The 63,032-nt window shown below is 46.6% G+C and overlaps 1 long non-coding RNA gene across 1 annotated transcript; it reads left to right on the top strand.

The window, feature by feature from the left end:
- The first annotated feature begins 22,641 nt into the window (after positions 1–22,641).
- Positions 22,642–45,714, top strand: LOC125941456 (uncharacterized). Its single transcript, XR_007464301.1, has 4 exons — positions 22,642–22,690; positions 42,754–42,818; positions 43,103–43,230; positions 45,613–45,714. It is a non-coding gene; the product is annotated as an uncharacterized LOC125941456 (long non-coding RNA).
- Positions 45,715–63,032: the final 17,318 nt, after the last annotated feature.

Raw genomic sequence — 63,032 nt, 5'->3', positions numbered from 1 at the left:
GCACAGGTGAGGACTGCAGAAAATTAGGGGGGGGGGGGGTGATGAAATTAGGAAATTTGCAAGTGCAAGTTGGCATCAGCTAGCGCAAGATAGGGGTAATTGGAGGTCGCTGGGAGAGGAATTCGTCCTGCAGTGAACATAAAAATGGGCTGACGGCTATGATGATGATGATGAAGCTGACATGTCCTACGTTGGAAATAATAGTATAGTTATCTGATATAACGCAAACCGACGACTATGCCTCATGAATTAAAATACTAGTGTTGACTAGGAAGGTATTATAGCCATGCACTAATGAAGTTAAAATGACCAGAGTGGAATTTGAAGATGCACCCGAAAAACAAAATGCCAAAAAACCTGGAACAACAACTATAAAAATGGCGGATGGCAATCTGCTGCCGGTGTAACAGACATCGTGGTCGTAATGACGGTCACAGAGCCACGCGCTAGATATGATTCGACTCCATTGCTTGAAACGATGGCGAGAAAAGAAGGCTGCAACATTACAGCCGTGACGGCTTCTGCGCGGTAAAATACCTAAGAAATTTTAATTATGAGGTGACACTATGACCGTGCCTCTGTCCACGCAAGCACCCCATGTGGTAGACAATTCATCAGCGGGGACAGCTCTGCAGCTGTGAGTAGTCATTCGAGGACAGTGTGAGCACATGTAGTTATTGTCATAAAATTGTTTTTAGAGGCATTGCTTGCGCAATTGGCGGAGGGTTGCATCGGTTGCGGTGCATGCTGAAAAGCTTTAGCACCTTTCTTGCTAACTTCTTGCTGCAGCAGCGCTTGTGCTGGTGATATTTTGGCGATATCCCACGTGTCCCACGAAACTTCTGCCAAAGTACAAACATCTGTAGGTACCACGTAGCTGTACAGAACTAAGGTAATGCTGTTTGCCGCCGTTTGGAGCAAGTCAGGCAATATTTCTTGCATTTATAGCCTGATTATATATTTAATTATTATTCAATATTCAACTGCTCAAATATTGTATTCAGAACAAAAGTGCCAATGAGAAAATTGTATATCATCGTGAAAAATTCCCGATCCAGCATTTTGTTGCTTAATACGCGCTACCTAAAGTTTTTTTCGTAGCCTGAGAGAAAGGCCACGAAGCACAAAAAAGTTGCGTGGTACTCGAATAATCACCATTATTGTTAAGTGATCGTAATGAGTTATGCAATTGGTGAATTTGATTAAATAATACCTATATAAGTAGTTAGGCGAAATAAAAGAAATAGTCTCACTTGAGGTAAGCGACGGCAAACATTACCTTGATTTTATCAAGCTACGTGGCACTTTCGTATTCTAAGATTTTGCCAGAAGTTACGTGGGGCACGTGTCATGAATTAATCCAAGAGGAGCGAAATAAAGTACAAGCAAGCACCCCGCATTACCTAGAAGACGTGCTGTATGCACTTTAGTCAATGAAACGCATCAGCATGATGTTTTTCGGGAAAAACAAACTGGGAAATGTGCTTAAGAATGCTGTGCCTTATCTGCCTACTACAGAACGGGGACGAAGCGTTATACCATCTTTGTACCTCGAACTTCTTTGCATTGAGGGTATCCGCTCACAACTATTCCCACCAAAGTGCAGTTGTTCCTTTGAGAGGGGACTCCGGTTAGAATAAAATCATACATTAGGAAAAGTGAGAAACAGATGGCTACGAGAAGGTCTTTCGAAAACATTAGACGTCCATGCTGATAATCAGGCCATCGACAACGGCTTTCGCGTCGGCCACAACAATGTTTACAAAATATGTGGTAGTCGACAACAAAAGGAACATTTCTCCATTTTCCAGCCTCATGTTGACAAGATAATTGATGAAGCAGGTGAATACATATATATAGTTTTCAAGGATTGACCGGTGCAAAAGCTATTGGCTGTTGCCGCTCACAGAAAAAACGCAGGAATGCACTGTTTTTGTGACAGATTTCAGTGTCTAAGAACGTTACAAATAAGCTTCCTTTTCTTGAAAGAACTGTGGAGTGAGGTTTCAAAAAAATAATAATGAATGAAATATTCAAAAAATCCTTCGGTCATTTTTTTTGTTGTCAGTATATACACGACACAACGGTCCATTCACGATAGAAGGAAGATTATGACAAACACTTCACGAGAGTATGCACGGCTTTTAGCAAGGCAAATGTAAAGAGAAACACAAGGGAAAATTAGTAACTTGGTATTCAGAGGGAGAGAGTATGCACGGCTTTTAGCAAGGCAAATGTAAAGAGAAACACAAGGGAAAATTAGTAACTTGGTATTCAGAGGGAGAGTGTTTGACGGCTGCATCAAAATTATGAAAGAGGAGTTGGTTCAACGCATATGTCGGCTGCTGTAAACCAACGACGTGCACACAGTGCGAGTCTTCCTTGGTGTAGCGGCACATTTCAGAGCTTTATTCCCTGGATATGATACAAGAACTAAATGTCTGACTGGCCTAATGAAAAAGAAGTGCCCTTTCTACATTAAAACGTATGAGAATTTGTGAACAATGGCTTGATAAATCCCATTCCATCTGATTTTATTCCCGTTCGTTCTAATTTTAGCCTGGCGTTCAAACAGTGCACTGATTCTTCACGTTTAGGAACAGCGCTGTACTGTACCCGAAAGACGTGGCCGTTATCTCACTGACAGCTGCAGGTTGTTGCGTACGATTTTTATGCGTTCTCAAGGTTCAATATAATAGCCCTATGCCCGCCTAAAATACCCCTCGCGGTGGTTTTGTCTGTTATTTTCCAATCGTGTTGAGAAGGGCAAGGTTTCAAATTATTCACTCATAATCAAGCACTAGCTCATCTCTTACCCACCATGGTGGCGTAGTGGCTTTGGCATTGCGCTGCGGCAGTCGTATGTTTAATAGAAGCGAAATGCAAAAACACCCGTGTACCATGCTTTAGGTGCATGTTAAAGAACCCCAGGTTGTCGCAATAATTACGGAGTCCCCGATACGGTGTGCCTCATAATCATATCGTGGTTGTGGCGCGTGATGCACAAGAATTTAAGTACTATTTAACTCATTTCTTAGGTTTAGCCCAAACAAAATGACGACTTGCCAGATAGTTGCCAGATGGATAAGATAAATACAATAATTTAATTTGATATCACCCACCAGCATGGAGAAAAAAATAATGGTTTCAGCCATAATATGAAGTCGTGACGCGATAGCCGGCGAAATGTAATGCGCAGCAAGCCTTAGAGCTGTCGTGCGCTTTTTGTCAGCGTGAAAATTTGTAAGTTTGAGCGAGCTATCTTCTTTTGAAAAGTAAAAGAAAGGAGAGCCATAATGATGATGATGATGCTGTAGTAGCGGCCAGCCCCTTTGTAACGGGTGGACACACGCAATGTCCTGGCTTCAATTGTGGTAATTGCGCCTCCCTGTGGTGAAGTGAAAAAACTCAGTTTTTCTTCCTTCTCTTACTTAACTGGACTCAGCCACTGGTCTCTACTAAAACAATCCTTTACCTTCATACTGCTGTATTCATTCGGCTTTTCTCATATTTATATTTGGTCTTCCTCATTGGAAGACCTCACGCTATGCTTGAAGAAATGGATGCTGTGAGTGTCCCCTTTGAAACGGGGTGGTGGGTTGCGCCACCAAGCTCTTTTTATTATTTTGCCTAATGTCCTACCTATAATTTTGCGAAAACACCCAGATACAAAGAATTCCCAGCATCAAACTTTTTGAACCATTACTGTTTTTGTATGCCACCGTTCTTTGTGGTCACCCTGCTTTTCTGCCACCAAACCTCCAATCGCCTCTTACTAAACTCTATTGCAGACATGTTTACTTTCCCCCTGCTTTCCCTGAGAGTAAGGGCTCCAATGAGGCCAGAGGAACCTAAACTGGCAGCTGGGTAGATATCTTCACATTTTAATAAAGCATCTTCCATCGTTTCCCTAGCTTTACCGCAGCAAGCACATGCGTCTTCGTCCTTGCTGTATCTCGCTTTATAACTGCGCGTTCTAAGGCATCCTGATTAGAGCACTGCATGGGCAGATTTTTTCAGCCCGGGCCCGGCCCGGGCCCGTTTATACGTTGACTGCCCACCCGAGCCCGACCAAAAGTTTTATGGCGAGACCCGGGCCCGGCCCGGGCCCGGAAATAATCTACATTACCCGCCCGGCCCAGCCCGCCACCCCTTTACCTTAGGCCCGAGCCCGGCCCGAGCCCGGCCCGAGACCGAAAAAGATTACCTAGCGGCATTAAAAAAATGAAATAAAGAAGAGAATGAAAGAAATTTATTCTTAGGCATAAATGCATGTCATATGCAATTATGAACACCATTTGAACGGTCTGAACGCAAATACCAGCGCGCGAAGTAGTACGAATGACCCTGCCGAGCAGTATCGCCAGCAGTTTACAACGGCGCGACCTTGATGCTGCCCAATCCGCTTCTATCGCAGCGCCGCAACAGTATTTTTCCACGTTGGGCGCATCACTGCAAAGCATGCGCCGCCCCAGCCGCTCGTCCCACTCAACCGTATTCTAGTACACTCTAGCCGAAGCTACGGTGGCTACCGAAGCGCAGCCACGACCAGTCGTGAGCGTAGCGCATGGACCGAGTAAATGGAGAAAAAAAGCTTTTCTTTCCTCCATGATGCAGCGTAATGCGCTGCTGCTAGGCTACCGATTAAGAACATGCGTGCAATCATGGATGGACGCAGTGCCATATTTCAGCCGCGTGACGAATTATCTTATCTTACCAGTCATCGTTTTACCAATTCGCCATTGAAGAATCAGCAAGTCGCGAACGCGCTTGTACCGCGCTGAAAGCATTAATTACATTGATTTAAGTAAGGAATACAATGGCATCCTTTGGTTTGAGGTGACTTCGATCTTTCTGGACTGTTACATTCTGTTCAAACAGCGCCAAATACGACGGAAGAAGAAAAGGGGAGTACACAGGAGTAGCACTGCTTGCTTCCGGCTGCGCCGGGGCAACAGGTTTTTCAGAGTCGAGACGCACGAGGATAACTCGCTGCACGTCACATGCACACCACCCGAAAGTCCGAGCCCGGCCCGGGCCCGGGTCAAGAAGCACATGCCGTGCCCGAGCCCGGCCCGAGCGCGTGAAAAAACTGCCCTACCCGGCCCGGCCCGTCCCGGCCCGGCCCGTGCAGCCCGTGCAGTGCTCTAACCTGGTCTCGCTTCGAAAAGTAAGGAGCTTCCCTTTGAGTTATCATAAATTGTTCCTTTCCTGATTTCGTTTTATCTTTTGAGGTAGTCATAGCAGGTTTCTTTTCCATTGCCGCCAACCATGAAATTGTCTCAGCCTCTCTCACTGTGCGTTTGACGTTCTTTGTGGCCGTGTTGCTGACCATACCGGTAGCGTACTTGCTGGTAAGCGTCCTAGTTCTTTTCGTCAATTGGGAGTGAACGTTGTTCTTGTACAAATATCTGAACACTCTCGGACCCCATTTACTTCCTTCCATGTTCCTCAGTCTTTCTTCAAAATCAATTTTACTCTCAGCCTCCCTTACTTCAAAACTTGTCCAGGCCATATCACCCTGCACAAGCTTCATTAGTAGTCTTCCCGTAGGCGCCCAATGTGAGGCGTCACACTGACCTTTGGTTGCCATCGAGTCCTGATTGCACCCCTGATTTCAAGCAAACAATCGCATTTCCAAATGTAAGACCTGGAATCATTACACCTTTTCGCATACCCCTGAGCACCTCGTACCTATTGCATCCCGATTGCACCCTGTGCTTCGTTTCGGCTGTATTTCTCTTCTATTCTACTGTTATTTCTTCTTTACTTCCGTTCTTCATATTTTCTAGTTCTTTTTCTATACCTTCCTGCCTAAAGAGTAGGCAGGCGTTGCGCCTCTCTCGATGGCAGTTGCAACTCTGCTCTCCGAGTAGGGAGAGTATATGTGTATTTTCAGATGTATAAATAAATAAATAAATAAATAAATAAATAAATAAATAAATAAATAAATAAATAAATAAATAAATAAATAAATAAATAAATAAATAAATAAATAAATAAATCTTCAGCATGACCATGCGCAACCTTAGGGTTTAAGTGGCATACTGTAAAATGAAAAAAAAAGATATACAGGAATATAGGTGAAAAAACAAACAAAAAATGAATAATAAAAGTAATATTACTAAAAGCAATAGTATTCATAGGTGATTCGGCCTCGGCTTCCTGTGTCACGATTTTTCATCAATTATCTTCCATATTATATGCGCGGCCATAACATAAACGTACCTACTGTTGCAGGTACCTAACTTTTATCTTAATATGTCCTTCCTGCACATGAGGTATACGATAAATGAAAACAACGAAAGGAAAAACATGGAAAAGCTGAGGCAGACATACAACAGTGACATGGAGTAAGTTTTTACCATTCTGTGTGAATATTAATCTTCTGTGATGCATTTATCTCATAGTAACAACTTGTAGGAAGTGGGCCCCGCATAGCAAAAACACGAATGCCTAGTGATGTGCAGATAAGCATAAGGTTATACGTAAATCATTGAAATTTGACGCTATGTACTTGCAACCTAATGTTAACATGTATGAGCTTAACATGATAAAAAATTGCGTACTTCTCTGGGTGACGTTTCTGTATGATTTTTTCGGTGACAATAAACGTACGCAGTGAGGATAAAAGATAGCGAGAGAGGCGAAAGAAAGGAGAAAGGCAGGCATGTCTACAGGTAAAGACAATTTTGTTTGCAGCCTTACATTGGGTGCGTGGGAAGTAGAGAGATAAGAAGATAGTATACAGACACCAAGCACATGCAGACAATTACAACCTTTCACAGAATGCAATCACAGCAAAAGATCACAGTTAACCTCGATCAGTGTTGAAGAGTTTTTTTATAAGCGTGGTAGAAGAGATCAGTGTTGAAGAGTTTTTTTACACATGGTAACGTTGCCCTTACGATTCGCAATAGTACCTTCATCGCCATGTGCTGCGATTGCTGGTGAGGTCGGCGTTCCAAAATGGTTCTTTTCGAAATTGGCTTGTCATGAAGTGGCCATGGTTACATAAAAAAAGCCGAAAGAACACCACAGCTATGCCTGTCCTGAACGTCATTGCTTTACAGTGCTTGACTCAAATAAGTGCGCAAAAGTGGGGACGTGCAGAAGCTTCCAAATATATTTACCGGTCCACTTTAGCGGTAATATCAAGTTCAATATCTGGAATTTACCTTCCTTTTGGAACTATTGCTGTCAAATCGCAATCTTTGTCACCCCTCTTACTATGACTAAACGCTAAACTGACGCTGCACCATTCATTCATAACAACATGTAGCAAACCTCTCTTATATTGATGAGCATACCCGCTTCCGCAGGACGACTGCGTTTAATGGTGCATGCTCCTGAAACCCCTTGTACATAATATTACACGTTAAGTTATTTCCTTTCACACGTAAATCAGAAGTGGTTAGGTAAAATATATATCCAGGACAGGAATTCAGATGCATGCAGATTTGTATGAAAATAACTTGGCATCAGCTTCGGATAAAATTTATGGTGATTTGTTTTAATCTAATGTGCCGAGATGAAACGAGGAGAAGCGCCAGTATAGTGCGTATTGAATACGGCCAGATGACATCAAAACTCAGCATGCAGCATCAACATGGTAACCCACCACACAATGGCCCATATTCATTTCTCTGTATTTGAGCAAGGAAAGGTTGTTTTTATCATAGAAAACACGGAGAGACTGCTGCGTTGTCGAACAACACAGATATATTACTTTAAGCATCAAACCATGGTATTTAAACAAAAATGTTTTAAAAGGGCCCTGAACCACCCTTCGTTTGGTGAAATAACATAGTCCACGGGTATCATACGCTGTTGTGAACATGTCGGCCAAGTTCAGCAGTCGTACGCGGTCCGTGGAGCTCGCAAGCAGAACGCGAAGTCACCTTTCTCTCAAACGCTCTCGTTTCAAAAGACCCCATGATCCTTGCTCTTTTCTGTGCGCTTTATTTCGTAATAAAGCGCACATCAATACACGCCTGCTATTGGTCGGTGTGGTCGGCTAAACCGCGGCCGCCGCGAGGCGCTGCCACGAGTCTACTGGCTAAGTGCAGCTGCGGCTTGCTGAGGACAACCGCGTTTGGCTTACGTTTAGCGCTTCGTAGGCACCAAAATCGGAAGTCCAAAAGGAAATTTGAACTGCGCGCCACGGAGACATTTCCAAGGCGGAGCGTTGTGGCCCCGTCCCACCCCGCCGTAGCCTTCGCAGCGCAAGGCATTGAATGATGAAGGCAATCACAGCGGAGGCCGTGTTTGATTGCCAATAACTCCGCTTCTGCTGAACGCATTGAAGTACTTTTTGCAGCAAAGTGATTCTGAAATAGCCAATTTTTACTTAAAATATATTTCTCCACTTCGATAAAAAGTGGTTCAGGGCCTCTTTAAATGCGTAAAGATTCCTATGCTTACTCAACGAGAAAACTTGTCCGTGCGTCAGTCCGTCCGTCCTTCCCTCCGTCCGTCACTTACATAAGACGATCGCTTTCGAGGTAGTGACAGCAGCAGCGAGCGACTTTACCTTCGTTCCGCCTGGCGCTTCAACGCAAACGAAGCGGTGAAAACACAGCACGCGGAGTTATCCGCAGTCGGCACTCTCTGTCTCCTTCGCAGATTGCTTTGGAGATTGCGTGTGGTCCGCGCAGCCGTGCCAAAGTACGTTTCATTGGTCCGTGCCGCCGCCGGAGTCTTTTGATCACGGTTCATAGTGGGTCGACACGAATGGGCAAGGAGCTAAAGAGCGATAACGGCTTATGATGATCGGAACGTCATCAGCACACATGGTGCCGCCACCTGCAGTATTTTGCTTGCGTTATCAACGCACCTTGCGCTTCCGTCCAAACCAGTTTGTGTCGCCGCAGTGCTGTCGTTAGTACTGGTCGGATCAAGGGTCATAACACTGATAATGACACGAAGTTGCGTGGTGGCGAGCAAGTGGCACTATGATTACACAACTTACACAACTCCCGGAGGAGTTCCCGCTTGATATTTTTTTCTTTTTTCCCGTTCGCGACATACCTCTCGTAATAAATCGTCTGTAATAAACACCGCCCTAGATAACTATGATGTCCCTGTACTGCTTCCTCTTCTGAGGTGGGTAGGTTAAAAATAATTTTAGTTTGTCAGTCAAAAATAAATACTTTTATTTTAGAGTTAAGGCTATATACATAGTTCATAACATGTCGCCATCACTTGTCACTACCGCTTGTAGAAATACAGGCAAATTGAGAATTCACTCCAGTAGCACTTAAGCAGCTGTCAGTCAAAGAATTGTGAAGTTTATAGAGACTGCGCGCAGTAGGAACATCTCTACAGAACCTCCACTTTGCGCACCGATTTATCAAGAAAAGTGCCGAAGTCATGACGAAATTTCATTTTTTTTTATTCAAGTACCCTAAAGGCCCGTAGGGCATTACATAGTGATGGTATAATAAATCATTAAGTAACAGTAGACGCATTCAAACAGGTAATGCATGTTAAAATAAAAACAAGAGCACAAATGGAAAGAAAGATCAAAGAGAAACCGTAAAAGCTGTTACAAGAACACATCCTAAACTTTCAAGACACCTATAGCCATTAAAAGGGGTGTAGCACAAAATCAAGGTTACTTAGAATGAGTAATTCAAAAGAAAAATCCATGTTAAAACAGGTACAGACCACAGCAAATACAGCATGTAACAATAAAAAATAAAAAAATACATGTAAAATAATAAGAATAAGAAAATAAGCAGTACAAGGAACTTGGTGCTCACCTAAAACAAAGCCAAGTGCGCAAGGAGCATTTCCTTTGTACTTTCGTTCACCAAAAATCTGGTGCGTTGAGCTGTACATGTACAGGGCTGATCAAGTTAAAGTGTCAGTAAGTCTAGTAAAGAAGCTATGTTAGCTACGCATATGCTGCTTGCACTGGTGGTTGATGGGATTTGCCTGCACAAATCTCACAAACAAGTGCAGATGACCAAATCAACAAATAACAATGATTTCCTATTAATTATATTTTATTTCGCGATTATGATATACGTTTATATTAGACACCGGAAGCCAGTCGAATATGAAGCCGCTTTATGTTACTCTTCTAGAGCTCTTGTGTTCCGAGATACTCTTTAGAAAATGTGCTACCCAATACGCGAATTCTGCATTGAAAGGCGGGGATCTCAACCTTAAGATAAATGCCCCACATGACGCAGCTTAGTGCGTCAGAAAGGGGTAAACTCTGCCGCGATATTGTCGGGATGCCTTCCGTGCGATTCTGTGCCACTCTTTTTATTCACCGTTAACGCCAATTGATCCCATAAGTAACGCGGGTGGAGCGTCGCTCTGACCACTGACGGAACGTGAGAGGCGCAGGCATCGCTACAATATCGTGCCCTGGGGGGCTATGAGAAGACAAGGGCCCCCAGCCAAGCATTACTTTAGGAGCAGACGAAATAGACATGTCCACTAGGCAGACAATTACCGAATACGTCCCCCCACCATCCCTGTGGCCTGCTTGTAAGTTAAATTTGGTCATTTCAGCCGAAGGGCAAAGCATTGACATCGATGGTAAAGTTTAGCTTCGTGTTTGAACTTTTCGAACGGTGTACTAGCTATACCCGGGTGCACCAAGATAGCGCGACGCAGCACTTTAGGCGACTCCTGATGAATGTAACTGACAGCACCCTGTAAGCCATTAAGCGTCTGACAACGCTAGTGTGATGAAGTGCACCGCCAGTGGTGTTACACGCTTCGCACATGAACGGTGCAGGAGGTGAAGCCGACGGAAAATTGTTGGCGTCAGTGAGCGCCTAATGAAACGTTACACAACGCTAGCTTGACTGCCCGGTCCGCTCAGAGCAGTGCAGACACAGGAGTAGCGCAGTTGCACTTATATTGGCATGCGCACAACGCTCAGGCCACAAGCGAAAGTCAGAATGCATTCTGGATCCGCCACCGAGGCAATTGAGTTATGCAGCCAAAGGCACCCCGCGTATCTGGCCAACTTCATCATAACGGTGCTACGGGCGGACTTTTTAACCCACCACGCGTGAACTGCGCATGTGCCGTAGATATCTGGACGATATGACGGCGGTTGCGCCAACCGCATGAATACGCCTCAAGCTTCTGTAAAATTCTTATCGCATTAAAAAAGTATTAAATGTCGCCTTTGAAAACAAAAAACAATTTTTCTGCACTAGTTAAATATTGAAGGCTTCTTCTGCTTGCTGAATGCAAAACTTGACATAGCATTATTCATTGATGTGATGTCCCTAAAAACAGGCATTTTTTATTCACACAGGTGGTTCATCAGCGAGTCACCCGTGAATGCCTACTTTAGGTCCAAGGAGAACGCATTTGGTAATGTTTATTCTTTAGGCAACGTTGCTAAACAGCATACATTATGTTGTGCACGCACGTTCACATAAAGTTCATGTTTTGCCCAATCGCTAGTGCTCCTTATTATTGGGTAATATGCAATCCACTTAGTAAGTGCACAATGCTGGCAGAAAATGAGGCCATGAAGACGCACTCTGTGTTGGGTTATTATAACATACCTTATGAATTCACCAAGAACCTGCATGGTGACGCGCTTGATTCGGGTCTTGACACCTTCAATGATACACGGGAGCACGGAGGCAAGCCTCTCACTAACATTGATGCCCTGCGGCCCATCTCTTCGAACCCAACTTTATGCAACATATTCAAGAGAACCGTATGAACCATCATCCCTTGTTGGAGAACGCGCGAAAAAGTATCATCCAGCGCAGGCTGTATTTCGGACACACCTTGGCGCAGAAGATGGCCTTACTATCCTAGCTGAGTCCTTTGTTCAAGTTTCCCAACAAAGCAGCTATCTACTTACTGTCAATGCAACCGATATACTAGAAGAAAAAAAAAAACACTGCATATCCACGGGGTGAATGATGATGAGTGGGCGAAGCTCCGGAGGGAATCATCGGTAAACCGTGAATCTTCCGTGTAATTCGCCCAGTCTCGCCGCATTAAATCGAACGATTGACTTCCACCAATGACACGCGCCATATGTGACGTAATTCCTATTTTATAACAGCGCCCTTCATTATAATTGCACCATCTCCCGCTTAAGGGGACGCTAGCACAAACGCGTTAGAAACGTGCAGTACTCTCTAGTAAGGGGGAGAGGCCACAGCGTCTTACACCAGCTTCTTACACGGGCCGTAACGCGCTAGCACAAACGCGTTAGAAACGCGCAGTCTTTCGTTAATGTTGGGTATTTATTGCCATCGTAGTGCGTGTGTCCATGTGCGCTTCGTGGTGTAGTGGTTAGCGCCGCGCGTTCGGAAGCGAAGGGTCCCTGGTTCGATTCCGCGCTACGGAGAGAACTTTCGTCGGATTTTTTTTTTTTCATGAAAGTAGACGTGGCTACCTCCTACGACGACTACAACTACTACTACATACTACAGAGGAGGGACAGACCCACACCCTAAGGAGCTTCGCCCCTAAAAATCAAAGGACACCTAAGCACTTCTTATGAATTGTGAATGCGAAAACATTAGTGCCCAATTGAACGCCACCTAACCATCCTTCGAGTTACGAACTTCTCGCGGGCAAGCGAGCGCGTTAAGACGCTTGGCCAAGGTCGGTGCACTTTGATCCGTCACGTCATACTACTTTGCTCGACTGCCTTACAATTTAACGGGGAGTTAGCTGCGGTGATTTTGACATCGCCGCTATCGTTACGCCGGATTTGGCAATGGAAATATTGGTCCAAGTAGCACGACATCATAAAGCAGAGTGTACAGGCCTGCTATTTGGTTAAGCCCATTGCGTATGAAACTCGGTTTCTGAGAGTGGGGTCTTAGGTTCGAAACCCACTACCGCTAACGTTTTTCCTTTGACATCAATTCTGTATTTTCTTTTTAAGCGAAGCTCTATGTGGCTAGGCGAAACGAAAAATTCAGAGCCCTTCCACTATTGTGAAGTTGGACGCCAGCGAAGCTGTGACTATGGTAGGTCTGCTGTAGTAAATTTTGCCGTATCGTATTTGTTCCGTATCGTAAATTCTATCGTATTTGAGTGGACAGAAGTGAAATTCTATGCTGCAATGATTAGCGGCAACCATGGATGAAGATTATTTAGGAGTAGAAACTCCCGTCAGAGCGGGCGCTCGCGTGCGACCAGATAGCGTCACATTAGTATGCGCCAACGGGGGCGCATGCAGTGGCGGCGCCTTGCGGCACGTCATGCAAACAGCAGCGAAAAAAAAAAAAAAAAAGAGCAGCAGCCCGGTGGTGCTGCTCGGGCGCGTTCTCTTCGGCGGCGCCAGTGTCTCCCGCTCAAAGCAGACGACACAGGCGTTCGGCGTTCGCTTCAGCGTGCACGCCGTAGCGTTGTTATTGTGGGCCTATAAGTCAAACAGCAACTGTTGTTGTCGGTGTCTGTTCGAGGGCCGTAATACTAACAGCGTTGATACGTGCAATGTACCCTTGTTCGGAAATTGCTAGCCTAAGATGGGATGCAGGTGGGATGCGTGAGTGCCCTCAGTAGAAGTTGTGAGGCGCGCGGCCGAACGGGAGCAACGCGCGCGGCCGCGAACGAGAGAAACACACGTGACCGGTTGCTTTGGCAACCAAGACGGCGGTAATTTCTTTCTTGGCCGCCAGGTGCCGCAAGCCTGATAGTGGCTCCGCGGGCTTGTGACATTATCTGGTCGCCGCAACTGCCGGAGTTTCCACTCCTAAAGGTTTCTTGCTCCGTGGCGGCAACGCAGCCAGCTGTGGAAGCACACGACGACGACGAACGCGGGAGCAGTAGTACGAGCACGTGCCGTGCTCGGCACAGCATCCAACGGCACGAGCTCAAACTGAGGGGCGCCAACGAGCCAGCTGCGGAATAAGACGACGATGCTCGAGCCAATGCTGATGATGATAGTTTTTTACAGCGAATTACAGCGAAACTGTTAAGGGCTCACTCTTCGATGGTCACGTCCAGCAATGATGATAAGTGGTGCTTGAGGGAAAGGGAAAGGTTGGCGCTATCTTCTGCAGCCCTTGAGGGAGCACGGCTCAGCGGGGAGATTGGCGCTGAGCCGTGCTCCCTCAAGGGCTGCAGAAGATAGCGCCAACCTTTCCCTTTCCCTCAAGAACCACTTATCAGCGGGGAGCGAACCCACGGCGGAGAGCTAACGCGACTTCCCAGAGGAAGGGGAGTGGTGGGCGAGGAGGCCATCGAGGCACCATGGAGGAAGAAAAATATAGGAGGGAGCATTACGTCACGCAGCCAGCCTTGGCAAGCCAACGCTTCGTGTAGCCAGCAGTGGTGGCCCAACAAGTAAGTGATCTCTTGCGTCGAGATCACAGAGAATCGAGATTTGCCGAGACGTTTGGTTACCAGTAGTTATTATTCGGTGCGCGTTCGGCCGGCAGCTGCTCACATGCAGGAAGGCAATTTTTTTGCTTGCTTTGTTTTTTTCTTCTTTGTTTTTGTTTGTTTCAAGAGTTTCAAATTGGGTCGAATGGGTATTGAAAAACAAATATCAACCGGGAGTTCTAAAACCTACGGCGCGCTCTGACGTATCCTCCGTGCTCTGATGTTTACATCACGTGCTGGGCCACCACAGTCGGCGACAATCGCGTTGTGGTGTGCTGCCTCCTATTGTTTTCTTCCTCCATGCGAGGCACCCTAGACTGCGTTCTAGAAATCTTGTAACTGCAGCGCGCCCACGAGAAACGAGGACAAAAAGTGAAAGTGACAGACAAGCGTCCAGCAACTGCAGCGCGCACACGTTCTCGTGTGCGCGCTGCAGTTACAAGATGAATAGATACCAACTCGCCCAACTTTCAGTACTTTTGCGTTCTAGTAGCCCGGTCTCCCACTACGGTGCATGCGCGCAGCCCTGCCGGGCTCTGCCACCTGTGCCGCGGACCCTCTCTGGGATCTCGCCCGCTTCTCCCCTAAGGCCTCATTCACACAGCCGTCAAGCGCTTCGTCGAGTCACCGTCGCGTCAAAATATATATATATATATATATATATATATATATATATATATATATATATATATAAAATGTACAGCAGACGCGACGGAGCAGTGTATGAATAGGCGACGGCGGCTGCGATGTCGACAGTAGCACGGTTTTGTACAATGTTGACTGACCGATCCCATGTTCGCGTAAACATAGAGGAATGTATGGCTTCAGAACGGCGCAGCAAGGAAGACATAGAGGAATGTAATCTACGTAATGGATTGAATCCGTTAAATAATTTGATGTTGGTGTATTGTTTGCATAAACTAAGCATAAATTGTTTAATGGCGAGCCACAACAACCACGGGTACAGGGTACTAGAATAAAATGGTAGTGTGCTCACTACGCACCAACGGCAACGGGGCGAGGTGAAGCTGCCGATGTCAACTTGGAAACGGAGCTATACATTGAAATCAACCGTGGGACGCTTGCTGGGCTACAGGGAAGCGCATATTGCTGCACATGCAGAGAAGACACGTGGAGCACTGCACGGGCCGATTTTTGCGGCCCGGGCCCGGCCCGGGCCCGTTTTTACATTGGGCGGCCCGCCCGAGCCCGATCAAAACTTTTATGGCTAGACCCGGGCCCGGCCCGGGCCCGGAAATAATCTACGTTACCCGCCCGGCCCGGCCCGCCACCCCTTTACCTTAAGCCCGAGCCCGGCCCGAGCCCGACTCGAACCCGGCCCGATCCCGGCCCGAGACCGAAAAATACATGTTTTTCAGAGTTGAGAAGCCCGAGAATAACTCGCAGAAAGCCCGAGCCCGGCCCGGGCCCGCGTCAAAAAACCCGAGCCCGGCCCGGGCCCGGGTCAAAAAGCACACGCCGTGCCCGAGCCCGGCCCGAGCCCGTGAAAAAAGTCCTCTACCCGGCCCGGCCCGGCCCACGGGCCGGGCCGGGCCCGGGCTTTCGGGTAAGCCCGAGCCCGTGCAGTGCTCTAAAGACACGCCGCGAACTTGCGCAGCGATCACCGCGGCGTCGAAGCAAACGGAAAGGGCGCGAACGCGGTCGCGGACGCTACACTGATCTCGATGGTATGACTAGAGTGTACTAGAATCTTGTACACTCTAGTACGACGCCGCTATTCTTTGAATGTGTAGCTACATGCACTTTCCCTGAGGCACACCAGGCGTTGCACTGTCGATTTCGATGTGCAGCTCAGTTTCCGAGTTGACATCGGCGGCTTCACGCATCTGGCACCGCTGAACCCACTACCTTTATGTTCTAGTACACTGTACCGCGGGACGGGTCTACTTTCATGATGCTGAGCGGTTTTCTGCTGCTGGTGAGCGGAGACAGCAATAGTCGCGCAAAGCTCGGCGCCGAAGAAGTACGTGGGGCCGAAATACGAGTATGTGCAGGAATCGCTAGTTCGGCCTTCGGTGTTGTCTATGTCACACATTTGAGTTCAAAAAAATTAAATTATGGGGTTTTACGTGCCAAAACCACGATCTGATTATGAGGCACACCGTAGTGGGTCCCGGGACTCCGGAAATTTCGACCACCTGGGGTTCTTTAACGTGCACCTAAATCTAAGTACACGGGTGTTTTTGAGTTACAACTAGCAGCCCCTGCTGCTGCCAGCTTCAGCTTTGTAAAATGGCGATATTTAGCGACAGCTTCCTAATTTATGACTGGTCATTATTGAAGGGGCGGGTCTCCGTCATCGCGCTGGTGACGAAAAGGTAGAGCACTCCTCTGCGTCACCGGTGACTCGTTTTATTGCGATAGCAATTATATGGACACTCAAAAGCAGATTTCTGCCGTCGCCGTCGCCGTCGCCGTGAGGTTCCGTATGACGTCAATGGAGATGAAATCGTCGCCGCGCGCCGAACGCTGTGTGTGCGAGTGAAAGGGCGCGAGGGGCGCGCGCTTTCACGGGGAGTGAACGCACGGCTGAGAACAAACGCGCGTTCTGCGCCGCGCTCACTTAAGGGCTGCAGAAGTAGGCGTCTCTTTCCTCCTTTACAATCACCATATATGTAGAGCAAACCCGCCTTCTTCCGACGCGCGAGAGGCCGTGGGGGAGGGGGGGGGAGGGAGGCGACGTTTAGCTGCGGCACCAAGTGCCTATTTATATCAGAGGCTCCGGCAACAGTCACCAAAGCCGCACGCATTTTGAGCGAACGCGGGCAAAACGCCGACGGCGTCGACAACAGTTCTGCGTGTTGCCGGTGCTGCTGCATGTCCAAGTTTATACAGCTGATAAAGCTAATATCATTACTCCATATAGCTCTCTACAAATTTGCTATCGCAATTGATGTTTCGCCTTTCAGGTGAAACTGGGCCAACTTTTTGAGGGGAAAACGACTCGGAAACCCTCTCCCCTGACAAAAAAGGGTGCCGTGATGGTGACACGATGGAGCATTTGACGGCTGTGTGAATGAGGCCTAACAGTAGACAGTTTTAGCAGAGCGCCGCTTACGCTCAGATTTCACGCTTTGAGATTCTGCAGGGAACTGCGTAGATTTCGCATTTGATAAGCGCGTCTTGCCCAGACGCGAGCGACGAGCTATCAACTCGGCTGCAAAACGACGAAGAGGCCAAGTAGACACGCTTTCACGCCCCGCTCAGCCGGCTTTGTAGCGAAGCGAAGTATACGGTCTTCGTTCCGCTGCCGGTATGAGTGTTGTGCGCAAGCGCAATAGCATGCCCGCTAAGTGGTTGTGTGGCATTCGCTAGCATATGCCGGTCTGAGTGGAGCGGACAGCAAGCGCTCAGCTAAAACACTATTGTCGACAACGGCGTTTAGCCGTTCCGTCGCGTAGCCAGCGTTTTTACAGCGGTTGTGTGCGGTCACACAAACAACGCGCACAACTGTTGTCAACGGCGGCGGCGTTCTGCCCGCGTTCACACGGAACGCGCGCGGCGTTGGTGACGTGTTTATGGAGAAAGTGACAACCTTTGCAGTACACCCTATGGCGCTGTACCGCAGCGACCATAAGACCATGGTCCCTGTGGTCACTAAATATATGAAAACCACAGGAATATATGTATTTCTGATTCCTAAATAGGTCAAAAAGTTGTCGCAGCTTCACCTGAAAGGCGAAGCATCAATTGTGATAGCAAATTTGTAGAGAGCTATACGGAGTAATGATAGTAGCTTTATCAGCTGTATAAACTTGGACATGCAGCAGCACCGGCAACACGCAGAACTGTTGTCGACGCCATCGGCGTTTTGCCCGCGTGCGCACAAAATGCGTGCGGCGTTGGTGACTGTTGCCGGAGCCTCTGATATAAATAGGCACTTGTTGCCGCAGCTAAACGTCGCCTCTCTTCCCTCCCCCCCCCCCCCCCCCACGGCCTTTCGCGCGTCGGAAGAAGGCGCGTTTGCTCTACATACATGGTGATTGTAAAGAAGGAAAGAGACGCCTACTTCTGCAACCCTTAAGGGAGCACGGCGCAGAACGCGCGTTTGTTCTCCGCCGTGGGTTCACTCCCCGTGAAATCGCGCGTCCCTCGCGCCCTTTCACTCGCACATACAGCGTTCGGCGGCGCGCGGCGGCGATTTCATCTCCATTGACGTCATACGGAACCTCACGGCGACGGCAACGGCGACGGCGACGCCGACAGCAGAAATCTGCTTTAGAGTGTCCATATAATTGCTATCGCAATAATAACCAATTACACCATCACATCTTAATAGTCATAATTGCAAATACATAACTCCCACCATAGTACACCTTCGCTGGTCTTCCATCTCCACCCCAGTGGAAGGGCTGACAGTTTTTATTGTGATAGAAATTTTATGGACACTTCAACCGGATTTCTGCCGTCGCCATCGCCGTGAGGTTTCGTATAAAGTGCAAGAACGATAACATCGTCGCCGCACGCCGTATGTGCGAGTGAAAGCGCGCGGGGGACGCGCGCTATCACGGAGAGCGAACGCGCGGCGGAAAGCAAACGCGACTTCCGTCGCGCGAAAGTCCGCGGGGGTATGCGAAGGAGCAAGGCGGGGCGACGCTGTGCTGCGGCACCAAACGCGTATCTTGCAATCGGGCGCAAGGGGAATTGGCCACTCAATCTCCCACGCGAAAGCAAGAAAGCGAGAAGGCAGCGCGGGAGGGAAGGGGGGGGAGCTTCTACTCTGCCGACAACTTCGCTTGTACTTTGCGCGGCTGTGGCGGTCGCCCACACCGTCTCTTAAAAGCGATCTCCACATGGCTATGACCTTTATATGCGCTGTGCATTCGCCGCTGTTTCCGTTAAAACGGTAGACCGCACGAACCTTCGCTCGCTGCTGCGGCTGCGCTTGCTGCCAGCGTTTTGACAGTCGTTGTCTGCGGTCACTGAGTGTGATCTATTCATGTTTGCTTGTGTGCGCTGACACCACGCTTGTTAATTCAGTTAGTAAGCGAACGTGTCCAAGTTTATGCAGCCGATAAACTACTATCCCTACTGCGAATAGCTCTCTACTAATTTGCTATCACAATTGATGCTTCGCCTTTCGTGCGAAACTGCGACATTTTTTGTACACGCGGACATGATCCCGGGGAAACTAGCCCTTAACAGCTTCGCTGTAAAAGCGTCTGTTAGTCGCCTGTCCATAGAAAACTGTCAGCATTGACTCGAGCGTTGTCGTCTTCTTCCGCAGCTTAAAGCGCCTCACCGTTGCTGGCTCGTTGGCGCCCGTCGGCTTGCGCTCGTGCTCGGCACGCGCTCGTGCCACTTCTACCTCGTTCGTCGTCCTCGTCTTCTTCCACAGCTGGCTGCGTTGCCGCTCATCATTCCAATGTAGAATTTCATTTCTCTTCTGTCGTCGTAATGGGGAGGGCGCGTTTACGGGGGTCTGAGCCTTTGCTTAAGGGGTTATGAGTCATTCATTGTCTTAAGTAACGGACAGATTAAATTTTGAAGGAATTTAATATCGAAGAATCGCAAGCGGCAATGGCAGGCGAATGCTGCTAACCACGCCGCCGAGCAAACTCCAGACAACGAACGCAAGCACCAACGGCGGACTGCGAGCGTACCGTCAGTAGCTTCATTCTTTCCGTCGCAGCCGTGAGTGTGTGTACATAATATAAAGACGTAACCAATAAATGAGAAATATTTTAATGAACCATCGGAATTAACCCATTGATAAACACCGGGACAACCAAGTTTCAGCTTCGCTGGTTAAGCATCTGTACGAATGCTAGGGTGGTGATTTTTTATAAGTTCATTTCTTTCTAGCGATTACCCAGGTGCAGTTGGAATGCAGCCGAGCGCTTGTGCGGACAAGAAACCGCGGACAACACAGGCTTCCGAGAGTGAGGGTGACATGGCGTCGCGGGGGTGCCTTCTGCCCTTAAGCATAACCTGGCGCGCTACTGCCACAGCAGGTGTTTTCTTTCGCCCGGTCTGCTCCGTCGAGGCGTGCACGTAACGTTGCGTCACAGTCATTAGCAATTCAGGTGCCGTTTTACTTTTGTCTACACCACAGACGCCGTCGTGGTAGCTCAATAGGCCATTTGATGCTTTCGTATCAAAACATTTTGCACTCATTGGGTTGTATTTTTGACCACATATCAGTAGTAGCCACCTGTCTTGCTTTGGTTTGATTTCTTGAAAACTCTGCGTAATGTCACGCTGATAACTTATGGTCCGTTCGTGACCTGGAATTACCAGGCACGCAGCGTTAGAGAAAGGAAAGGCGCGCAAGTTAGATGAAGATTATTGCTGTGGGGCTAGCATACGCCTAAAGGGTGCAACTGTATTTAATGTGTATATAAAGCGTGCTAGAACACCCGCCATGATACAATTATTCGAAACATGGCACGTTGTTGCTTCCACTTGGAGGTAAGCTGCACTGTGCATGCATTTCTCAACATATGTACGTTCTCTATTCGCGTTGATTGCTAACCAACAAGATGCTTTAGTCAAAACAGGAGGGGATTCACAAAGGCCAGTCCTCTCATCTGTTATTTTACACTTGGCCTTTATTCTACTGGCATTGACGTACACTACAAGAAATACAACATATTGGTACGTTGCGGGAGTCCCATATAAAGAAGTATTTACGCTATTTACAAGGAAGGCAACGATATACAACAAGATGGCTGTCGAGACTGATTACACCTCGACATGTCAAATCATCTTCTGACTTTGGCGCCACTCTTGGCTGCGCCGCAACATAACCCTCGCCTGCAAAGGCGGCATCACGGCGCCAGTTATAATGGAGGTGAACTCACGGCAAAGTAAGGCTTCAGCCGAGACACATGCACAATGTCATTGGGGACAGGCGAGTCTAGCGGAGTGATCTCGTAGTTAACATCGCCAAGCTGCCGCAATATCATGTAGGGGGCCCTGTGTAGCACGGCAGCAGCTTTTCAGACAAGCCGATGCCGCGACATGGTGTCCATACGAGGACAACGGAGCCAGGGGTCAACTAAACATTCCGATGTTGGCTGTCGTACTCGATCTTCTGCGTGGCCTGGGAGTCGGTAAGCCTGGAGCCGGCAGTCTGGCCCGCCGTGTGAGCCCATGCAGCGAAGACGTCTTGAGCATATTCATTGCGAGTGTTCTACGAGGTACTTAGTAGTGCGTCAAAGGGCAAGGAAGGGTGGCGGCCGAACAGAAGGTAAAAGGGTGAAAAGCCAGCTGTCTCGTGACCGGACGAATCGTAAGCGAAAGTCACGAAGTGTAACGCGTTGTCCCAATCATTATGGTCGTCAGAAACGTACATAGACAGCATCGTGCGATTGAGCCGCTCCGTGAGACCGTTTGTCTGCGGATGGTAGGCGGTGGAAAGCTTGTGCCAGGCAGAGCAGGACCGAGGTAAGTCTTCAACGACGCGAGACAAGAAGGCGCGGCAGCGATCAGTGAGGAGCTGCCGGGGTGCGTAATGATGGAGGATGACGTCATGTAAACGGAAATCCGCCACCTCAGTTGCAGAGTTTGTGGGGAAAGCTCGCGTGATCGCGTGACGGGTCTCGTAATGAGTCGCGACAACGACCCACTTATTGGAAGGTTTCGTGGTCGGAGAAGGCGCGAGAAGATCAAGACCAACGCGAAAGAAGGTTTCTGGGGGCACATCGATGGGGTGAAGGCGTCCAGCGTGCAGCAAATCAGGTTTTGCGGCGCTGGCTGAGCGCACAGGCTGCAACGTAGCGGCGCACGGAGCGGCACAGACATGGCCAGTAGAAGGGGCGCCGTACGCGGTCGTAAGTACGAGAAACTCTGAGTTGGCCTAGAGTAGGTGCGTCATCGAACTGGTCAAGAATGGATGTCTGGAGATGGCGTGGCACAACGAGTAGATTTTCTGGGGCGGAGTTCACTAACCTGCGCTGTTCGTTTTAAAGTTCTTAGCCAAAAAGTTCTTACGCTGAGATAAGGGTGCAACCGAAGTGGCAGCGCATATAATTTATGGCTTCGTATGAGAGCGAGGAGGAAACAAAGCTTGGATTGCAAGGAAGTAATCACTGCAGGTAAGTAAATAGCGTTGAATCATGGGACACGTCAGGTGGATGCAATTTATTTGCCCAAAACGCTTTTATATTTTTCTTTCAGGAAAGTGACACCGCTTTTCGTGTTCTGCATGTCCTCGTAGTTGTTAGGCAAAATTATATAAAAAACTCGGGTGACTTCGTAGCTCTGCAGTGTGCTGTATAGGTTCCTTTTAATCAAAATGTAGCCTGGGTAACCAAGTATACCGCTTTCTAATTTCAGTGTACCCTCTCGGTGGTATCCAATCTCCGTTTTATGGATTCGGACTTCCTGCGTAAGTTACTTAATTCTCTTGTTGAACTTGCGCACTGGTACAGTGCTGAGGTACAGTGGTACAGAGAGCTCCAAACAGCTCTTAATAATCATATTCAAATTACGCAGTGCCATACGTAGCCGATACCTAATATTCAGAGAAGTAGTTCACATTGCTGAGTTTGTAAAGTAGCTATACGTAAATACACAATATCAAAAATCTGTGCTTTCAAAACTTAGATTAGCTGAATCCAATTAGGGACACAAAAGTGTACTAAATAGTTTAATTTTCAAGAAACATTTCGTGTAAGCCTGGATCTGGCACAGTGGATGTATACACGTAGGAGACCGCCTATCGAGACCAAGTGAAAGTTAGTTTGGGTCATAGCTTGGAAATGATCAGGCTCAGCACTTGTTCTACGTATTTAAAAGCTATGCCACGACAAATCAATTTTATTGCGATAGCAATTATATGGACACTTGAACCGGATTTCTGGCGTCGCCGTCGCCGTCGCCGTGAGGTTCCCTATAGATAAAATCTTCGCCGCGCGCCGCATGCCCGAGCGGAAGCGTGCGGGGACGCGCGCTATCACGGAGATCGCACGCACTCAATCTCCCACGCGCAAGCAAGGAAGCCGGAAGCCAGCGCCGGAGGGAGCGGGGGGGGGGGGGGGGGGGGGCGCATTCTACTCTGCCAACAACCGCGCTCGTCGCTCGCTCGCACCGTCGCTTATCTCCCCACGACTCTGACATTTATGCGCCGTGCATTCGCCGTTCAGTTTCCGTTGAAGTGATAGACCGCACGTACCTTCGCCGCTGCGACGTATATATGCGCTTGCTGCCAGCGTTTTGACAGTCGTTGTCTGCAGTCATTCAGTGTGACCTATTCACGTTTGTTTGTGCGCGCTCACACCACGCTTGTTCATTCAGTTAGTAATAGTCGGGCCACATTTTCCAACGCACGCTACACATGCAATGCTGGCCGGATCGGCAGTGCAGCGCTACAGGTGTGTCCCTTCGCACGCGTTGCCCACGGGAAGCGCTTCTCATCAACACCACCGTTCTACACGCGCCTTCTCGTGGTCATCGAGTCTCTCTTCATGTTGGTCTACTTACGCCGCAGCACACCTGCTTAATTAATCAGCTCATGTTTACTACAATTCATATTACTACCAAAGCCGCTCACCTTACTTCGTATGACATTGCTGTGTTGCTATCGCATTCATTGCTTCGCCCTTAGGACGAAACTGTGACATTTTTTGGGGGATGTCAGTGGTCAAGCTGAAGGCTGTGAAGCTGAGTTTCGAGATTTCATATCGCTCGCAAGCAGAGATGTTGCTGTTCGATGTGTGCGCTAATAAAATGCAGTGCCGGAGCGGTATTAAAGGCCTTCGCTAATAAGCTGAAACACTTGTACTAAGATCGCGTAGCTGATCGATGAAAATTACTAGACGGTAATATCTAACGTGCGGTGCATAAAAATAAGAAATGCGAGAAATATTAACCTACTTACCCTCTATTCAAATGTAAACATCATTGCGAGAGCCGGATTTGAGCGAATCACTAGGAGTATTGAGGAACGATGAGGACAAGTTATATTACTGGTATACTTTCACTTTGTTCTATTAACCGCTTGAGACCTAGAAATAGCTAAGGTGCATAATCACTTTTAAGTCAGCCTTATTGCCTCCTGGCATGTTAGGAACGTGAAAAACCATTTTGTTGCTTAAATGCCACCACTTGATGTAAAAAGCAGCACCTCCATGTGCATGCACAAAGCTACGTTCTCATCATGTTTGTTTGGTAAAAACTGGTTTTCATTGTGCAAACACGAAGATAAAAACCACTCATCACTCAATCCAAACTTCCCCCTCATGTACCCTTATGAATTCCTAATACCTTCCTTCGGCGTTACGCTGAACCTTTAAGTAAATTTCTCGTGGAACGTTTCAGGCCTCCTTTAACTCCGCAGTACTTCAGCATGATTGAAAGGTAGCACGAATGGTTCCTATATTAAAAAGGTTGACCAGCATTCAGCCTTGAATTATCACCTGAATTCCATCCTATCCTCTTGTAACGTTATTGACCGTGCATTGAGTAACTGCATTACTGGATTCTTGAACGAGCGTTACATTTTATCACATTTCCAACATGACTTCAGAAATGGGTTCTCGACGGTCACCCAATTAAGCACAGTCATTCACTCTTTTGCTTCTGCTCTTGACAAGGCTGGCCATGTAGACGTATTTTTTTTGTATTTTCGAAAGGTTATCGTTGTAGTGCTTCACCACAAATTACTTTCAAAGTAGAATTTCTCGGCATTCCTAGCTTTCTCCTATCCTGAGTTTCTCCTTACTTAACGGGTTGAAACCAGTACGTAATAATCGATGGGCAACAGTGTGATTCTCCTTAGGTGACCTTTGGCATTCTTCAAGTTAGCGTGCTTGGTCCACTTCTTTTTCATATTTATTGTAACGATATAGTTGACGCAATACATGACCTCTGTATTATTCGACTGTTTGCAGACAATTGTACCTGTTTTCACGACATTAATACAGCTAATCATCAACTAGCACTTAATTTAGCCTTGAACACATTTCTTGAGTGGAGCAACAAATGGGGGAAGAAAACAAAACTTTCTTAAATATGTGCTCCTACGTATAACTAACAAAAATACATGTGAAGTTTTCTTAATCCATTGGCCCAGACCCCTTGATTGAGACCAACGAATACAAGTACCTCAGAATTAAAATTACTAACAACCTAAATTGCAATACACACATTACCAACACTGCCTCTTCTGCTTTCAGAAAACAATGTCTTCTACGCGATAAGTTTAAAGATGCATTCCCTGAAGTGAATTACCTTATAACACCCTTATTCGAACCAAACAGAAATATTCTTGCGTTATGTGGGATTCATTCACTAAAGCAAACTAATGCTCGTGAGAGGGTACACAGATGAGTAATTAATTTAATTTCTTTTCTAAATACGGCCGTGAAAAATCTTTAACGTAGCTATTACGCACCAATGTATTTCACACCTCAAACGATGCGAAAAAATACTTTACAAATACTTTAAATTTCTTTACTCATTAAATGCCGTAACCTTCCTATAGATCCTAGGCCCCACCTCGCTCTTTCTACATCCAGAAAGACCCGCCATTTCTACCCTCTTAATATTTCGCCTTGCCTTGCAAGACAACCTTCTTTAAGTATTAAGTATTAAGTATTACTCACGTTCTGAATAGTTAGTCTTATAGAAAACTTCATGCTTTGTGCTGTATTATTTGTTTTCTTTAGGTTTCCTTTTACAGCGTAAGCTGTTATGGGCTCATTCTAATAGCAGTTTCGGTTGTCCATGGTGTCTTCCACCGATGGTGTCCGCAGCAGCTATCGCCGGGAATCAGAAAAAAAAAAACAAAAAAACTCGGCGCTAGAGCAATGATAAACTCGGCGGTAATGCGGTTCCACTCAACATGAAAGCTGGGGAAGTGCGGAGCCGTGATTCGCCGGTGTTTTCCCTGTGTGTTCCTTGCGTTTATGTTGTGTTTATCTTGTGTTTAGGTATTCTTTTCACGATGTTGGGATTAGCTGGCCTGCGCTGGCAAGCAACTTCAGCTTCCCGCCGCACACCGCTTGATCAGACCTGCGTCGGCGCTGTCTTTCACGGGCTAGCATCCGCTGTCGCTCCAACCGTGCTTGCCACTCGGCGTCCATGGCGGGAGAGAGCGTTCCGAAGCGCGGGATGAAGATGACATGATTTAATGGTCTCCCCTTTGAAACGGGGCGGTGAGAAATAGTCACCTAGCCTGCGTTATTTAATCAGCTATGCTGTACGTGTTTTTATCTAGCATTTCTGCAAACATTTCATTACTCTTTTTGCCCCCTCAATATCTACCTTGTACCTCCACCTATGACTAAGAGATCAAACCACGTGGTATCAATCTGTTCCCCGATTTTTTTCCACCAATACTTAAACGTGTCTTGCTTATCTCGACTGCTCACCGGTTGATGCTTCCGCCCACAATCCATTAGAATGTGTTGAGTGGTCTCCAGATATTTGCTGCAGCATACACATGCCTCATCGAGTTCTGAATATTTGCTCCGGTATGCTTTAGTCCTTAGGCAACCGGCTCGAGCTTCAAATAGCAAGGCACTGCCCTCTGTGTTATCGTACAGATTTTTCCTTCTAGTTTTTTTTAAATTCTTATTCTTGTAAATATTCATTGTCCTTCTTGTTACAATTCTTTGCGTACATTTCACTGTCTCTATTTCTCCCACTTTCTTTCTGTTGACTCCGGGTTGTCTATTTACAGTTTGAATTACCCTGTACTTGCTTGCCAACTTTCTTGACCTCTTTTTCCATTCTGTGTCCACGCTTTTCAGATACAGATACTTGTGCACTTAAAGGGATACAGACGCGAAATCTGAAAATTTTACGAAAATGCCGAGAATGAATCCTTCGTGTGTGACTACCCCGAAAAGAAGTAGTCACTTAGCTCATTTTTGAGCTGATGGCTTTATTTTTGGCGTTTTTGTGAGCGCGCGCCTCGCCGCCCGACCCGTGGGAGTTGGAAGGCGTGACGTCACGACACCCTCGTCGTACAGCTAGCCAGCCGGCCGCGGTCATTCGAAAAGCGCTCACGCCGCCATCGCGAGCATGGATTCGAGTTCTAGTGCGTCTACCACCGATGAGCACACGTCTGAAGACGAGGACCATTCCAACTTGGGAAGAAATATTACCGCTTACGGTTACAAGCCTTCCGCGTCAAGCGACGAAGAGTAGGCGGCCGTGGAAGTGCCGGTCGGGTTTTCGCGAACCGTAGCGCGAAGATTTCGCTCTGCACCAGACACATGTGCAAGAATTATTTGTCATTTCCTCTGTAAACTTGCTTTTTCAAGAGCGCACGTTGGCGAAGCAGCTGTAGGGTACTTCAGACTGCATTGATGACTGAATAGTAGTTTATGCCGTCGGCGTGAGCCACTGCTATGAGGTATCAGTACCTCCGAGACTCTCACGTCCACGTCGCCAGCCGACCGACAGATGGCAGCACCTGTCTGGCGTTCTGCACAGTTTTTTCTGCTTATAGCCTGTGGAGCAGAGCTGCGTGTGTGTGTCTGATCTCGTGAGTCGCACTCGCTATAGCCTTGTATTGTTTTACTATGCTTTGCCAAAATTTTTAAAGACATTACGGCCTTCGTCTCCAGCCTCGGGCATCTTGCCCCAGCCTCGCCATCACACTGCTCAAGAAGGCTGCAAGTGAACGAAAACAGTACCGACATCTTTTCGCCTCTTTTCCAACGCACCGGTGATCATTTCTGCCTTGCGTTTTCGTGAGAAGACCGATGGCACAGCGTCGGGCTTCAAGCATTGCCTTTTGAGCGGCATGCCGAGGCTTGCAGCACAACCGGACTGGTCACATAATCATCGTCGACGAAGCGGTCCGCGCAAATGAAGTCATTTTATACAGGTCTCCAGGCTGTACGTGATGGCTAACAGGCAGGTATCCACAGTTTACACACCTTCTCGTCTCTGGGAAACGTTTGCGACGGCGTGTCACGACCGACGATGCTGTTATAACAGTAATGTCTGGGCATTTCCTTCCGCCGCGACGAACGCGTCAATACCGAGCGACGACCGTGGGAAGGTGCATGTAAGACGCACCGCCTGCGTGGCGCGCTTACGGGGATAATGTTTCAGACTGACCACGTGCGAAGATTGCCGAAAGGGGTTAAACAAACGCTGCAAGGGTCCGACACCCCCGGAAACAGTGCGACGGCTGTGGCCGACCTTGGCCGCGCGCGCGCGCGCGGGTGCGTGTTATGACGTCAAATTTCAGCTTCTGCCAGCGGCCGCTTGGAGGCAAGGTGCAACAGAAAATCGAAAAAGAAAAAGATGTTTCTCGTTCTTTCTTTCAACGCAGCTTGTTGTATTCGTCATTTTCAACAGTTCAACTTATGTTCCGACGCAAAAAACCACCCGCCAACTTTTGTGTCCGTATCCCTATAAGCCGCCCATTTATTTTCATCCATGTTCCTGAATCATTCTTGAAAACTAGTTTTGCTCTGCGCTTCCCTGACTTCAAAAGATGCCAATCCCATGTCACCTTGCACTGCCTCATTTGTGGTTTTACGTGGCTCCCAAAGCCAACCGGCATACTGATTTTTGGTTAACTTCCAACCCCGACAAGATATCCGACTTAAAGTATAGAATGGTATTTGTGAGCGTTAGCGCTGGTACCATTACTCCTTTCCAGATTCCACGCACCACCTCATACTTAATGTGGCCCCATATTTCTCTGTGTTTATTTATTTATTTATGTATTTATCACAGTACCCACAGAGCCATTTCTGGCATTACAGTGGGGGGGGGGGGGGGGGGGTTGAAGAATGAAAAGGTGCACAGAGTACTACCGCGCACAGGCGGCGAAAAAAAAAAAATAACATTGAGATAGGAAAAACACAAAATTATTAAACATAAAAATTTCACAGCAAGGAAGAAAATGAGTCATTTGATGTTATGGACACTATCTCCTCAGCCAATTTGTTCCAGTCTGAAATTGTTTTGGGAAAGAAAGACATTTTGAAGAGGTCAGTCCGGCACCTGTATTCTTTAACTTTGAGCGAATGGTCTCTTCGGACGGACACATAATCAGGGCTAAGTATATATTGAGTTCGGTCAATTCCAGTTCTTGAATGAAATATGTTATGAAAAAAATTTAACCGAAGAAACATCTCTACGTTTTTGAAGTGGGTCCCAGCGCAAAGTGTTTTTCGCACTCGATACGCTGAAAAACCTACTATAGTCATTAAAAGCGAAACGAACGGCCAAATTCTGAACTCTTTCTAGCGTTTGTATGTCAACTAGAGATTTCGGGTCCCAGACTGTGCAAGCATACTCAAGTATGCTTCTAACATTTTATATATATAACAGTTCTTTGGTTTTTACAGGAAAATGTTTGGCGTTACGTCGCAGGAAGCCCAAAGCGCGGCAGGCTTTGGCAGTAACAAAATCGACATGGCGCTGCCAAGACATTACACTGGTCAAATATAAACCAAAATATTTAAATTCTGAGACTGACAGCAATTTGCTACTGTTGATGTTATACGTGAAATCATGAGGAGTCTTTTTTTTTTCTTTTAGTGAAACACATATGTACAGACTTTTGTAAATTAATATGCATTCCCCAATCCTCACACCGTTGAGCTACTGTACACAAGTCCTGTTGTAATGCTTCGCAGTCATCTCCATCGTTGATAATTCTATACAAAGCACAATGATCCGCGAAAAGTCGCATGCGTGAAGAAATACCTGTGACAATGTCGTTGATGTAAATTATGAACAGCAAAGGACCCAGGACGGATTCTTGACGCACCCCTGAGGTCACATCAACGTCATGCGACTGTTTCCCGTTGATAACAACTCTCTGACGCCTCAGGCTCAAATACTCCTTTATCCATCTAATAACGTTCTCATTTATGTTGTACCAAGACAATTGTTCTATTATAACGAATGTGACAACATCAAATGCTTTGCGGAAGTCAAGAAATAAGCAGTCAACAGAATGCCCTTTATCCAGTGCGCTTGTTAAATCATGAACGAATTCGGTAAGCTGCGTGACACACGAGTAACGACTGCGAAAACCATGCTGATGGGTATTTAATAATGAGTATGTACTAAGATGGCTCATAATATTAGTATAAAATACGTGCTCTAAAACTTTGCATATCACACTGGTCAAAGACACTGGTCGATAATTTGAAACAATATTTCTAGGTCCAGATTTATGTATAGACACAACGTTTGCAAGTTTCCATTCAACAAGTAGAGATCCGTCCTGTAATGACTTGGTGAAAAGAATCTTCAGGTACTTTGACAGAGAGAACGCACAAAAGAGAGAGAGCAGGATCGTGGGTATGCCATCTGGTCCAGTGGCACTGTTTTCTTTTAGTCTTTCTAAGAGCGACACAATTCTGCGCTGATCAAATACAACGTCCGCCATGGGCTCAGCACTGATAAAGTCAGGGCGACATTCGGCAGGGCTAATGTTGATTTCATCAGTTGAAAACACCGAGATGAAACACGCGTTAAAGCACTTGGCTTTCTCCAGGTTATCGTGAACGAAAATTCCGTCATGATCGAGTGGTGGGAAGGACAAGTCATCCTTTCTATTTCTTTTTAGATACTGCCAAAATTCTTTAGGGCGATCTTGGATGCGCAAGTCGAAGGCTGAAAATAGGCAAATTTGGCTATTTTAAGCGAAGCATTCATATCATTTGTAATCTTTCGTAACTGATTCTTGTTTTCGTGCGATGGATTTCTTTTGAAACGTGCGTATAACTGTTGTCTCTTTTCAACGACTCTACGCACCTCTTTTGTAAACCACGGCTTGCTTTTGCTGCGGCGTTTCATCATAACCCACGACGGTACATATCGTTCACGTAGATCGAAAAGTTTGTCTTTCAGCGTGTTCCACACTTCATCAACGCTGAGCGATTCAGACAAAGTTTCGAACACATCAATATAAGATTCTAATGCACGTGTTATCTCAAGGGTACGTGCCTTTCGATAACTGTCAATGCGCCGATTGCCACAGTGCTCAAGTTTAACATGCTGAAAATTCATTTCCGCCAGAACACAACTGTGATCACTGATACCAGGCAATATAAGGGTGGACTGAACTATTGGTGGTTGATTAGTCAATAATAAATCCAAAACATTATTGCCATGCGTTGGCTGCAGCACTAACTGGGATAAACTAAACGAATTGCAGAGAGTTAGCATTTCTTTGCCTAATGCAGTAGTGGCTCGAGATGAAACACTCTCTGAGCACCAGTTTATTTCAGGAATGTTAAAATCACCCCCAATAACTAAACAGTCAGTTTTAACAATTTCAATCATGTCAGTTAGGTCACTCAAATCATGAAGCCGGCTTCTAGGTGGCCTGTAAAACGAACACACAGATAAGGATTTACCATTTAGAAGTCTAATTTGAGCCCATATAGCTTCACTTATCCCTACATCAATTTCGATCTTACAAGAGCTAACCATGTGGTCTATAAGAATAAAGACACCTCCCCCGTGACTGTTGCGATCAGTTCGATAGCTGATGTAGTTGCTGAGAAAAACTTCACTATCCATGACCTCACTATCTAGCCATGATTCACTTCCAATCACAACCGACGGTTTCTTAACACTTCATCAATTTAGAACAAGAAATGACAAGATAGAACGTTCCGGTTTAGTCTGTCAAGTAGCTTGAACCACCTGGCCCCGAGATTCGTCATATATGTATTTGGTACTATTCAAATAAAGTACATCGTATTTCAGACCCGCTTTACCATTGGTGCCCTTGTGAGCTTTAGCATAATTCCACAGTATTTTCCTCTTTTTTCGAGCTGGTTCAGAGAAGTCCTCCGAAATGTTAGAACTTCCTTTTAACTTTCTCTCATTCGACAGAGCACCCTCTTTGTCCTTGAATGAACTGAAATGAACAATTATTGGCCGAGTTCGTTCCGGACTGAACCGTCGGAGACGATTGGCATTTTCGATGCCAGGGTCTATTCCCAGAGTAGACCTGCACAATTCTAGGATATGTTTTTCAGAAGTCGTATGTGACTCGTGTTCTTCCACGTTGTTAATGCCGTAGAAGAGCTGATTACACTGTCTAGATCGATTTTCAAGATCGTCCACTTTGTTCATCAGGGTTTGCCACTCAGACCGCTGTTTTTCACCACTCACTCTACAGTCCTCAACAATGGTGAGAATTTCCTCGAGACTTGCAATCTTTAATTCCAAATTCATTATTGGTGCATTCCGCTTCCACTTTATTTTCAGATTATCTTGGTGGTTGCTTGAGTAATTCTTTCCTTCGTTTATGTGTACGCCGAGGTACTTATACTGCATTAATATGGGTATGACTTCTTGAATTGACACCACGTAATTACTCGTGGCAGGCACCACTCCCTGCCTGAAAATGTAGTGGACTGGAGTAGGATTCGAACATATATACGACCTTTAGATTTGTTCGAATCCTACTCCAGTCCACTACATTTTCAGGCATGGAGTGGTGCTGACACCGGCAAGAAAAAAAATATATTGCCGAGAGCTAGTGGGGATATACTACTTCAGTGCAATGAAACTAGGAAGGCCCACTAAGCTTCACCAAAGTCACTCCCTCACCAGAACAGGAATTGGCCTCCCTGGTGCAGTATTCGGCCACTACCTCCCTCATGACTCCGACAATTAACACATGGCCCTCAGTCCCCAGTGGCTGCGGAGCACCTGACCAAGGCGGCGGTCAGACCTGCTAGGCGGCAGAGGGTGCTAAGAATCTCTGGGTCCGGACATGCCGCCAATGGAAACTGAATCTCGCAGGGTTCAACACGCGCGCACTTTCGAGTGAGGCTAGCTTAGAAGGACTAGTTGAAGAATTATCAGGCATTTCCTGGGATATTATTCGCCTTAATGAGGTTAGAAGAACTGGTGCTGACTAACGGCCACGTCCTCAGCTACAGAGGTCTTCCAGATCAGAGAGAATACGGGGTAGGATTTCTAGTCCATAACAACATAGCGGGTAACACTGATGAATTCGACAGCATTATGAGAGGGTAGCAGTCGTCGTAATAAAGCTGAATAGGAGATACAAAATGAAGGTAGTACAAGCCTATGCCCCAACCTCCAGTCACGATGATGAAGAAATAGAACAGTTTTATGAAGATGTGGAAGTAGCAATGAGAAAGGTGCAAACTCAGTATACTGTAGTCATGGGCGACTTCAATGCAAAAGTCGGGAAAAAGCAGGTTCATGCGGAAGCAATTGGCAACTACGGCATTGATTCTAGGAATGCAAGAGGAGACATGTTGGTAGAATTCGCGGAAAGGAATAGGCTACGAATAATGAATACATTCTTCAGGAAGCGCAGCAACAGGAAGTGGACCTGGAAAAGCCCTAATGGAGAAACAAGGAATGAAATAGATTTCATACTCTCTGCCGATCCAAGCATAGTGCAGAATGTAGAAGTGTTAGGTAAGGTAAAGTGCAGTGACCATAGGTTAGTGATGTCTAGGATTTCTCTCAATTTGAAGAGAGAAAGAGTGAAATTAGTCAGGAGGAAACAGGCCAACCAAGACACAGTAAGGGTAAAAGCAGACAAATTCAGGCTGGTGCTCGCAAACAAATATGCAGCTTTAGAACAGGAAGATGAAGGTAACATAGAGGTAATGAATGAAACCGTAACTACGCTGATCTCAGAAGCGGCAATTGAAGTGGGAGGTAAGGCGCCAAGGCAACTAGTAGGTAAGCTCTCACAAGAAACAAAGGACCTTATAAAGAAACAACAAAACATCAAAGTGTCGAACTCAAGAGATCAGATAGAATTCACTGAACTGTCGAAACTGAACAAGAAGAAAGTAAGGAATATTCGAAATTATAACGTGGGAAAGATTGAGGAAGCTGTAAAATATGGACGCAGCATTAAATCAGTAAGAAGAAAGCTTGGCATAGGACAAGGCAAGACGTATGCACTGAAAGATAAGCATGGTAATATAATCAACAATTTCGATCATATAGTAAAAGCAGCCGAAGAATTTCATACTGACCTGTACAGTGCCTAAAACAGCCAAGCTACTTTGACTCGAAATAGTGATGAACCGGATACAGAGGCTCCTTCTATAACTAGCGATGAAGGTAGAAGGGCCTTGAAAGACATGACCAGGGGAAAAGCTGCTGGAGAAGATAGAATAACAGTAGATTTAATCAAAGATGGAGAAGATATCATACTTGAAAAGCTTGCGGCCATTTATACGCAATGCCTCACAACTTCAAGTGTATCAGATAGCTGGAAGAACGCCAATATTATACTTATCCATAAGAAGGGAGACGTTAAACAATTGAAGAATTACAGATCCATTAGCTTGCTTTCAGTATTGTATAACATATTCACCAAGATAATTTCCAATAGAATCAGGGCAACACTTGACTTCAGCCAAACAAGAGAACAGACTGGCTTCAGGAAGGGATATTCTACAATAGATCATATCCATGTCATCAATCAGGTAATCGAGAAATCTGCGGAGTACAATCAACCTCTCTATATGGCTCTCATAGATTTTGAAGAGGCGTTTGATTCAGTAGAGATACCAGCAGTCGTAGAGGCATTGTGTAATCAAGGAGTACAGGAGGCATACGTGAATATCTTAGCAAATATCTACAAGGATTCCACAGCTACCTTGGTTCTCCACAAGAAAAGTAGAAAGTTACTTATCAAGAAAGGGGTCAGGCAAGGAGACCCAATCTCTCCATTGCTATTCACTGCAGGCTTAGAAGAAGTATTCAAGCTCTTAGACTGGGAAGGCTTAGGAGTGAGGATCAACGGCGAATATCGCAGCAACATTCGGTTTGCAGATGACATTGTCCTATTCAGCAACAATGGAGACGAATTACAACAAATGATTGAGGACCCTAATCGAGAAAGTGTAAGAATTGGGTTGAAGATGAATATGCAGAAGACAAAAATAATGTTCAGTAGCCTGGGAAGGGAACAAGAATTCAGGATCGCCAGTCAGCCTCTTGAGTCTGTAAAGAAGTATGTTTATCTAGGTCAATTACTCACAGGGTACCCTGATCACGAGAAAGAACTTTACAGAAGAATAAAATTGGGTTGGAGTGCATACGGCAGGCACTGCCAAATCCTGACTGGCAGCTTACCACTGTCGTTGAAAAGAAAACCGTACAACCATTGCATTCTACCGGTGCTAACATATGGGGCAGAAACTTGGAGGTTAACAACGAAGCTCGAGAACAAGTTAAGGACCGAACAACGAGCGATGGAACGAAAAATCGTAGGAGTAACGTTAAGAGACAGGAAGAGAGCGGCGTGGATAAGAGAACAAACGGGGATAGCCGATATTCCAGTTGACATTAAGCGGAAGAAATGGAGCTGGGCAGGCCATGTAATGCGTAGGATGGATAACCGGTGGACCATTAGGGTTACAGAATGGATACCAAGAGAAGGGAAGCACAGTCGAGGACGGCAGAAAACCAGATGGGATGATGAAGTTAGGAAATTTGCAGGCGCAAGTTGGAATACGCTAGCGCAAGACAGGGGTAATTGGAGATTCCAGGGAGAGGCCTTCGTGCGGCAGTGGACATAAATATAGGCTGATGATGATGATGATGATGATGATGATGATGATCGCTTTCCTCTGCAGTGTCCACGTACATAGGTGGCTTGCTGCTTAGGTGGCGGCCGAATACCTCGACCCAAGCCTTCCTCCAGCCTACATTGTTTTCTCCCATGTTTTTCCAAGGGAGGTGGATGATAATTTTATTCCTGATGCTGTTGGGACTACCAATTCTATCCGTTATGCCGGCAACGGGGCGGAGATTCATAGCTTCTAGAATTTTGTGTCCATGAGCTGAACATGAGAGGCACAATAGTTGAGCAGCCGTATGTACATCACTGATTTCTTCTATACTGTTATGCACTCCGAAGTCTAGGAGACGCATGCTACTGGTGCCTTTAGTGATTCCCAATTCCGTTTCGTACAGGCTCCTAATCATGGTATTGAGTATTTTCTACGTCCGTTTCAGAGGGGATGCAAATAAATAATCATCTTCATCATGAGCTGGCTAGGTGACTGTTACCGCTTTGTTTGAAAAAGGGTGCCAATAAATCGTCATCATCATCATTATCATCTTCATTAGCATCGTAGCATGCCACTTGTCACGCGATGTGAGGGAGTGAGTGAGTGAAAGAATTTTATTGGAGGTGCGGCGAAGACGCGAACTCGTCGCGCACCCGGATAGTGAGTCCCACGTCGGGACCGGCAGGTCAAGCCCACCGGCCCGGTCGCGGGCACGCCGGACAGCCAGGATTTGCTTGTCTAGAACGGGGCTACGTAGAAGCGAGTCCCACTCCTCCTTGCTGAGCTTGGGGTATCTCGACCGGCACTCCCAGAGCATGTGTGCTAGAGTGGAGGTCTGCCCGCAGGACGCGATGTGAGATGCGCGCCGCGTACCGTCGTTACGTGCACACTTTATAATGCAGTTGAATAATAATACACCATGTGACACAACGTGTAGCAGTTACATAGGTAGTTGCACAAGGTAGGTAGAGAAGGTTTGAGAAAGAAAAAATAAGATTAAGGAGATGTATACAAAAATGCAATAATGAAATACATGTATCACATACCTGATTAAATCAAGCAAGCTAGGTGACTGTCACCGTCCAGTTTCAAAGGGAATGCCAATAGATCATCATCATCATTATTATCATCCTATCGTATCATTTGTCACGCGATGTGAAATGCGGGCCGCGTAGCGTCGGTGCGTGGGAACATTGCGTTGCAGTTGCGCTATATTTCATCAGGTGTCCAACATGTCACTATTGCATATAGCAGTTGCATGCTGCATGTAGATGGACGGGGTTAGTTCAAGTAGGCGTGACTAATTGTCACCACCCTGTTTCGAAAGGGATGCCAATAAATCAGCATAACCATCATCAACAGCATCGCATCATGCCACAAGTCAAGGGATGTGACATGTGCGCCACGTAGTCTCGATGCCCGTGTTTACTCTTCAATACAGGTGATGGCACCACCTCGCAACGTACGAACCTCTGCTGAAAACGCGAATCGTAGAGAAATGCGCGTGGCTGCAACCAGGCAACGTCGGGCTCAGCAAAACGCTGTGCACGACCCGTCGTATTGCGGCGCAAGCCACAACTCGCCCTCCACGCCGGGCGGACAGTTGAAATCGTGCTCGTGAAAACGACGCGAAGGCCCTGTAATGCTTGGTGCAGAAAATTAAACTCTGATGGAACCACTGCTCCAGCTTACGCTGTGACTGTGTTGCGTGTCCTGCGCAGGCCTGTGACCTTTTTTTTCTTGCAATGTCATATTAGCGTTCTAACCTTTGTATGCACCCGCCGCGGAGGCTTTTTCAGCTAAGGCGTTGCCCTGCTGAGCACGAGATCACGGGATCGAATCCCGACCGCGGCAGTCGCATTTCGATGGAGGCGAAATCCAAAAACGCCCATGTGCTTGCGTTGTCATCATCATGATCATCATCATGATCATCATCATCATCATCATCATTGTCAGCCTATATTTTATGTCCACTGCAGGACGAAGGCCTCTCCCTGCTATCTCCAATTACCCCTGTCTGGCGCTAGCGTATTCCAACTTGCGCCTGCAAATTTCCTAACTTCATCACCCCATCTGGTTTTCTGCTGACCTCGACTGCGCTTCCCTTCTCTTGGATTCTGTAACCCTAATGGTCCACCGGTAATCCATCCTACGCATGACATGGCCTGCCCAGCTCCAATTCTTCCGCTTAATGTCAACTACATTATCAGCTATCCCCATTTATTCTCTGATCCACACCGCTCTCTCTTCCTGTCTCTTAACGTTAGGCCAAACATTTTTCGTTCCATCGCTCTTTGTGCGGTCCTTAACTTGCGTTGTAGTGCACGTTAAAGAACCCCAGGTGGCCAAATTAATCCGTAACCCTCCAGTACGGCGTGCCTCATACTCAGAACTGGTTTTGACACGTAAAACCCCAGAAAGAAGAAGAACTAACCTTTGTATGCATATTTAACAGTGTGCCTTGGCTCTCCTGCTTGGGCCACAAGGGCTGAAGTATAATGCAAATATGTCGGATCGCGCTGCCGGTTGCCATGCTGATGTCGTAATCCGAATTTGCATGTGAACTCGTGGTATTCGAAACGCGCTTCATTATGCTTTCTGTCGTCTGTGATGACTCAACGACAGAGATAAATTATTGCAAATTTTCTCGGAAGTTGGTGACAAAATATGATTTCTCGCATTTGCGCTTGGCTCTGCATGCATATGATATGATATCCGGGCTCGAGAGCTATAATGATAACATCGAGAGCTATCACCCCTGAAAACTATTTTCCGCTTACTATGGCTGCTGCTGTGAAACGTGAATATACTTGGTTTTCAATAAAAAGCCCGCAGATCCCACGTCCAGTGGGAATCGATATTATGCGAAGCAGTGCGCGGGGAGCCTACCAAGTTGACGAAACGACCATGAGAGCATCAATACGTAGGCCCTGTTTCCAGACCTACATGATACGCATGTCATGGCATTCATGTCATGAGTCCTCAGGAGTCGCTTTAGCTACGTCTAAGAGACCTTAATTAATGCGAAAGCCTTAGTCATGCTCATGACTATGACTTCGACCATGAATCTTTAGCCTTTTACTAGGGCTTGTACCACTTCTCTTTAGTCTTTCCTTTACTTAGCACCCACGTCACAAACCCTTTTAGTGATTTCTGAGCGTTAATCTTTTTTTCGCCGACTCATTGTCATTTTTGCAGAGTCACGTTCATGAATATGGCTTCTACCGCCATGCTTTAGTGTTTTCTTCACTTAGTACTCACGTCAGAACCCATTTCAGTGGTTTTTGAGTGTTAATTTTTTGTACAGCCATTGTCATTTTTCCTGAGTCAAACTCACGACGACGACTTTTACCACCATCCTTTAGTGTTTCCTTCACTTAGTACCCACGTCTGAACCCATTTCAGTGGTTTTTGAGTGTTCATTTTTTTCGAGTCATGGTCATTGTCACTATGACTTGAGCACCATGATGTAGGTAGCTGTTTCATAACCTACATGACATACATGTCATGATATTGATGTCATGACCTATAACTTATGTTCGTCATACACTCTTGTCATACTATGCCAATTTTGGTAAATACCAAGTTAACGAAACAACCATCAGAGCACCAAGATGTAGGCGGCTAGATAGATAGAGACTGTCAAAGTGGCAAATGTTCGCGAAGAAACACTTCGCATTTAAAATTTCTGAATGATGTCCATCAAATCAACTGAGCAGTAAGGCCCTTCTTCCCCGTACTCGCAGAGACGCCTAAACGATCAGCTGTTTTCGCAGCTGCACCGTTGCTTCAAGTAATTTTCTAAACGTACTTCAGAATGTGGCACTTCCTGTTCCTGAGGAACGGCTTACGACCAATCCCTATTCTTAATACCAAATTTCCAGTAACAAGCGCTGGAGGAATTGGATAAAAGGCTCGATGTGCCCAATGGCTGCTCTTCATAAAAAAATTGCAGATCCCAACGCATATCTTAGAATCTATGTGAAGCGAAGCTTTGGTGAAGCGGTTAATCAAATGCTACATATTTGTCCATGTCATTTCGGCGTATTTGACATAAAGAGCGAGAGAAAGAACTTTATTCCAGCTCGAAAAAAACATTCACCGATGATTACGATACTCCTTAATGCGAAATTTGAGCACAGCTCTATGCGAGTTTTCATTTCGCGATATACTGGCTGGCGCGTACGATCTGTCTCGTGCGGCCCCTTGCAAAATGAGCGAAGTGTGGCGCGACCGCCTCGTTAATCAGAAGATCGCGACGTAACCGCGTGGGTTACGCGTGGGCGCGATTCACAGCAGCCGCCGCAGACGGACCTCGGCTCATGCAGCACTTTGTTTCCATGTAAGGTATCATTGGACACGCTCGCCGCAAGCCATCGGTGAACAGACAACGGCGCGCTACTCTGGCGACATCTCGCAGCGGTTATCGCCACAGAGCTCGCCTGTTGTGTTATGAACATAGGGACGGTCCCTAATGTCGGAAATGGCGCGGTAGGAAAGCAGAACGTCGTGGAGTTCTTCAATCTGCTGACGTGTTAAAATCAGAAGCGATCATAGACTTAATGGCGCTGTATGTAGATATCGGACTGCTCATGAGCCGCGCAACAAGAAGTGGCCGCCGTGAAAACTTGCACTTCGTGTTCTTCGAAAGCGCAAAAGGGCGAGTGAGGTGCCTTGTGGCAGCACTTACAGTGTCAATTTGAAATTTACAATAGGAAGGGAAGTGCAGTTTGCCCCTATAGACAGAACAGCACGGGGTACTGTGATACCGCAGGAGAGGGAGATGTCAGTGATGGGCGTCAACACATGGTCACCGTCAGGAGCAGGCGGCGATGACACGATGTCGACGTAAGTCAACGTCTGTGGTGGCAAGCGGACCTGTTCGGTTGAACAGAGGCGGCTCGGAGGTGCGTGAGCGGGGTCCAGAAGGGGAAGATCCAGATCGAGGGTGCTGACCGAACAATCAATAAGGGCGGAGTGCGCCCTTATTAATAAGTAATGAGACTGACAACGCTCGGAGCGATCTGGCAGCGATGCGGGCACTCTCCTCACATAGTTTGTGCATCAGCCACTCCCTAGAAAATCAGAGAAAGTGTCTACTTCGTGCGGTAAACACGCGACCCTAGAGAGCGTGATAAGTGAAATTTTGTTTTGTGTTGCGCGACAAAAATGAAACAGTGATATTTTCAGCAATGGTGTACTATCAAATTTTGTGTTAAACTTCGTGAAGGCGCAAATTTGCCGACGAAAAGCTGACGAGCCTTTGGGGAACATTCGTATCAAGTTTTTCGGGGAACCGAGCATTTTTCGAGGGCCGGAAAACAGGGGAGATGAAGATGAACCTCGGTAAGGAAGGCATTCAACATCGAAAACTGCGCAACATGTGGAAAGACTGAGGGCTCTTGTGAAGGTCAGTCCGTCTACTAACATTGAGACTGATGAGTAGTGTGTTAAATCTGAATCATTTTACCCTTCATGAAATTCTGACTCAATATTTCGGCACCAGAAAGGTGTGTGCGAAGTTGGTGCCAAAAAAACCTCCCCATTCAACAGAAATACAATTGGAAGAACGTGTGCCTTGACTTTCTCAACAAGATAGAAGGTGACCCAGGCTTGTCCAGTCGTGTGATCACTGGTGATGAATCATTAATTTTCTACTGCGATCCAGAAACAGAACGTCAAAGTCAAGAGTGGCACACTGATACATGCTCGACAGATGAAAGCTTGAATGACCAAATCAATATTCAAGTTGATTCTGATTTGGTTTTTGACAGTAGGGGAATTGTTCACACAATATTTGTGCCCGAAGGCCAAACTATCAACCGAGTTCTTTAAAAAGAAGTCCTTGAAAGGCTCAGAAAGAGAGTGCTTCGCGTCAGACAGGATATTTCAGCCACATGGATGCTCCACCATGGCAACTCTCCCTGTCAGACGGCAATCTCAATCAACCAGTTCTTGACAAAAAAAAAAAAAGGAATTCCAGTGGTTCCTCAGTCCCGCTATTCGCCTCATATGAGTTCGTGTGACTTTTTTGCTGTTACTCAGGATGAGACCCATCTGAAGGGGTACCATTTCGGTAGTGTCGAAAACTTGCAAGGGTGCGCTACCAAGGAGCTGAAGAAAATTCCAGTTGAAGCCTTCCAGCACTGTTACGATGAGTGGAAACAACCTCTCCGCCGATGAATAGCTGCACAAGGGAACTGCTTTGAAAGGGATAACATTGACTTTAAAAAATAAAACAAATTTTGTGTGAAAAAAAATCTGTCTGATTACTTTTCTGCCGCACCTCTTAGGGGACAATGGCTTCGTTGACCTCTGCACGCGAGTATATAATTTTTTCATGGCAGCGACTTGTCCACCCAAGGGGTTCCCAAATAAGTTGCGAATCCTGCTTGAAGCTGTCCCAGCTTCTTAGCTCGTCTTCATGGGTTTGGAACTATACTCGAGGCCTTCCGCCAAGATAAAAGATACCGTTGGGGAGCATGATAGTAGGGTCCGACCTGTTAGTGCTGATGCGAAGCTTGCTCCTAAAGGCTCTGGAGAAGCCATATCTTGCTTCTACTGTTTCATATGCAAAATATTTTTTGTGTAGACACGTTGCTCCTGTGACGTATTATGTCAGCATCTTCAAAAGGCAACGGAAGTTCGCACAGCATCATTCCGCTGCCTGAAGTAATAAATAGAAATTGGTGCGGCTTGATTATTGTGGTATGACTGTGCATTTGTTTTACCGTGGAACTGATCGATTTCACTTGTTGCTATAACTTCAAGTAGCTGGCGCAATCCTGTAAGTGGATACAATCGACGGCCGCAGAAGGCTTTCTTCAGGTCATGTTCTGTAAACCGCATAGTGCTAGTGGCTTTGGACTCTCCTTGTCAGTAGATGTCGTTGTTAGCAAATGGTTATATATTGTTCGTTATAATTTATTTGCAGGTCACTGAACTTTGGCGGTATTGGAACAATAATCGCACATGAACTTACTCACGCCTTTGCCAGAGGTGAGCTTATACTCAAATTAAGCAAGAACATATCGGCCAGCTTTGCTTTCACATCACTTAGTCCTGCCATTTTATGGAGAATATTGGCTTGTTAAGGAAACTCATAAAAATACAAGTTACGAAAGAAGTTACCTGCTGCAGAACAACTTGTTTAAACCGTTTCCTCTGCCAATTTCACCTTCTCAACATATAATAGGGGCTATGGTTTTCCTAAACGTATTTGTCTAAATAGATACCATTTTCCGTGGCAATTACTTTACAAAATGTTGCTTGTTATATTTCAGTGAGCCCCGTCTACAAAAATAATGCAATATCGAACTTACCGGAACATGAAACAAATATATTTAAACAGAGAGCGGAATGTTTCGAGTTTCAGTATGGAAACATTACAGACAAAGAAACAGAAACTCAGGTGAGATTACCCACGTTCTGTCGTTTGTGATTGCCAATTGCGGCTAACTGGTTGCTAAGCCTGGCGAGAGGCAAACAAAACAATTATTGAGCCTTTATCTATCCGTCTCCACGACTTTATGGTTTCTGATACATATATTCATTAAAAACTACAGATTGTTAGGGCATTGTGCTATTTTATAAACAAGTGGCATTAATGAAAGGCATCGCGTGTTCAAAGGATTGATCAAAACTAGCGAGATGCGTTCTTTTTTTGTTCTTATTTTCGATAAGGTGCTTTACCCATTAAGGACACAGAAAAATCCACCAGTTACATTTCGGTGATTTTTTGTGCTAGATGATAGTTTTACACTGCAAGTACATTGTGAAAGTTCGATGAGTGCCGCTTTATTCGTTGAAACGCTAGGATAGTTTATAAAGTACGCTGGCCCTTTGTGGGAGCAAAACCTGTTGTATATCACCAAATGTGAATGCTCTATTGTGGAGCTTTAAAAAACAGAAAGGCTTGCAGCGAAGAGTGGAACAAACTTTGCGTAAGCCCTCATAACCTTGTGGTGGAAAAGTGAGCATTTTAGTGGAAAATATTCTTTTCTGGCAGGTGTTTTTACTATTCAAGTGTGCAGCACGATTTAACGGGGAAGGACTTTGGTATTGCTTTCAGAGGCGCGCGCAATGAAAATATATTATTGATGCAGATGTACACGTGATATCTTACGATGAATGCAGGTTTCAAAACTAAAGCATTCAGAATTTGGTTCAGTGGTAGTTAAAACATTCAACAGACTGGTGGCATCTCCTACAATTACAGTCTGCTCTTGCATTTCAGTCCTGTTGTATGCTTTGGTCGGCAACATTTTCGTTTGAATTTTCTGACCTTTCATGAGATAGGATGAACGTCTGGTTCCCGAAGGCGGGTTGCTCTACTTTCATTGCATAACTCATCTCAACTGGCACATGAATACAGATCGTATTTGTTGTTTTCTGTTTCCTCCCACCTATTTTCCGATTTGTAATAAAATCCTGCATAAATAATCTGCCGCTTTAAATAATGGTCATATGATATTCAATGCATTTTTATTCATCTAAACTTAATGCAACACTGCTCGCTATTTCATTGACTATGGAGATAAGATCGTCATCTTTCTCTGCAGCAAGAAAGGAACCAGGAGGAATAGTAGCAATCTTGATGTAACACTTATTATATTTTTTACCTGCAATGGTGTCTGAAGTGTTAGTAATCCGCAAACATATTTTAAAAATAGTCATCGGAAAATAATGGTAAAAAAGCCGCCGCGTGTGCTTCGAGAACAAGCACACCGCTCTGGCATACACGTAGGTCCAGTGTGCTTCACAAAGTACACGTACATTCATTTTCTCGCAATGCTATAAATATGCATTGTATATGGTATGTCATGGCATGCATCGTTCCCGCCATTCTTTTCTAAAACTTCCACACAAACCTCAACATCGTGAAGCATATGATGTGCTCGATAAAAAATAAAGAAGGTGGATGTACAGCAGCACCTGCTATGTTCAGCACTTCTCCAAGTTTGGCGATGAATAAATCAAATATATCATGCAGAGAACAAACGGGGATCACCGATATTCTAGTTGACATTAAGCGGAAGAAATGGAGCTGGGCAGGCCATGTAATGCGTAGGATGGATAACCGGTGGACCATTAGGGTTACAGAATGGATACCAAGAGAAGGGAAGCGCAGTCGAGGTCGGCAGAAAACCAGATGGGATGATGAAGTTAGGAAATTTGCAGGCGCAAGTTGGAATACGCTAGCGCAAGACAGGGGTAATTGGAGATCGCAGGGAGACCCCTTCGTCCTGCAGTGGACATAAAAATAGGCTGATGATGATGATGATGATGATCATGCAGCTGACAAAAAAACCACAATGTGGTCGTCTTGGCTGGATTCGTTTTAGCAAAATGGCGTACTAAGGAACACAATATATCTCTTCTTTAATTATTTACAAATGAAAATGGTACTGTACATTTAATAGTACGCTGGTATCTAATGGGTTAATGCAAGCTTGCGTTAAAAGATCATCATAAAGAAAACTGAGGGCGCAAAATTTGTTACTTTATCCGAAACGTTCCGCGTAGGCTTTCTATAGCCAGATACAAGACCATGTGGAAGGATTGGAAAGCGGGAGTGTTGGAACCTATCCAGGCAGTGCGCACAAACGAAACATGAAACACTTGTCCTGTATTCTTTCTCGTGTTTCGTTTGTATGCGCGCTGCCCAGGAATATACAAAGCCATGATCGCAGTGTAGAAACCACAGCGTGTATTCTTTGTTATTTTGTTTTGCTCACGCTATTGTATGTGATGTGATGAACATTGTGTTTTCTATCCTGTCAATAAATTGCAGCTCAATGGAAAAGCAACTCTAGACGAAAACATGGCCGACAATAGTGGCTTGTATATTGCACTGAAGGTAAGTTCAATCATTGCTCTTCTGATGCAGCGGGACAAAATTACGCCTGAAAGTGCTTGTCTCGACTTCATTCAAAGGTACCTTGAGGCTAGGTGCCTGCAATACGAGTGCATAGTCATCCTACAATATAAAACCTGTTTCCAGAAAGTACAATCATTGACACTAATAACCAGACTTTTGATGTGTTTGTAAACTGCCATTCTACAGAAACCTGTCAACAGTGACTGGAGATATGGATATATACTATTTTTCTACTACCTCGGCACCATCGCCATTGGTGCCGCCATGCTCTCTCTGGTGCGACGGCGGCGCATCCGTCGCCCACCCGGGCCAGCCGTGTGTTGAGGTCAGACTTGTCTTGGAGGTCACGTGGTTTGCTGTGGCTCCCAGGGCGATGGGTGAGCATGCGAGGGCAGACGAGAAGGCTGGTGGCTTGACGCACACTGTTTTTGACTCTTCATGCGCATCCAGTGATGAAGTTGACGTTAAATATTCAATTATGGAGGACGGGCACAGGTGAAGCGGCGCAGGAGTGGTAGGACGGAACGGTCGCTTTGGCACAATCACGCACGCTCTATGCTGCCGGCGTGCCTCACGGCACGAGCGTTGTTAACACGAGTACACGTGTCCATCGTAAGATCTGTTCATCGGTGTCATTAGATGCGTGACACCATGCTTGTTTAATTAGTAAGAGAATATTTACCACAATTTTTACGGCCCATAAAATGAGCGTTACTTGTTTTATCATGTAATATTTTGCTACCGCTGTCGATGCTTTGCCTTTCAGGTGACTGTTACTGTGACTGTTTCACAGTGAGCACCTGAAACAGCAAAAAGCACGAGAACTAAACAAATAAATTATTAGTTGCAGAACAAAAATCAAAGAGGAAGACAATCAAACGCGAACAATAAATAAGGACTCATAAACGCCGTTTTCTAACCCCATACTAATTTCTCGGCCATTCTGTGGCACATAACGAAAACAAGTTGCGGGGCTAATTGGTGATGCATTATTTTTTCTTTCTTACGAAAGTAATCCATCGCCACTTTTTTAAGACAATCACGCAGAAAGACATGACAGGACGGGCGCTGACTCCCACTGTTACACTCTACGGCTAATGTGAGAAAATGTTTGGTGGCTTTCATTCTCTGTCCTTAATTTCACCTCTTACAACTGTCTTTCCATTCCATTTCTTTTTTTTTGTCCTGCACAGAGTAGAAGGCTAGAGGCGCTTACCTCTAGTGCACCTCTCTGTGGTTTGCGCAGATTAGTCCTCTCTTCATTACTCTACGCCCCTGCCTTTAATTATCTGAAGCTCTTCTTGACACTATCGCAAATGTACCTAAATCTGAGTGTTTTTTTTCTTGTGTATGTTTTCTTGCGCGGTATCATTTTAAACTGAAAGCGTTTCACGGAGAGGCCTGCCTTGACCATTTGGCGAAAATGAGAAATAATTGTACGGTATGGCTTGCGTAATATCACCATCGAATTAGCTCCATTTGTGCTGGAAATACACACTATAGGCGCTTAGCTTCTGTGTTCGCATAGTTCCAGTGTTCACTCAAGCAGCGCAACTCCCCTGACGTGACGAGTCAGGTAGACTTTTTGTGCTTGGTCTTGCCTAGATCAAATGCTTGGATCTGATTGATGGTGATGCACGTAAGCGCGGGCATGAGATCCAGCACAAACACGCCGCCGTCGTTATTTCTTTGTAGCCACCGTCGCTTTGTCGTTGCCGTTACACGTACTCCCAATATACAAAAGAGGACATCTCGACGAAAAGTGGCTTGCGGTATTCATCGGCATCGCGCTGGAGAACACGCTGCCAAGGTCTAGAACTGAGGTCCCCAGCAGCCTTTCCACGTTACCTGTTAATAAAGTGCCTTCTCTCTTTCTCCCTCTCAACAGCTTCACACCACGCAGCTATATTTCGCTTGACTTGAAAAGGTATCACACAACACTGTAAAATGAAGTGAATTGAAGTTTTTTGAAGTGAAGCTTTCTTGCATCTTCACCAACTTTGGGGATGCGGGCTGCTGTGTTGCATGGGTGGGCGTTCCCAAAGATAGTGCTAATCATGATCGTCAGAGGCTTCTTCTTTCTGGGGTTTTACGTGCCAAAACCAGTTCTGATTATGAGGCACGCCGTAGTGGAGGGCTCCGATTGATTTTGACCACCTGGGGTTCTTTAACGTGCACCACAACGCAAGCACACGGGCGTTTTTGCATTTCGCCTCCATCGAATTGCGGCCGCCGGGGCCGAGATTCTATCCCGCGACCTCTTGCTCAGCAGCGCAACGGATCGTCAGAGGCAGTGGGTGATGTAAGTGAAGACGCGCGCTATAAAACAAAGCGCGAAAGAAAACAAAAGCGCGGAAGAAACGTCGAGTGGAGCCAAAACGCCTTGTGTACTCAGCAAAATATTGTTTCGAACTTGAACAATGCATGCTGATTCGCACTCACTAAGCGGACACTTTCGGGAAACCGCAATAAGCACCGAGGTGCGGTGAACGTTTTATTCAGAAGCATACCAGGCCGGTACACAGCGAATGGCTTGGTACGCGAGTGTACATGTTTTCATAAACGCGAAGCAGAACGACGTCGATAGACAGTGATGATGAAACAGAAGGCGAAACCGGTCCACGTCGGGTTTATGGGTGAAAAAAAAAAATACTTCACAAACGCGCCAGTCGAGTTCTGTACGGTGTGAATACTACAATGTACGCGATAGACTATAGTTAAAATCTAGTGTGTAAAGCCAGATGCTTGCCGTAAAAAAATATGTTTGTCTCTGTCCTGTGCTCTATACTTGCAAATGGTCGCTAAACAAGAATGACGATTCTCACAAACACAATTGAAAACTTCGGCTAAACGAATTCCCACAGCGCATGGGATATGCGTAACTTCTTTAGGAGCATCCTTCTTGAAACGCAGTTGTTACTGGAGCTGCCAGTACTACAGCCCTTAACACCGCTGTCTCCCTCACCTCAGTCTGGGAGTCAGCGGTATTAAGGGCTGTAGTATTGGCGGCTCCAGTAAAAACTCCCGCAGTGCGAGGAATACGCCCCACGATACCATACCGCACTGACAGCTTATAGTTTAATTATCACGACAAATCCTGGAGTTATCCCGCTGGGTATTGATTTATAAATGCTGATATAGCGCGACAGTGGCGAAAGATCAGACGTGGTGTCATGCCGTCTGCAGCGTGTTCTTTCAAAGGTTGTATGTATCGAGAACATTCCCACTAGTGCCTTCGACTGTACGTCCGGCTGTATAAGAATCAAGCGCCACTGAATAAATCTGAGCGGATGAGTCTCACGCAACGTGGGACCAGTCTTTTATCTTTGCACCCGATTGGGCGCGTCCCAAGTGAACGCGTGACAGATCTGCTTGCAGATGCCAGTGGCCATCCATAGTAAATATTGTCACGTTATCGTGACAGCGTACAATAATAACACAATGCCAAAAGCGTGACTTCAAAACGTGAACTAATTACAGCGAAAGTCCTAGGTGTCTATGACCTAGCGGTGCCCTTGGCGGTGACCTTTCCGTCACTTTGCAGTGACCTTGGCGAAACTATGCCGTGACGAAAAATGGCAGATGCCGCAAAGAGTAAAAACACGCCTAAAACCGCTAGAATTGACGTCACATTTCTCAGGAAGGTTTCTGTAAACAAAGTAAATTAGTTGCACAGAAAAGAAAATTTGGCAAATTTCGGTATGGGCGGCAATATAACCCTGGCATCCGCGGTGCCAGACGAGCACGCTTCCCTGACGCCACGGATGCTCCACGGTTGCGGGATACTAAAAGTGTGGTGCCTGATTACACACGTCACGTGGTCGCAGAGACACGCTCGTGTCACTGCTCGTGCGTTCTTCGTCGTCGTCTTCTTCCACAGCTGGCTCCGATGCCGCTGATCATGCCAGCATTCCCATACTTCCCCTCGCGCTCGAGCCACTGCTCGCGCGTTCGTCGTTGTCTTCTTCCAGAGCTGGCAGGCTTTCGTTTTAACGTTTTACAAACGTGTAACACTTGGTTAAATTTGGGGCCAACCTGTGCTCAGCAATACAAGTGGCTCTAAAAGCTCAACAATTGCGGCGGGCAGAATCGGCAATCTCGAAATCTGATCTGCGGATCAAGTACGTCGGCTTTTATACATGACTCGACGAACGTTCCAGCGTAATCGCTTGTACTTAGATTTAGGTGCACGTTAATGAACCTCAGGTGCTCCAAATTTCTAGAGTCCCCCACTACGGCGTGCCTCATAATCAGATCGTGGTTTTGGCACGTAAAACCCCATATTTAATTTTTAGCATAATCGCTGGTGCCCGCGCGCTTTCCAGAAAGTACTTCACAATTCGGTTTGCACATACAATCTGATTACTCAAAGTTCAGTGAGAACATACACAACAGATAGAATCAACGATTACATTCGACTAAGTTCCAATGATGCAGGCGCGTCTTGTGCTGAGCGATAACTTTAAGTGCTTAGCGGGTGAAATGCAGTCCCGAGAAAAGGATAAATATGTACACGTGTCAGTGCCCCCTCTTATAAAGCATCATCCCGATGCTACAGAAACGTGAGCAAAAACGAAAGCACACGTAGTGCAGAAAAATAAATAAAGAGCAATGTCCCACAGTTCATTATCGCTCGTATAAAGGCTTAAGATGCACAACATGGACTACTTCAGGTCGCGAGAGACGCGGCTGTGATTGCGTAATGCCGTCTCTCAAGACTTCATGATGCAGTACGTGCGCCAATACAGTGGATGATCTTGAAAGGTTTTTGACTAAATCTTCGTCGGAGAATCGGGGTCGAAATCCAAACACGGTTGCCTGGTTGGCATTCCACGCAGCGCCGTTGAAGATTGTAGTCCCGCTGTCCGTCCTTTAGTCGTTCTTGATGTGCAGGCGGGCGAGTTGTTGCGCTTGTTCGGCGAGCGGCAGCTATAGGTACGACGTTGAGATTCTTTTCGTCGGTGACGTGCGGCAGCATGGCACCGTCGTCGTCGTTGTCGTCGTTGGTTTCCTTCGGTAAACCAGCTCGAACGGCGTGACCTGCGTTGTTTCTTGCATTGCCGTGCTATAAAGGAAGGCTACGTAAGTAGGGACGGCTTCCCACGCATTGTGCTCGACGTCGACGTACATCGCTAGCATGTTAGTGGGCGTCTTGTTCAGAGGTTTCGTTAGACAATTCGTCTGCGGGTGGTAGGCGGTTGTACTCCGGTGACATGCCTGGCTATACTGCAGGATGAATTGAGTAAGATCAGCTGTAAAGGCCGTTCCTCTGTCGGTAATGGGGGCTTCTGGCACACCATGTCACAGCAGGATGTTTTCAACAAAGAATTTAGCTATTTGCGCCACACTACCATTGTGCAGGGCTTTCGTTACCGCGTAGCGAGTAAGGTAGTCGGTGGCCACGACGATCCACTTGTTTCCAGATGTTGGCGTTGGAAAGGCCCCAACAAATACATCCCGATCTGCTGAAATGGTTAGCAAGAAGGCTCTAGTGGCTGTACTAATCGCGCTGGCATTGCCGGGGGTGTCTTGCGTCGCTGGCAGTCTCGGCACGTCCTCACCTAATAGGTGACGTAAGCGTTCAGGCGTGCCCAATATTATTTCTCCTAAATCCTTCCAAACGTTACGGAAAAATTCGAGAAGACCTGCCTTTGGATCATCGTTAAGGGCATGTAGAACCTCTGGCCGCAGGGCTGAAGATACAACCAGAAGATAGTTGGCACGTACTGGCGAGAACTTTTTCTTTACGAGGACGCCGTTTTGCAACGAAAACGAGGACAATCCGTGCCTAAATTTCCTTGGGACAAATTCAGTCTTCCCTTCCAAGAAGTCGACAAGGCTTCCTGGCTCCGGGTCAGCTCACTGCTCTTCGACGAAGTCGTCGGAACTTCTGGTCTCTAGGAAAGAGTCGTCATCCTAGTAGTCCTGCGGCAGCGAGTCAATAGGAACGCGGAAGAGGCAGTAGCCATCAGAGTGTCTTCGTCCGGACTTGCATATCACGGTGATGTCAAATTCTTGCAGTCGGAGGCACCACCGTACTAGGCGCCCTGAAGGGCTTGCTTAATTGACTAGCCAACACAGAGGGGGATGGTCGCTTACGACCTTGATCGGCCTACCACATAGGCGAGGGCGAAACTTCTTAGTACACCCAGATTATGTCATGGCATTCCTTTTCGTCATTGAATAATTGGCCTCCGCTTTCGACAGCGAGCGGCTAGTGTAGGATATGACCCTTTGGAATCGATCCTCTGGAATCGGACAGCGTCAAGCGCTATCCTGCTTGCGTCGGTGCGGATTTCCGTATAGGCATCGTCGTCGAAGCGGCCGAGTACTAGTGTTGACTGTAGGCGTCATTTTAGTTCCCTAAGTTCCACAACTTGTAGTGTTTCCCACTTAAACACGACGTCGGATTTTATGTGAAGAGTCAGAGGCGCGGCAACGTGAGAGAAGTTCTTGACCAAACGCCTATAGTAGGCACACAGACCAAGAAACATGCGCAATTGTTGTCGACGGGCTGCAGAAAGTGTGCAATTGCAGCCCTTTTCTGCGGATCAGGAAGGACTCCTGATGTGCTGATGACGTGTCTAAGGAACAGGCATTCTTCGTAAGCGAAGCGGCATTTATCGGCCTTCAGCGTCAGCCCAGATGACTTGATGGCCTCTGGTACTGTTGCAAGTGGCTTAAACTGATCGTCGAAGTTTGAGGGAAAGACGTGAAGGTCCTAAGTATGATACTGCGGAACAAGCCCCACATCATAAGAGTGTGCTCCCCTTTCTGGAACCAAATCCTCGCAGCGTTTCCCCAAGGAGAAGTATACATGGCGCAACTTGTCTTCAGAGGTCCAGTTGTTGAAGGATGAGACCCTTTCGAAAGTAGCCAGTCAGGTTTCCGGGTCATACGATGAAGCTCCATGGAAGATAGGTGGCTCCCTCGGCTGCTTCCGTACGATGGTTGAAGAGGATGCTGCGTCCGCCAGCTTGCAGTTTACTTACCTACGCTCTTCCAGGCCGTCTCAGGTAGAAGTCCATGCACCGGTGACAATTGTTCTAGCCTGCGGCTAGCTCGCTGGTCGTGGTGACGTGGACGATGTCCTCGCGGTTCGAACTTGGATCGCGGCTTTGTGGGGGCGTCTGGTATATGAACGCAGAAGCACCGCCACTAGATGTTACGTCGGCGTGACGGTGTAGAATAACAGACTGTCAAAAGCCCCGTAACGTGTTTTGTTATGTGCCACAGAATGGCTGAGAACTTAGTATCGGGTTGGAAAACGGCGTGTATGAGTCCTTATTTATTGTAGCGAGAGCTACATTGGCTGTATTCTCGCCGTATCGCTGTGGTCGGTGGCCGCACCGCGAGCTGAGGCGTTGCCTAGCAACCACCGCAGCTGGCAGCGCCGCTCGCCGTGCCATCTGGCATGACGTCAGGGGTCGGTGAAACCGCGAGCTGAACCGTTGCCTAGCAACCACTGGCGTGCATCACCGTTGCCTGCGTTGCATCGCCGGAGGAGCCGGCGTTGCATCGTATATATAGGAGTGGCTCGGTGGGATTCGTCGGCAGATCTAGAAAGTGAGCCGGAGAGACTGAAAGAAGCCAAGCTTCGTCGTCGGAACGAAGCCGAGGAGACGGAGGAAGAACGAGCCGCACGCCTCGAGAAGCCTCGTTGGTACGAAGCGGCCAGGCGAGTGCATTCAGATGTGGATGGTTCGTCGTCTAGTTCGGCATCTCGTGCCATGACCGCAGATCAACGACGGAGTGCAACCAGGAGGAGGCAACGAGATGCGGGTACAGAAGAAGAACGTGCTCGGCGTATCGAACAGAGACGGCAGAGTAATGAAGGTCGGAGAGTGCTGCGCCTAGCCGCCGATACAACCCAGTTGGAGGACGTGAAGGCTCGCCGTGTGACGGACCATGTGATTCGGATGGCTGAAAGTTCAAGTGCGACGCGCATGTTCCAAACGGACTTAACAGACAATCCGTTTGGATTTGCATGTGACGTTTGCGAAAGACTTTGGCATAACCGTACCTCTCGCTACGCACACCCAGGCATAACTGAGTTAAGCCACAGCCAATTTTGTTTGCGTTTGATTGTCTTCTTCTTTGATTAATTTTGTCTGTAACTGATAATTTATTTGTTTAGTTCTAGTACTTGTTGCTGTTTCAAAACGTTAACTCTTCATTCGGTGAACCTGTGCACAGGAAAACAAGGGGCACTCAAAGCTCAACGATAGCTGCGCGTACAATCGGCGATCGTGTAAGTTTCTTCTGCGGGTCAAGCCCGTCGGGCTTTCATACATGACTCGTCGAATGTTCCAGCGTAATCACTGAAACGCTGGAACATTCGAAGAAAGTACTGCGCACTTCGTGTCGCGTGTACAATCTGATTAAGTACTCAAAGTTCGGTGAGAACAAACACAACTGATAGAATCAACGATAACATTTGAGAAAGTTCCAAATCATGCAGGTGCCCTCTTGCCCTGAGCGATAACTTCAATTTAGCGGATTAAATACAGACCCCGGGAAAATTATAAATAAGTATTAGTATCAGTATACTCGTCCGCTATCCCTTCCAAGGCGTACAATGAAACAGTCTACTTTCTTGTACCGTCGTCGTCATGATCATTATGACCAGCATAATTAAAATGCCGCTCATGCACACCGCAACATGAAAGCGTCTCCCAGTGATCTCAAATTATTCCTGCCTGGCGTGCGCCTATCAAATCATCACTATATGGCTAAAATATCGTGATGTCATTACGCCATCTAATGCTCTGCCGGCAGCCCACTTCTCTTGGTACCCTTTGATATTTATGCACCACCCATTACCTGCACTACACCATTACACGCTGCGCCCAATTCTATTTCTTGCACTGAATCTTAATTAAAACGACGATAATTTGCGTTCGCTCTGTCACACGTACTGCAATCTTCCAGCCTCTTATCGTTACGCCTATAATTTTTCGGGTCATAGCTACCTGCGCAGTTCTTAGCTTTTTTCTCAAATGTGTTATGACCCTAAGCATCGGCCGCATAGGTGAGTATTAGCAAAATGCGTTAATTATAAACTTTTCTTTTCAAGGATAGTGGCAAGCAGCCGATCATAACTCCAAGTTTTCTGCCATATGCCTGCGTAACCATTTGTATTTGCTCGAGGATTTTCTTTTCATGATCTGGGTTCATTTAGCCCAGACAAGCTTGCTCCTTGGTAGGTGCAAGAGGCTCACTACTAATCACGACCTAATTCTCGTGTGCTTGCCGGATTGTAAACATTACTATTCTTTTCTGTCGTATTCATCTTCAAATATAACCCTACTGTCATCGCCGCTCAAATATTACAGGCTTATGTTTTAAGAAAGCGTGGAACTTTACTGTGCGCCACTTATCTAGCAGTCCTTGATCAGATCTTGCGGTTGCTGTCCTTGCGGTTGCTGTCCTTCCGCACACATTGGCCAACTATTTGCCGCTGAGTGGTACTGCCGCAATCGTAAAGAAGGTAACTCAGCAAAACAACACCTTTGTTGGCATAGTCCGGATTCTTAGTACCCAATAATTTGGTCTAAACAACGCATTATCAAGACTAACTATTATTTAGGTAAAACTCAGGATGACGCATAAGCAAAAGTTTGCCCCTGCGAGGCTCTTTGTTGTTAGTGGAGGGCGTGCTTCACTAATTTTACGCAAACGCTTTCGAAAGGCTGATTCGCTATCAAAGCATTGTCCACAACCATAAGCGTAGTGTGCTCTGCTCTTGCAATGAGAAGAAAATGCAAAGTTACCTTTAGCACAATATACCGGATCACAGTAGTTAGATCCGCTAATCCGCTTATACGATCGATCTTAGTTTCTCCAAGATGACTTTCAGGTATACTGACCACTGTTCCTTATTATCAGAATATTTTGCATCTGCTGCCATGGATACATAGATAGCACATATGGCCAACACTATTGAGGCTGCACATGCATTACTGCGAACAAGTGCGGAAGAAAGTGGAGTTACAGGTGTTGGCGATTAGGTAGAGCAGTGCAATAGTAATACTGAATCACGCAGGGTGACATGCTATATTGCTTTTGTTGGCCTTAGCGTTTGTCGCACGTATACCCACAGTAGAAAATGGGCCACGCATGGTTTTTGTTTCTTTTTCAACCAACATTCTTTTTAAAACGACGCTTTCTTTGCGAAACCTTCTGGGCTTTCCTGACCGCGGCTGCTGGGTGAGTGGGTGCGTGGTTTCTGCTGGTGTCTTTCCGAATAGCGAAAACGCAGGACAACACTACCACATTTACTACTCTTATACATGCCCAAGCTGCTGGCCTTTTTTTTCTACGGAAGTACTCACTGATAGAACAAATTACATCAAAATACCTTCATTGATACAAATTAGCGTAGTCAAGAGAATTATTTATTCAGCAAAGCAAACATTTTTAACTTTTCTACGTCTACTCTTTTAACTATTAGGCCACAGTCGCACGTATAATTTGTTCGTGCTAACGTCAACTACCTCGTTGAGATGAGCACTGCGTGTTGATGATGATGATTTCCAAATTATGGCACGTACCCACCAAGGGGGTTTTACAAAGAAACCGGCGGTACATTTTAAGTAAATAAGAAGAAATGCAGAAATATAAATCAACATAAGTTGTCACATTGCGCAAGCATGGATGCGTGAGAGGACATGCCTGCGCGCCAGTTTACATTTCGCTAAGGACGCAGGGTTGAAATGGACAGATTTATGGCATTTCTTTATGGGTTTCATAATAGCGTCACTTCACATTAATTATAAAATGTGTTCCGGGTCTGCACAATTATTTATACTGAACATTTGAAGCATTATTATTGCACATCAAAAAGCTCGACACTACCAATATCATTTGCGTATTATTTCCGTTCACCGTAGGCTCGTTAGATGGTTTCGTGAATTTGGCGCACTGTACTGGCCGTCTGAACTTATTGTCCGAATTTTTTTGTTTGCCATAGGAGTGCAAGTCGCTTCTACCCACTTCACTAAGTAACCAAATTTATTTCGGTCTACAGGCATACCAAAAAATGGTCAGGGATGATTGTGAGAATAAAACAACCAAATTAGAAGGTCTAGATGACATGTCCGGCCTGCAATTATTCTTTGTTACACAAGGAATGGTAAGTAGTGCCACCGCAATCGCTATGATAAGTTATGCGGTATTACTAGCTGGCATGAACGGCCTATTCGTAAACATCGAACAATTATTTCTCTTTTGTAGTTGTGGTGCAACGCAAAAAGTAAAGAACAACTCAGAAATAAGAGTCTGACTGATTCGCACAGCGCCAGCCGGTACCGGTAAGGTAATTTGTTTTATTACTGCTTGAGAAACCATTATTTAGTGGCTTTTGAATAATTGTAGATGATTTCGTAGTTTTTAGGAGTTTCACAGATCTTCACTAGACATAGTTAAACGATTATTGCGGTCGGAAATGAATAAAATACAAGTAACGAACCAAACTTCATACAAATGTACAACAAATATGCTTTCGTTGGCTCCTACTCGGATTTTGCGGTTTTTATGTTTTTGGCAGTCCATTATCAACTTGAAACACTAGGTATCACTGGGTATGTGCCCAATATTAAATATATGATATATAGATATGTTCGAGAAGAAGGGTACTGTAAGGTCGTTGTGAAGGTTCGCCTTGATTGAGTAATGTAAGCATTCTTTTTGTTTAGTTGGAATGCATGGTCACTCGTCTTCTCTGGGGTCTCTGTGTGTTTGTGTATTTGTTTCCTTGCAATGTTGTGCTGCTTGCTCGCGACCCAAGTCGCTTCCCGAGAATGCCTGCAAAGCAGCAGTGGCCCGACGGTGTTCGGCGAAAAAGGGAGCGGCCAGGGCTTCTCGCGCACTGGCTCTTGCGAGCGGCATAACTCGCACGGCGCACCGCAAGAGGCATCAGGAGAAGGGAGTTTTGCGGGAGTATTTGGGTCGGGAGCGAGACGGCGCAGACAGCTCGGTAGGTTCGAGTGGCGCCCACCGCCGGTGTGAGTTATGCAGCCCGGACACATGGTCCTGAGGCTGGCGGTGAGAATGTGCGGGGCTGAGTAGGCAGTGTAGTCAGACTTGAGAGACAACTCCCAAGTGCGCGATCGGGGCGACGGATTGCGCCGAGGCCTTTCCTCAGCCGCATTAATGTGTACTCGCTTTTCTTGTTCATTATATCCTCGAAGTGTAATCTCCGTCTTCTGCAATTAAATTCAGTTCTAATTATTGACATCCACGATTATGAGTCCCTGAATACCGAAGCTAGAGAACAGTGAAGCGGCTTGAGGAAAGCCGACAAAGACTACGAAGACAAGCTAAAACAGCAAGAAAGAAGAACCCGGCGGTGGAAGGAAGAAGAAAAACTTACTGGTGCCGAGGGGCTCGATGAAGCAAACAGACAATGAAGCCAAGTAAGACATAGGTTAAATTAGCTGTGGTTTCTTTATTTAAAGTTAGAAAATAATGAGGAAAGGACAAAATGAAAGTAGACAAATACGCAAATTGTCCGTTTTTCCTTTTCCTCATTACTTTCTAAGTTATTTCTGTTCTAAAGAGAGTAAATGATCAAACACGATAGTTGCAGGCAGCTTTGGCAGCGTCTCAGCCCGAGCAGCCCAGGCAAACTCGAGCTAGCGCCTCTCCGGAGCACTGGCAATCTGGCGACAGCGCCGAGCATTCCTCTTCGTTACAACCGCTCCCCATCAAAAAAAGGGAGCCATCCTGACGACTCATGGTGAACATAGTATCAGTGGGTCATAATGCCGCTTCAGGCATTGTACGTGGACGGTTGCACGACCACGACAGCGTTGGTCCTTTGGTGGCGTGACAGGCTCGACGATATATGTCACAGGCGATGTCTGGGCTACAACACGGTAGGGTCCTTGCTATTTGGAGACAAGCTTGGATGAGCGGCCAGCAGGAACGGCACGGGAGTTCGGAAGACAGTGAAAATGGGGGTGATTATCGTCACGTCGAGATCTTTGTTGGCATTGGTAGACGGCTGTAAAGGAACGGCCGATCTGACGGCATTCGTCGGCGCGGCGAGCAGCTTCGGAGATGGGCGTACATTCGGATGAGTCGGATCTGTACGGAAGAATGGTGTCGAGGGTAGTCAAAGGTTCGCCGGCATACAAGAGGAAGAATGGGGAAAAGTTTGTGGTTGCCTGTGGTGCAGTGTTGTAGGCGAACGTGATGAATGGCAAAGTAAGGTGCCAATCAGTGCGATGAATGATTCAACGTTCAGCAAGGAGCGCGTTTACGACTTCGGAGACGAACACACGTGCTCTATCGCTGAAAAGTTCGCGAGGTGCACCGTGACGGAGAATAACGTTTTTCCGGAGGAGGGATGCTATATCACGAGCGGTGGCAGCAAGCAGAGCGGCTGTTTCTGCGTATCGCGTCAAATGGTCGATGGCGGCAACAATCCAGGGGTTTCCGGAAGCCGTGCTCGGAGGGGTCCATACTAAAGTCCCTATATAAGAAAAGTAACGCCATCCTTTGATAAACGCCGCTTCTCTCTCTCCTGTATCTCCGATTGGACGATGATAGCGCGCGCTTTTCACTTCTTTATATTTTCTTTTTTTCCGCCTCCGAGCCATGTTGAAGGTCCTCTGCGCAGCCGCAGTTGCCGGCGGCGGCGGCGGCGCGCGCCCAGCCTAAAAGCTTCAACGTGGACTTTCTAGGTGCGCCAGTGTCGACTTGGCTTTCGCAAGCAAAATAAGTAAAGAAAAAAACAAGTGCTTTAGGAGAGGAGGCGGCGGAGGAAAGAGTAGATGGCGGTACTTTTCTTACATAGGGATTTTAGTCCATACAGGTCAGTGCCAATGCGATCGAAGGGCCTGGTAGGACACGGAATTGACTGGAGTGGGCCAGATGCATGCTGAACAGGCACCTTGCGGCGCTGGCACTAAGGGCACGAACGAATGTACTTGCACACAAAGGTGTACATGTCACGCCAATAAAACCTGGAGCCAATCCTGGTGTACATCTTGAAGACACCTGCATGCGCACACTTCGTGTCAGTGTGGAAGGAAGAACGTATTGCACCACGAAGATGTCGAGGTATGACCAGCAGTCACTTGCGGACGTCAGAGGCGTAATTTCTGTAATAGAGAACTTGAATTTTGAATTCAGAAGTTTGACGGCGCACAGCTCGAGAAGGTGGAAGAAGAGCCAACGGGATTGAAAGGAAGCGCTTAAGAACGCTGATCCAGGCATCCTTCGTCAACGGCAGACGCACAGGCAGCGCTTTCGGTTGACACCGGACAACGGGAAAGCGCGTCGGTATTGGTCTGGCGGCGGCCCGACCTGTAGCGAACGCACATGTCGAAATCTTGCAACCACAAAGCCCAGAGAGCTAATCGGCCTGATGGGTCCTTCAACTGGGACAGCCAACAAAGCGCATGGTGGTCTGTAATTATGTCGAGGGGATGGTCATAGAGGTAAGTTCTAAATTCACCAAGTGCCGAAATTATAGACAAACATTACTTCTCCGTCACGGAATAATTCGTCTCGGGTTTGGTGAGGGTGAGGGACCGTGCGGCTCGCGTATGCAACGACGTACTCGACGAACCCAGATTTGCGCTGCGCGAGCACAGCGCGCCGTCTGAGACCGCTGGCGTCAGTGGGTACTTTGATCGGAGTTGAAGGGTCGAAGTGACGCAGTATTGGTGGCGATGTTAGAAGATGACGCAACTCTTGGAAGACATCGTCACGAGTGGGTGACCAAGCGTAATTATTCGAGTCGCTGCGTAGAAGATAATTCAAGGAAGTGGGACGGATGCAAAGTTCCGGATGAAGTGATGAAAGTACGAACAGAGGCCAAGGAAGCTGCGAAGTTCGTTTATGCAGGAAGGTTTGGGAAAATCAGCAACTGCAATGAGCTTGACGGCGTCACGAAAAATATCGTCTTTACGTACTACATGGCCAAGGATGGTGAGCTGACTTGCGACAAAGCGGAATTTCTTCAGGTTGAGCTGAAGGCCGGTGTCATTTAGCCCTCCAACACTTCCTCTACCCTACAGAGGTGGGCGGGAAAACCGGGCGGACAAATAAACACATCATCTAAGTCACAAAGGCAAGTTTTTCACTTGAGACCACGCAAAAGGTTGTCTATCATACACAGAAATGATGTGAGGCGTTGCAAAGCCCGAAAGGCATGACACGAAATTCATATAGGCCATCTGGTGTTACAAAGGCCGTTTTAGGTTGGTCGACTGGCACTATGGGGACTTGCCAATAGACGCTGTGTAGGTCGATAGAAGCTCTCCGCGCCTTGGAGACAGCCAAGCGCATCGCGAATCCTTGGTAGATGGTAAACGTCTTTACGAGTTCTTTTGTTAAGACGTCGATAATCGACACAAAACTGAATCTATCCATCCTCCTTAACAATAACTGGGCACGCCCAGGGACTTTTGGAAGGCTGGAAGACGTAGCGCTTGAGAATATGATCACTTGGTCGTCGATAACACGGCGCTATGACGCGGGCACATGCTATGGTCTGTGTCGCAGTGGCGCACTGGTACCCGTGTGTGATGCAGGTTCTTTTCTTTAATGTTTGACAGTTCCTTGTAGCAGAACCTCCGAGAAACCAATTGAGGACAAAGCCGTTCGTTCCAAAATACACACAAATCTTTTAATATAACTAGTGTGAAACTAAATATATAAATAAACACTAAATGAGAAGTTCACAGAAAGGAATTCAGCCAGTTCCACGAAGTGAAATCTGTCGAAACAGCGGAGCTCTGGTCGGTCTGTTTCTGCGATTGTCGCGTATGTTTTCCTTTTTTTTTTCGCTGTGGTAGCCTTTAACCGAAGGAACGAAGGTAGTTTTAGACCGAAGGAACGACCACATCTCCGCTGTTTAGACATTTTCCACTTCGGGGCACGTGTTCTGGAGGCCGCTCGTGCTTCGTGGCCAATGGGCGCCGCTCGCGCCGAGCGGTGTCCATCGTGCGAAGAGCGAGCGGCACAAACACTTGCTATTAGACCACGGTGCCTCCCCTCCTCCTCTCCGTCGCGCGCTCCGATTTGTCGGCTACTCTCTTCCCGGCGAGCCGGTCATGTGACGTCTCCGGCTCTGCTGCTGCGTGACGGCGCGCCATCGACGACGCATGCCCGACTAAGAGGAGCTCCCTTTTTAAAAGAAAATACACTAAGAGCAAAAATAATACCAACACCACGCAAGTTAGAGCAGACCACGAGCGTAAGCCCGCGCCACTCTTCAACGTGGATGGGCGGCGGCGGCGAAGCGCCGAAAGAAGCGGCGTCTGTCTCACCAAACAAAATTTGCCGTGGCTTAGCTCGGCTATGCCAGCATATACGTAGCGTGAGTTAAGTCGGCCACATCGTTCAGAACCGGTAGACCTGGTGGCAGGGGCGGGTAGTGATAGCAAAATTTCATTCATGTACCTTTATTAGTTTTAAACCGCTGCTTCGTAGCTTTAGTACCTTACCGCAAAAATGCGCAAAAATAAAACCAGAATTCTAAATATTGCTTAATTTCGGCCGCATTATTAGAAAAGCGAATAAAGTTACATGAATGAAATTTTGCCTCCTAAATGTAAATTTCTTGAACTCTACTTTGTCTAAAATTTTGCTTCCTTGAGCATGTAGTTGTCGGGGTGTTTACAACAGAAGATTGCGATATTTGTCAATGTTCAAAAGCAAATTATCCAAAAAGTAAAAATTCAAAATAATTTTGCTACGTCTAGGAACTAGATAAATATGTCCTAAAGCTACAGAGCAAGCCGCAAGGCAGTAAGTGCGGTAGTTTCTTCTAAATATGGTCACAACTGAGACACAGTTCGCAAAAACCATGTATCTCATGCTTGTTCTTGAACATTTATTTCTAAATCACATCAATCAATTTCTTTATATTATATACAGTGGGAATCTATAAAAATTAAGCTTTCTATGGTTGATACGACAACTTCATATCCTAAGTAGAAGAGCGCGCCACGGTTGCTCCAAAAGTACTGAAAACGGGGGGCTCGTGCCGCCGGAGTGGGACCGCCACCTTAAGGTGGATTCACACGACCGGACGCAGGAGGAATTTTTGCAGCGGATGGCGTATCACGTGACGCGTGCGTCATCAAAACGTGCCGCCCTCGTCTAGTCCGGCTTCCTCCGCTCGCGGTCCGGATTCAAAATGCTCGCCGGTATTTCCATCCGTCCGTTTGGCGGTCGTCTGACATCAATTTAGCGTAGTCAGCGTGAAATCTGTCCACACTGGACAGATTGGCGTGGCTACGATGGCGTGTTGTCCGCTTGAAACCATGTGTTGTTGTGCAGCAGTGACCGCACGTGCTTTTGCTGTGGTGCAGCGA

The sequence above is a fragment of the Dermacentor silvarum genome, chromosome 11 (genome assembly GCF_013339745.2).
Source record: "Dermacentor silvarum isolate Dsil-2018 chromosome 11, BIME_Dsil_1.4, whole genome shotgun sequence".
Classification (NCBI taxonomy): Eukaryota; Metazoa; Arthropoda; class Arachnida; order Ixodida; family Ixodidae; genus Dermacentor; species Dermacentor silvarum.
Note: the sequence above shows the minus strand (reverse complement) of the source record. Positions and strands in the feature narration are given on the sequence as shown.